Genomic DNA, 70,921 nt, shown 5'->3' with positions numbered 1-70,921 from the left:
TAGACGAGGATCGTCAGTTTTTTAAACTGGAGATTTAATTTATACATGTATTTTCGTGCTCAGATTCAAATCAAGCTTATAAATAAAATTCACTTAAGAATACATTCTACTCTCATTGATTCAATAGCTAATTTTTTTTTTCTAAATTTATCAGATGCTTTGTTTTAATAGTTGAACATGTAACAATAAGCCAATCAATTTTTGGCAAGAATAAAACTAACTAATAATCGGCCGATAAATGTAAATATGTAAATATATAATTTAGCAAAAACCTTTAAAAATTTAGAAATCTTTATCTAGCCTTGAATTTTATAATAATATTCTGCCATATAATAATAAATCTCACGACATCACAGTGTCTTAACTTTTTTTACTTTGTTGTAGAGATTTTACCGACGTGGCGTATTATCATTAATTATTACTCCAAATGTTATCATAAACTAAGTTCACCTAAGATTTTCTCTTACCCCACAACATGATAAATCAACATGTTTCATAGACTAATAAATTTGTAAATATAAAATTTATTGAAGTCTTATAAGACTTAGATCCCCATCTAGGCTTAAATTTTACAATGAAATTCTATTACATAATAATAAATCCCACGAGATTACAATCTCTTAATACAGATTTTCTTTGTTGTTGACTGTCTAACTAATGTGCTTGACTATCTATATTATTAATTATTAGTCCAAATGTCAGTTCTGAACTGAGTTTATACGAGACTTTCTCTTATCCTATAACATGATATTAACTTGTTCCATGAGCCAATAAATGTAAATATAAAGTGTAGAAAAACCTAAATCCCTATGTAGACTTAAATTTTGTAATGAGATTGTATTACATAATAATAAATCTTACTAGATCACTGTCTCTTCACAGAGATTTTTTTTATTGTAACCATTTAACTGAACGTGATAAATTATTATTAATTATTAGTTCAAATGTTCATTCCGAACTAAGTTCACGTGAGATTTTCTCTTACCCAATAACATGATATCAACTCATTTTATAGGCCAATAAGTGTAAATATAAAATCTAGTAACACCTTATAATGTTTAGATCGTGTTTAGACTCAAAGTTTATAATGAGATTCTACTATATATTTATAATCATAAATGTCACGAGATCACAGTCTCTTATAATGTAACAAGATTCTATTACATAATAATAAATCTCACGAGATCGCAGTCCCTTCACAGAGATTTTTTTTTTTGTTGTAATCATCTAACTAAGGTGATCAATTATTATTAATTGTTAGTTCAAATGTCAATTCTGAACCAAGTTCACCTGAGATTTTCTTTTATCCTATGATATGATATCAACTCGTTTAATTAGCCAATAAATGTAAATATAAAGTTTAGTAAAACCTTCTAATGTTTAAATTCGTGTTTAGGCTTAAATTTAACAATGAGATTCTACTATATAATTATAAATCTCACGAAATTACAGTATCTTAATAGAGCTTTTCTTTATAACCGTCTAACTAACATGGTCAATTATTATTAATTATCAGTGTAAATGTCAATTCTGAACTAAGTTCACTTGAGTTTTTCTCTTACCCTATAACATGGTATCAACTCGTTTCATGTGCCAATAAATATAAATATAAAGTTCAGTGAAATATCATAAAGTTTAAATTTGTGTTTAGGTGTTTACAATGAGATTCTATTATAATGATAAATCTCACGAGATTACAGTTTCTTAATCAACCTTTTTTTTTTTTTTTTTAACTGTCCAACTAATGTGATCGATTATTATTAGTTATTAGTCCAAATGTTGGTTTTGAACTAAGTTTACCTAAAATTTTCTCTTATCCTATCATATGATGACAAACTCGTTTCATTGGCTAATAAATGTAAATATAAAGTTTAGTGAAACCTTATAAAGTGTAAGTGATTTCTACTTAAACTTAAATTTGACAATGAGATTTTATTACATAATAATAAATCTCAAAAGATGACAATCTCTTAATGGAGAATTTTTTTTCGTTGTGACGGTCTAAGTAATGTAGCTAATTTTTTAAACAAAGTTTACCTAAAATATTTCTCTTAACCCATAATATGATATATCAACCCGTTTCAAAAAATAATGGATTAATAAAAAAAGAAATTAAACAGAAATGAAAGCAAAAACAACATATAATTTATTGAAATATTAGAATGTGTTAGATTCCAACCCAAGTACAGAAACAAAATTTCAAGTAACCCAAGGGAAAAAAAAATAAATATAAATACAAAAATTGTGAAATGGAAATCTAAGCCATTCCGATCAAACTAATTAAACATGGCCTATGTAGCTGTTCTGATCAAATGGCTGGCATGCATTGCTTGGCCAATAAACAATCTAATGCTGCAAAAGAACCGTACGAACTTACGAGAACTTATCTAGCACAAAGTCTCACCGGAAAGATTCCGCTTCGGTGACCAGAAGGGCATTTTTGGGATATAATAAATAACAAAAACAATATCTCATCAAACGTAAAGAAAGGGAAGATCAAACCAAACATGACATTAGAAGGAAACAGAAATAATTGATGATCTCATTCTCATAATAAAATTCATTGAACTGGTTCTGGATAAATCTCAAAAACTCCTTTTAATGGTAGCAATGATTAACTACTTGGTATCTGAAAAACACTTCATTAATACTTAACTTTCTCATAAACCAAAATTAATAAATTTTAACTTCTGGGTATTAAAAATTATAAACGAAGAGTGAGGTCAAGATTTACAGGCTCATCATCGTCATTGTTAAGATCAACGACTGGAGAGAAAGGAATATCATTGTCAAGAGGAGGAGAAGTAGCAGAGCCGCCATAAAAACCACTACCACCAGGAATCGAAACAGAACGAGCTGGAGGTGCAAACTGGTGATTCTGGTTCGGGATGGGTTCGAGCCAGTAATACTGGTCAAGAAATGGTGGACCATGGTGGTTCTGGTTCTGGTTCGAGTATGGCTGTTGAGAGAAGTTAGCTTCCATGGACGTGTTCCGGTGAGCTGCGGCTGCTCGTTCCCTCTTGTGGGCGTTTTGGTGGCCCCCAAGAGCTTGAGAGGTGTAGAACTTGCGAGGACAGTAAAGGCATTGGAAGAGACGAGGAGGAGAAGAGGGTGGCGGGTTTGTTGGGTTTTTTCTGGTTGAGGATCTTCCATTTGAAGGAAATGGTGGGTTTTGGTTGAGAAAGTTATATATAGATGGGTCTGCCATTTTTGAGCTTTTTAATTTGCAGAGCAAGAAAGAGAAAGGTGGATTTGGAGTGGAGAATAGATGATGATAGAAGGGTTTATATGGGGTTTAAGGTTTTGTTTGTACGTGAAGAGAGAGAAAGTCAGGGATATGATTGGTTATTGCCAAAATGACAGTAATACCCTCGTTGTTTTTGGAGAAATGTTAGTTTTTTACATTTTTTTTTCTTTTATTTCTGAAAAAATGTTTTAAGGGATTTAAAATAAATTAGGATTACAAAGACTAAAATAGCATGTGTTCTTTTTTATGATGACTGAAATAATTTATCAAGGTAATTGTAAAACCTATATATATATATATATATATATATATTAAGAGATAATACATCACCTCTACATATACATATATATCGATGAAGAGATCTAAAAAGTACTATTTAAAGTTAAAAAGTTAATTTCTTTTCGGATTAAAGATTGAATAGTGACATTTAAATTGTGTTCGCTTTAACTTTTAGCAAAGAAAAATGCAATTAGAGATGCAATTTATCTCCGCCCATCTAACTATCGGTTAATTTTTCTCTTTTAATTTAATATTTAATTAGCTCTCTTAAAATTTAATAAGTAAAAGAAATTAATGTTTTCATTAAAATACTCATACTCAAATATAATAAAAATGTACAAGTAATAGTCCAAACATATATAAATATAGTTGCCTTGTTGATTGGAGTTGTGGGTATGGATCTAATATATATGTCTCTTCCATTCCATGCAAAGCAATACAAGGCAAATGATGAGCTCACCCTTCCTTCAAAGGACATATATAACTTAACTAACATATGTACTATTTATATTTCTTTCAAGAGGGATTGTACTTGTATAAGTAGTACTTAAACTTTGCTATTTTGTTTATATATTTACTATTTTGTTACATTATTGCAATTTAAGCAAACCACTCCTAACAAAAACTAAAGGATTAGAGGGTAATTAGAGTAATTAGTAATTGAGATCTTTACCTTAATCATCATTTGCTAGTAGTTAGTTAAGTGGAATTTTAGTGAGCGAGGGAGTTGTTAAAATGAATAAAAAAGAAAGAAAGGGTAGAAATGGAAAAAGAGGGGGGAAATAATAAAGAATGAAGGAAGCAGGTGATACAGTAAAGGACAACAAGTGGTAACACTTACCTCTCCTCCCTCTGTTTTCTTGAAGGCAGTAAGTGTCAAGAGTCAGTGTACTGCGTACATATGCACTGCCCCTCTGCTTTAGTAAGTATCACCAAACGTTTCTCTCTCTTTTCTGTTAGGAATGAAGGACACGTAACAGTTTATGTGTGAGGAAGCTAACTCAATACCCCCATCGTCTAAGACCTTGCATGCACCTGTTAATTGGTCTTTTACATTTATACCCTCTCAATTCGGTGAACAAATTTACAATGTATCTTGTAATAAATAATAAGTTAGAGATTTGCAAGTGTTGATAATTATTAAAGCTAAAACGTCATAATTAAATTTAAACATAATGAAAAATTCATATTTTTATGATTAAAAAAACTAAGGTTTTGACCTTTTGTTTACAAGCGAGGTGGTACATCACATGTTAGGTTTTATGCATTAGAGCTATTTAAATTTTATTCATTTAAACTTATTCGATAAATTTAATAAATCGAGTTGTGAATGAAGTTGGCGAGATTCATTTATTAAGCTCAGTCGCATTTTTTGTTTAAATAGTATGCTGTACGTATATTGAATTTTGAGTTTTTTTACATTTTATATATAAAAGCCAAATATTCCAAAAACGATTATTATTAACACGAAAAAATATGTAATATTATCTAAATTTGTAAATTCAAGTATGCAATAAGTTATTTAGTTCAAAATACTACAGAGTTAATTAATTCATGGGTGAATTATGTATTTAACCATCTATTGATGTCATAAGCAAGCACAAAGATAAATAAAAGGCACGATACTAATATGATTTTAACGTATTATAATTATTTCGATAAAAATATCATAAGATATGTTTATCACAAATGTGTTGTATTGTAATCATAAAAATAATTAAAGACTTATATATATTTTTAAACGAGTTAAACTTAAGTTCAAAATACTTTTAAAGAGTTTAAACTTCAATTCAATAAAACTCGACTCAACGCAAGTTAAATTCATACATGCCTCACACTTTAGAACTAAAGATTTGTAAATCACAATATAATATAATCCGAACCAAAAATAAAAACATTAATAAATAAAGTCATATATATACCAACCCACTCAAGATTTAAAATTTAACTCATCAATTTTAAAATAATAGGATTAAATGTTAAATGGCAAAAGAAAAGATATAGATTCCCTGTCTACGTGTGAGTATATGCATGTATGATGTGAAGTAATATGAAGGGCCACGTCAAGTAGACCTATTGGTGTGGTGGTGACATTTGATGATTGGTGACCCAAAACGAAGAACAGATTTATTGAATTGGTGAAGGCTTTTTGTGGGAATGTTTTCCTGTAATGGGTTAGTTCTAGGTTGGCTGGCTTAGTCTTGGAATTGCAATTTGCTTGGAGAGATGCTTTCTACTGCCAATTTAGATTACAATAATTAAATGTGATCTTTGGATGCCTTAAAAGTGGCACTGTCACTGCTCTTCTATCTCTTTTAAGTCCCATGTTTTCTTTTCCTTTTCTTGCCAAAGCACATCACATCTTGTTAAACCCAGCTGGATTCTATCTCACATGTTTGATATTTCCCCCATTTTCAAAAGATTAGATCCTTCAATCACAAATTTGTTTACCTTATTCACCAAAATTAGATTCTTTTCTCATATTGAAAAAAAAAAAAAGACAAGATTTGTAAATTCATACGTGAATTTTGTTACTTTAATCCCAAGGCAATCTCAACTTTTACTTTAATCTGTCAAATACTTAAACTTATAGAATTACACCTATTAAACACATCAACTTACAAAAGTAGATCAAATTAAACACAATGTAATAGTTGAAAAATGTAAAATTTATTATTACAAATCACATATCAAATCAATATTTTTCGTATAAAAGCCAAACATCCAAAAAATTTTGTTATTAGTATAAAAATATATCTAATAACCAAACTTTAAAATTTCAAGTGCATTATAAACTGCAAAGTTCAGAATATCACAGGATTAAAATTGTAAAGTTTAAGGATAAATTTATATATTCAATCATCTATTGATATCGTGGGCAAGCAAAGGTATAAATAAAACACACGAGATTCATACAATTTTAAGGCGTTGACATTTTTATTTTTGTGAAAATAACGTACGAAATGTACATCACAAACGTATCGTTTTGAAATCATAGAAGTGTGTAAAGACTGTTCGACGCAGACATGTAGTTATGACTATAATGTTTGGTGCTTCATAGAGCTAAAGAATAAGATTTATATTTATGATTTGAATCAATAATCATAAATTTCACCTTAATAACCAAAATTAGATTCTTATATCAGATTACAAAAAAGCAAAGATTGTAATTGATATTAAAAATCACTATATAAATTCACCTATGAACTTTGTTACTTTAACTTTATGGCTTCCGTAATTTTTATTTTGGTCTATCAAATGCTTCAACTTATATAAACTTATACCTATTAAACACTTCAACTTATAAAATTATTTTAATACTCCAATTTTTAAAAGTAGATCAATTAAACACTCAGTAAATAGTTAGAAAATATAACAATTATTATTTTAAAAACTATGTTAATTATATATCAAATCAATATTATGCATATAAATTTAAAAAAAAATCCTAAAATTTATTAGTATGAGAAAATATATAATATTATCAAAATAAATAATAGGTCATTCACAAAAATCAAAGGTCAATAATCGTAAAAGTGTTTAAAGACTATGTACTTACGATGATAATATTAGGTGCTTTGTAGAGCTAAAGAGTAAGATTTATATTTATGATTCGAATCAATGATCATTAATTTCAATAAATGGAAACTTCACCTTAATCACTAAATATAGATTCTTATATCAGATTTAGAAAAAAAAAAAAAAAGAAAAAAAAAAGAGCGAAGATTATAATTTGATTTTTCAAGGCTATACATAAATTCACCATGAACTTTATTACTCTAATTTCATGGTGTCTTCGACTTTTATTTTGGCCATCAAACTTCAAACACTTCAACTTGTTATAAAATCACACTTGGTAGACATTTCAACTTCAAAATCATTTAATTAAACATTTCAACTTACAAAAGTAGATAAATTAAACATCCATGAAGTATGAAAAAAAAAAAAAAAATACAAAAATTATTGTCCTAAAAAGTATGCTAACTGCATATTAAATCAAAATTTTACACAAAAAAATAAAAACTAAAATGTTTTAGTATGAAAAATGTGCAATATTATAAAAATTTACAACTTTAAGTGCACAATAAATAATTTAAAAAGTTCAGGATATTACAATATTAAAGTTAGAAGGTCTAAGAATAAATTTATTATGCATTTGACTATTTGTTAGTGTCGCAAACAAGTGCAGATATGAACAAAAAAAAAACACGATATTGATACAATTTAACATGTGGATACAATTAGTGCTATGAAAATATCGTATGATATTGTGTATCACAAATGTTAGATCATATTTTGATCGTAAAAGTGTGCATATTAATGACTATTGGACGCAGATATACAGTTATTTGCAGTCTTTAAAGACACTCACTCCCAATTTTATCTTTCTTATAAAAAGAAATTAAAATAACAATTAGCAATAATAATGTTTATGAGGTCTTTGCGTTGGTCTGAACATTGTAAGCAATACGGGCCTATAGAGCAGGACCAAAGACATCCCATCTCTCACTGGATATAAAAAATGGTGTCCCGAGTCCTACCACTGAACATATTTTCCACCAAACAGGCAAAATAAAAATGCTGAACAAGGCAAATCACAAGGATGAGGGAAGCAACTTGAAAAAACCAAATTAATATCCAATGGTTAGCCACTTAAAGATTAACCAGTTCGGTTAGAAAAAATTGCCAGAAACCTGTTTATCGAACATCGATTACCAAACAAGCAATAGAATCTTATCAACTCAAGGCCGTAGTATTGCTGCAACGACCGACAGGCATTGATGGATCCCGAGAAATGTTCAGAGGCAATCAAAACAAGTAATTGAAGCTTAACCCGTCAATTATTATTGAATTAATATTTACAAGTTGAAGGGTTTGTGTGATTTTGAGACGTCACAACTAATTGGAACATTGGGTGCGTATGTACAAAGTCAGCATGGCTCCATTTCAGGTAAAACTTTAAACATTTCAGTTGCTGATATCGAAATATCTAGGATCGTCCGGGAAGTGATATTCCACATTCAACTGCAAAAGAGAGTAATCACCATTATAAACTCGCAAGCATGCTGATATACAAAAAGAATATACAATTTCTTAAACTTTGCCACTATCCATTATTAAAGACATTTAAGTTAGTATTTTTATTTTATTGCATCTCATCACAAGTTAGGATTAGCTCAATAAAATGCATCTCAAATTTGATAAGGAAATTATAAGCAGAGCTCATGGAAAGAACAAAATTCACTCAGGAAACAGCAAAGAAGAAAATGTTAAAAGGAAACTTGGCAGAAGATGCCCCCAGAATATTAATTTTCCTCAGATTGATGGAGTTAATCTACCACTGTCCACGTCACATGTTATCATTGAAAATTACTAAACTTTACCTCAAAATAAAAGAAAAAAGGATGAGAATTATTAGAGTTTTATATAGAATCAAGAAGGAACAGCATGACAAAAATGTCTGAAGCATTTCAATCACTTCAAGAAGAAAAATTGGGGAAAATCATAACAGTGTAATAAAGTGGCTGCAAATGCTCAGTATCAAATCAGGTTCTCAAGAGCGTGAAATTCAAATTCCTAGTTGGCAACTATAAAATTTTACCATGCATGACCAAAACAACTATGAAATATCAGCGATGAGATAAAATACTAAGAACTCGTGTATATGTTTAATTCAGAATCACATACCTTGCCCTCATCAGCATCTGAATGGCGATGAGGGAACACAACTCTCAGGTCATTGTATAAATAGAACCTGCGGTCCCCTTCCGCATCTAAATGTGTATTTTGTTTTAGAGAAGTGGGATCAGATTTGCATCTCTGAACTGACCTAGAAGACTTTTTAGGGGAAGGGCATAGAAAACGGAGATGCAGGGCATAACGCAGAGCACCACCATGTGCATTATCATTGATCTTTGAGCAGCCATGAGTTGATCTTCTGTCAATTCCAATGCATGTATCCAGCCCAATGCATTCCTTCCTGTTAGTCCTCTGGCAATTACCATTACTTGAGTTATTCTCGAGTATATAAGAATCAACACCTACCTTCCCCACACTGCACGATTGCTCAGACAAATTCCGTGTGTTTATTGAATCTGCTGTATCATGGCATTCCATTCCCTTAACTTCACTATTTTGGCTGATAGAAATAGCTGTATTAACAGGATGGTTTTTTTCTGGCATTGAGTTCATCTTGTCCTTTGTTTTCGTGTCCAAACCTACATGGCCATGTTTGAACTCTGATGATGCTGTTCCACTAGAAGCTAAAGTGACCTTCTGGCGCAAGAATGTCTGCTTTGATTTTGACAGAAACAAGAAAAGAAATAGTATTTAGATGCAAATCATATTTATAACTTACAAAATTAAAGTACACTGACATGGAATAGATCTTTAGCTGACAGTATCTTGTAATGCATTGGACCTATCACATTTCCAACAAATAGAACAACAGAGGCTTCGCCCCAATGCCTACCTCTAAACTGATACAGAACTTGAATTGTTTATAAACATATTGCCCAAAAATTTAGAATAATATGTTGAATACCTAGATCAGGTAAAAAATTTTTGGTATTGTAAAATTGGTTACAACAACCAGGAGAGGAACAAAAAAATAAAGCAGCTGATTCTCGATTTTGGACATCTAACAACCAAGAGTCCCATTTTCCATTGAAAGATAAAAAAGAAAAAATTAATTTACTCTAAGTTCAACTTTTATCTGAACCTTTTCTAAATCTTGAACATTCTGAAATCTCAACCATCAGATTGTTTGACACGTGTAAAAAGCAATAACATGAAAATATTGTTTTGAGTTGCATGGTTATTAAGAGAAGTGCTCCCTCAAATTCAATTACAATCACTTACAAATGTCCTCCACAATGGGGAAAAGAAGATTCTAGTCAACTTGGAACTCAGGAAAGAGCTCCAAGCGCACTACTAATTACTATTTCTATTTCTATAGCAGAAAAACAATGTTCAATAAAATGCAGTCAAGATCCAATGGATGAGCTTACAATAAACTAAAACAAGTCAAGGAAACCATTTCTGTCTTACTTTGGTACCAGCTGGCATGTCGCTCAAATCATAGTTGCAAAGAAAGGTGTGAAGAGGCGTTTTTTCTGGATTACTGAGAACCTGTAGAGAGCAAAAGGTGATGAAACTAAAGTCAATGATCACATAAATTACCTGCAAGTTATAATTTCGATCCATAAACTATACATTACTAAGGATATAAAACTAAATTACTTAAGTTGAGACCGTAACTCAAATGTACTAAAGACAAAATGATCCTTCACTAGCAAACATAGTACTTAAACATTGAGATTGAATTAGGGGCAAACTAGCATATCGAAATAAAGATTGTAGCATAACTATAAACATTTTCCCAACTGCCAAATATGAAAGAGGCTACTAGAATGGACAACTCCAAACGGAATGGAAGTATCCCATTCTAATCAGATCTATGATATCTCAATATTTTGACATGAAATGGTCAATATACTCTAAAAAACTGCCAAAGGAACTCAGAACTAAAAATTAATTGGTAAAGAAAAGCCTATTACCAGTTGCACACGCCCTTTCATAGGAATACGCAAGCGGTTCCTGACAGTTTGTGAATCATCATTACTTAGGACTCTTTTCAATTTTTGGCCTCTATTCTTGTTTGACGACTTTCCTGCAAGATCTATGGACGCATAATATAGTAAATAACAATCTCCATCCACACTGGTCACTGAAAAAGGAAGCTTCTGTGATTGTGGTGAAAAGTTCCCTCCGGTAATGCTTAACACAGCTAGGAAACCATCTATTTTCTACAAATACAAAATGCCAACAAAAGCAGCAAGCAAGATACGATTACTAAGAACAGAAAATAAAAAATGAATTAAGAACCAATCAGCAAAATCATCATAGCATCACATCACATCTAACCTGGGTGAATTTTCCAGAAAAGAACCGTCCAGACAACAGTGACTCCTCAAATGAACCAACCAAAGACCTACGAACAGGAAGACCACTCAAACTTCTAATGAATCTTGCTCTAGGGGAAGGAGCTGATTCTTGAAACAAAGACCAGCTATAAGTAGCTCCTTCAGGAGAAGATGGATGAGAATCTTTGGGGAAGAGATCAATATCTTCAAATGATCTTCTTGTGATTGTAAAATCTGCTTCTTCTGGACCAAAGACAATGCCCAAACTATGTTTGTCGAGTGACTGTTCTATACTTTCTAAATTTGAACAGCAATCCTCTATGTGGCTCTTAACATTTTTGAGTCCTCCTGGAGTGTTTAGTGTTTCAGAAAACTTAGGTCCTAGAGGAGACAATGATAGAGGGGGTGAAACTGCTTTTTGGGGGGACAAGGATATTGCCCTGCTTCTGGTTCTTTCTTCGCATGATCCTTTGAAATGATCTGGTCTGGGAGAGTATAAACAAGTACCATCACTAGATAGGTCTTTGTTTTCCAGTAAAGGGCCATCAGTGAGAAAAACAGATGCTCTTTTGTTATTGTCATATAAAACATTTCTTGTATCCAAGTAACTGGATAATGACCAAGATGATGCGGTGAAGTTGATTTTACTACCAACATTTGCTTTCTTACAGTCATGTGGTGCAGAAACATTTAATTTATTGGTTAGAGCAGAGGAATTCAACTGAGAAACTTGGCTGCCAATATCCAGATGATCACCATCAAATTGTTCGGCAGAAAGCATGGTATTTAGAGGTGACAATAACCTTTTCCTGACAAGCGTTCCACTCAGCTCAGTTTCATTCACTCTCAGGCCAGAAACAGAGGATGAATGAAGATGATCACCTGAAAATCCCTCCAGTCCATTATTTAAAGAACTTGTTCCCCGTGATTTAAAACCAACTATCCTAGAAGCAGGGTTCTGGATATTCCTTCCACTTCTAGGAGCAATTTGACCAACTTTATCTGCAGAACCAGTTATCAAGTCAAGAACATCAGAAGTAACATCCACTGCCCCATCTAACCTCAAGGCATTGTCTGGAGATTTTGAAAGCTTGAAGGCAGTTTTCCTCTGAAAATCTCCCGCAGAACAACTTCTAGCAGCCCCTACTGTTCCCCTTATATTTCCTTCAGGCAGTTCATCCAAGTCACAGGTGCTTGCACCAGCAAATCGTGGTGGGCTTTCCAAAAATGAGCCCAATGACATTGCTGGATTTTCATTACTATCATCATTACAGGAAATTTGCGGCAAGCCCATGGCTTAAATTCGTAGACACAGATATCTTTCTACCTTGTGGAGCTGAATAAATTATCTGCTCCTCTTTTTCATTTTAAGCGAGTCTATTCAACTTTTAATTTCTGAGCATTCTCTATTTCCAGCTCAATTTTCCTAAAACAAGCGGAAAAGTTCCCTGTCATCTAATAGAAACATTATTCAGGCTTACTAATCCTAACAATGTGATTGAATCAACATGAAAACCAAGAAGCTCCACCATTGCAGATATTATCAGAGCACAAACAAATCCAACAGAAGCAATTTCCTAACCTACAGGGAAGCCAACACTATGTATCCACCAAAGGTATCCACGTTTCAACTACAACTCCTCTATGAGATTGCATAGAAAAAGCTGAACACATACTAATTACCCAACAATAATGTGTGGCACAGATTTTCTGACCTCCAAACCAGCAAACAATGAAGCACCTAGAATTCATTGTAGTTAACAGAACGTATGCCACTGCCTGATAAAAATCAAAATCAAAAAGAAAAGAGAAAAATTATTAGTTCTACCAGCTTCAGAGAGAAAAATTTCATAGTAATAGATACCTTTCTATCTCTAATCAGTATTTCCATTTGATTGAATTTAGAATTCGATCCTATTGAACTCCATGGACTCCCATTAATTTCCGAACCTTTTTAACTCGTAGCCACAAAAAGAATGTTTGATTGACAAACTTGATTACAATCACCTACGAATGACTTAATCCTAACTGCAAGTAACTTTACAAGAATTGAGATTCCAAGACAACAAGTCCATTTACAATTAGTAGAAAAATAAAATAAATATAGATGTATAGTAAGACAATACTTAAGAAGACTCTCATGCTTCAATCTAACACAACCTGTACAGCATATTAGTAAATGTTATAAAAGAAAAAAAACTCAAAATCAAAACAGACTCTAATCTACCATCTCTTATGAACCAAAACTTACAATACCCAGAAATTATCTCACCCAGCAAGCAAAACCCACAAGGTAAAAAGAAATTAAAAGTACAGAAACAGATTCCTTCACCCGATCAAAAACAATAGAGACAAGGCTTACAGAGCTCGAACGAGTTTGCTTGTACGGCACACATTCACCCCATTCCGGAGTCATCAACCACCCACACGAAGCAACATTCATTTATTTATTTTTAGAAGCTAAAGCCAAAATTATATATTATCTTAAAAAAACCCCACAAAAGTTAACTATACCCAGAACGCCAACAGAACTCGATTTTCTTCTCAAATAATCAAATAAATAAATAAACAAGCAAAAAACGTCAAAAATATTTTAATCTGATCAATGAGACGCACCAATTAAGCATGTGATCAAGGATTCTGGTAGACAAGACATTTCAATGGTGAACTGCCATGAATTTCAATCAATTCCCAGATCATAAAATTACTAGAATAGAATTATGTTCTCAAATCCTTGAAAGAGCAAGAGAAATAAAAAGATCCTTCATGGAATTAAGGGAGAAATAAAAGAAAAAAAGAACTTTTTTTTTTTTCCTTCTTTCTTTTCTTGGGTCTGCTTAGAAATGGAGATGGAGAAGAAAGAGAAGGTGGGTGTGAGTTTCTAGAAGTAGGAGAAGAGAAGAGAGCCATGTCTAAGTCCATTCCCCTCTGTTTATAATCCCAAAATACAAGCCTCATCACCACCCCTTTTTGCTACCTTATTTAGTTATTTTCCCCTGCTGTAATTTGTAAATTATACATCTCTCCTTGCTGGCTTTTTTAAAAATTTCTTTTTATTAATTTATAAATTTATTAATTTTCCTCCATTTTTTTTCCTTAAACAATTTTTTATAAGTAAAAAATAATATCATTTATATTGGGCCATGTATATTTTGTCTATCTCCTTCTTCTTGCTTCTCCCAAAATTGGTACATATATAAAAAATTTAGTTATAGTGAAATTAAAATCAATATGTGTCTGTTTTTGCATGATTAACTAAATTTGTTTTTTTCCGCAATCATGTTTTTGGTATGTTTGATTTGCTCGTGATAGATTAAAAAACAAAGGCTTAATATAATATAAATTTCACTATAGTTACAAACAAACTTATAAATAAACTATAGTTACAATTTCTTGAGTCAATCAGATATGATCTCATTAGTCTTCATTCGTCTTATAGAATATGTAAAAAGTGAAAGATCTTAATCCATCATAAAATTTATCACTAATTTGTGAATCTTATTCAAAGAGATTGCTACTTTATTGTGTTAGGGCAATGTTATTTTGGTACCTTATATATTACTCCGTCTATCTCAAAATATAAATGTTTTTGATTTGTTATTTTGTCCCAAAATATAAATAGTTTTGTATATGTCAAAGAGTAATAAATTATGTTTTTTAATGTTCTCTTATTTACACTAAATACAATAAATACTTTACAAACAACTATTGATTTCGAGATAAATGATAATTTGATCAAATTACTCTTGAGTTTGTTATAATCTAGAAGAATTAATTATTTCCTTAATCTTTGTGCAAAAACCTTAAACGACTTATATTTTGAGACAGATGAAGTACAAAAAAAATTAATTATTGACTTTAAATAATTTGCTTATACAATCTAACACAACTTATTTACTACTTTCGTATACTTGTCATATTTTAAAAAATTGTTTATTCAAAAATACTTTTCAAATTTTATAGTTTCAATTGTAATAAATATGGAACAAAAGTAGTACTTCAGTTATTAGCATTGTAATGGCATTCATTCATATCTTAAGGCCGACACTCATAATAAATATTCTAAAAAGGTTGATTTTATTCGTGCCTCTATTTCATAATACTTGTCACATTTGAAATTTCACGTCTCTTAAAAAAACATTAAATTTGTCCAAATTACAATAAATTATTAAGTAAATTGACTATATTAGCCTTAATTTAATACTAATTCTATAAGAAAACTATTAATTGAAGTAATAATTATTAGTAATATACAAAGGGTAACATATGAAAAAAGAATACTTATTATTTCTTAAAATCACAAATGTTATAAGTATTTTAGAATAAATTATTTTCTGAATTATCACAAGTATTATGGAACGAAATTAAAGTGAAATTTCAATAAATAAAGTAATGTTAGAAATCCCAACAAATCTCTTGGTAAATCCATTAAAAACAATCTCACTGTAGTGAGATTTTTATTGTATCGAATCCTAAGCTCCTATCGTACTTATTGAAAGGAAAATATTTAGCTACACTTCATATTTGGGTCATTTTATACATAAGATTAATAAAAATAACAAATTTTTATTGTAATAAGTATTTTTTTTCTATATTTGAACGTTCATTTTAATGGTTCATTTTAATCCCCTTTCATCATCAAAGTTTGTATTGCGGAGGATCAAACCCATAACTTAAGTCGTGGTACTCTTTGCCGCTTAGCCTATTCATGTTTAATTAGTGTACATTTGAGTATATATTGAAAAAAATCTCTCTCTCTCTCTCTCTCTCTCTCTCTCTCTCTCTCTCTCTCTCTCTCTCTCTCTCTCTCTCTCTCTCTCTCTCTCTCTCTCTCTCTCTCTCTCTCTCTCTCTCTCTCTCTCTATATATATATATATATATATATATATAAACAAGCAAGCATAAGTCGTTTTAGTACATATCCTATACGACAAACAAGCGTAAGTATCTAAAATTGTCATGTGTAATGAGACTTAGTACAATTGTAAGAAGATAAATCGTTTTAGTTTTTCAGATAATGTCTTTATCAGAATAATATCTATAAAAAAAGTTATCTCTAGCATTTATATATTGATATATTAATATAAATTTATTTCTTATTTCAAAATAATTAATAAGTGATCGACACGCTTAAAAATGTGAATAAACAATATATTATTATTAAATAAATAATTTAAAAAAATATGAATTGGAACGTATGGATATGATAATTTTTTAAAAATAAGACATTCACATACTTAGAACACACCACATTAAATAAATATTACATTAATATTTCAAGTAAATATACAATCATTTATAATAAATCATAAACATAAAATAGATCAAAAACTTAATTTCTTATTTCAATGACGCAAAAAAAAAATTAAAAAAAACACTTCATTTTCAATTAGTAATTGTTGATTAGCTTGGTGTAGTAGTAGTCTCACGTGCTAAGAGTTAGGTTGCAACGACACAGGACACGAGAACGTATGAGATATGATAATTTTTAAAAAAGTATGACACTCACACGCTTAGGACACATTAATCACAGAACAAGTAATACATTAATTTTTCAATTAAATAAATAATCATTTGCAATAAGTTATAAACATAAAATAAATAAAAAAACATAATTTCTTATTCAAATGACATGAAAACAAATTAAAAAAAAATTCATTTTTATTGGTAATTAAAAAAAAAAACTTTGATTGTTATGCTTGCTATATGAAATAGTCTCATATAACAGGAGCTAGGTTATATGGGACACGGCACACAAGATACGTAAATATACATGATATGATAATTTTTAAATAAGTAGGACATCTACATACTTAGAACACACTACACTAAATAAATAATACATTAATATTTCAAATAAATAAGCATTTATTTATAATAAATCATAAACATAAAAATAAAAAATACATAATTTCTTATTTTAATTTAGTTAGTTAAATTCTCAAAATTGTTATCAATATTGAAAAATACATTAACATTGTATATGCATTTTTTTGTTATAGGTCATATCATATATGACTTTTACTATTATTAGCGAAAGGCTTCACTGGATACTTAAGAAATCATATCTTAATTAATGATGACAATTTTACTTGACCTGGTGGGTACCCGATCAGATCCGATTTGATTTTAGCGAATTTGAGTAGTGAGTAAATGAGTTCAAAATGAGTTCAGATAGTATTTTTTACTACCCATATTGGGTTTGGCTTGAATTCAAGAACTTGGCTACTCGCTACCCGTTACCCGCTAATTAATATTTGAAAAATATTTAAAATAATTATTTTTCTAAAGAAAATTATATATATACACACACACCTTTTTAATTAAATTAATGCTATAGTTATATTTAATATTCATATCATATTTTTTATTAAATCAAAAGAATAATTTTATAATTTATACTTATTTTTTATTTTTGAAAAATAAAAAATATTTTTAATGCAAACGGGTTTAAGTATTTAAACAGATAATTATAATCTGATTTGATGAGTTTGGTTATTAAAAGTGAATTTCTAAATGGGTTTGGGCATCTAAATTTTTAATCACATTTCAGAATCATTTTCTTATATAATTTTATTATTTTCAGATGATGTTATAAAAGATTATTTCATTTTTTAATGCTATTATGCGCATGTTAATACTAATAATAATTTTAAAAAAATCTTTCATGTAAAGGATATAAAAAATAAAAAATAAATAAAAAAGAGAGAATCTTCACCAATAAATTAAGTAGCTGAATTTGAAGATGGTAAAGAAGTAAATGGGATGGGAGACATTATATCATGTGAAAAGCCTAACAAGCAACCAAAAGTAGCTACAAGCCCTATCATCGCCATTTGGATTCAGTCACTTTTGACCCCTCCAAACGTACAATCACCACCCAACCCACCATTCTCAAAGAAAAAAAAAAATCTTATAATAAATAATAATTCTTATTTAATTTTATTATTATTTTTTAATTATGTAAACAGTAATAAATATTTGGGACTCTACCAAACAAAATTTTTGGCACCCCCATTGATAATGATAATGACACTAACAAAAAAAAAAAAAAAGAAAAATTTATATAAAAAAAAAAAATTTGTTGTTGATTGAATTAGTAGTCTGGTGAAAACGTGTCTGCCTTGTCTGGCTCTGTAAAAAGCATACAATGAGAGAGCATCAATCATGGTGATTGATGAAACTGAGAAAATGCCACGTTGCCCGCAATAGGACGTGGGAACAGCTGATGCTCACATCTGTCCGTCCTCGATCGGCATGAAGTCAGGCTCTAACCATCCAGCTATCTACCACCCTTTCTTTCTTTTCATAATTTGATGCAAAAGAGATGCAAATTCGTAAATAATTCTAAATTTTAAAATTCTCATTTATATAAAATTCGTGTATAAATATAATTTATTTTCATTTATCCAATTAAGTTAATAGTTTACGATATGAACTTTAACTTTTAGGAATTTGCTCAACTGGCAAATAAATTTACTATCTATCTTATTGATCAGGATTTATTTAATTACTGAACGAAAAGGAAAATTATAACTTCTAGAAAATTCAAAAATTTACCAAGAACAATTTCTTTTAAATAAAATTTTTTGGTGGGAGCAAAATCTGAAATAGTAGTTGGAGCAAATCCTATTTTCCAACATATGGGCATGGCCTAAAGGGTGGAAGACAATCAAATGTCAAATATCTTTATAGAATTTTCTTTCTCACCAGGATTGGATTCTCAATAGACCCTAAAGCTCTTGGCCACATGTTTTTCTTCTTTTCAAGCCCCATTATTTTATGGTACGAGTTCTGGATTGGGTAAGAAAAGCTGATCACGTGACGGCTCGTGTAGTCACATGCCATGAGAAGACATAAATATATATATATATATACATCATGTGTGAAATAGGAGATATAATAAATAAGGCTGCTCTTGGATATTTGGATGAGACACTTTGACGGTCCCAAGCAGGCGTACAGATCAGCGGAACCAAGTTTGAATATGCTAGACTTAAGACTTCAAAGTAGGACTAATAAAATTTAGTTCAGTTCAAAATTGAACTATCTCGAAAATTTAAATTCGGATTCAGTTTGAATTCGACTCAAGCTCGAGTTTAATTAAAAAATTTTAAACTTTAACTTTAACTCGAGGCTGAAATAACTTAAAATAATATATATATATATATATATATATATATATATATATATATATATATATATATATATAAAAGTTCGATAAGCTTCGGTAAATTTTCAAATTGATCACACCTTGATTTGAGTGAATTTTTTCAAATATTTTTTAAGCCGAACTCCAACGGCTCATGAGCGGCTCGACTCATTTACACCTCCAGTCCCAAACCTATCAACATAAAGATTCTTTATATATATATATATATATATATGAAGGAAAATGATCCTAGATTTATTTGAAAGTCCAATATGGTCTCACCATTAGGCTGCTTTGGTTTCAATATTATACTACCTAAATTCTAAAATACAGGTCATTTAAGATTTTATAGAAAGATTAAACAAACAATTAATTATTAAAAATAATTTAATCAAATTACCCTTTATTTTAAAATTAAAAATAACTCGTAAAATAATTATTGTATCTAATATACTAAAGGTGACATTAAAAAAATTATTTATTACTTTTTAAAATATTTAAAACGATTTATATTTTAAAACAAAACATCACTCTCTCTACAACTACTCATATTTTGAAATTGAGGGAGTATTCATTTATATCATATTTAATTTAATACATAATATAATTGATAAGTACTGTAATTAACTAATTAACAAATGGTAAATATTAGCTGATTAGCCTCTCTAGCTTTGCTGCAAATTGATCCCGCTTGCAGATTCTATTGTATCATTAATGGTAAATAAATTATATATCAATTAACAAATGGAGATTATCAAATTGAGGACTCACTCGATCATTGAAGATAAAATCTCATCTTTTCAATAGAAACAATTATGATTTATTACTATACTTACAAAGCATAATCAAAAGGGACACAAGCTTCGCTCATGAGCAGCAACTATGTCATTAAATTTTGGCAAGGTAACACCTGAAAATTAGTACATGTAATCAAGAACATGGCTATGCTTCGCTAAAAGGGTCTTGCAGCTTCTTCCAACATCTTCTTGACTCTTGTCAGTTTCTCTAACTCCTTGAGAACCTGAAAATGTCCAACAGAGAAGGAAGAAATCCTCATTCTTACCTATCAAACTACTTCTAAAGATAAACATTTAAATTTCTTTACCTCCAATGTCATATCCTCTATTGTCACTGAGTCGAACTCGTCATAGCCTAATTTACCGGCTACTTCTGCTTAACACAAGAAATAATAAGGAACTGATTATATTAAAAAAAAACACATTATTCTTCCATCACAAGCTAGGAAGGTAGAGTATGTACTTTGCAGAGAAATTGTCGCATCACTTGTTGCATATCCTCCTTTCATTTCTTCATATTTAGCAATTAACTGAGTTAATACCTGGTTACCGTCCGTTATATCCATTAGACATGAAAACTCAGATGGGCTCAGTAAAACAAGTTTAGACAGTCTAATATTTGACAGGGAAGATTAAGCAAGGCAAGCAGTTAACAGCTCAAATAACAACCTGTGAATGAGATTCAGAAGCTATTTCAGATTCAGTGAATTGGTTCTGGTCTTCGCTCATTGTCCTAGCGACTATATCCAACGGCACATCAATCCATAGTGAAATTCCATGTCTCAGAAGTGCCCTAATGATTATAAGGAAGTAAAAATTTCAACAAAAAGAACAAATTGAGTAGCTAAATATACTATTCATGAGGCATAGAGGTAGAGCATTCACACACTAGTGCAATCATTGTTCATGTTCATACAGGTTAGTGGAACTTTGAACTGCGCTGTCTCCAGCGCATACCACCAGCCGACCCATAGATGATAACTGCTTCAATACTTCTGTCTGTAGCAAAATTCATTTTCAAAACAAGTTAATTATCTGATCATTAAATAACAGAGGCACCATATATTCTAGCTATAGCCTTGAGGCCTTTGCTGAACTCAAGCAGGCCTTAATGACAGATTAAATTCACTCACAACCAAAGCACTAATTCAATAATGGAGAAATTCTAAAACAGAACTTGTACTCCAATCAATATGTATAAGCACAAACATAGTTTATAGTTGGTCTTAGGAGTTGTTTAGGCCAAAACTCACCATGTATCTAACATTTTGACACCTAGACAATTAATACTCTCCGATTAAGGCACATCACTAAACACTTAAATGCTTAATTAAGAGTTTCATATGATTTTTAATATTAAATATAAGTTAACAAAATAAAGACTACACTTGCATAGGTTGAGAGCAAGTTTTAAGTTCTAACCAATCAACCACCAAACTGGCATCCAAAAGATAAATAAAGCAATATCAAAATGGGGCTTGAAAAACAAAAAAACACCTCAGATTCGCGAAATGCCTTCTCATCAGTCTCCCTAAAAGATTTGGCAGCAGATGCACCGCCGGCAGCTTCCTCTACTAAACTATCACTGGAAACAAATGACAGACTCAATGAGCAAAACTGAACTGTTAATAGCTTCACAAACTAAGCAAAGCTCCATTTTCATAACAAAATCTATACCTGTCAAAATAATAATATCGTAATGAATCCGCAAGAAGTTTTCCCAAATTTGTTTTGATAGAACTTCTCAATCCTTTTAATAAAGAAAGAAAATTGTCAAAACCCACAAGTACCATATAAGCAAAACATATAAACTCATAATTGAATTGTACAAAGACACTAATCAATCTTTGTTGTTAAATAACTACAATGCTATGCTTACCCACAAGAAATATTGAAGTTCCTTTGAGTTCTGAGGAAATATCTGCTGCTCTTTTCTAAATGAAAATTGAAACAGCTAAAGATAAAATCTTTCAATTATAATTAAATGGAGTAAAGAAAAAAAACAAGGAACTCGAGAATCAATCTTGTTTATAAAACATCTCACCTTTACTGCTAGAGAAGGGTCGACAACAACAGCCTTTTTTGCTGTACACAAAATAAAGGCACACTAATAGTTAACAAGCAAATACCAATACGCCATATAACCCATAGAAATAAACCCCAGTGACTAATGAAAAGTTGAAAACGATAAAAGCAAGAAGGAAGCAAGATATTTAAGTAAGTTAAAAGGGTTCTAGGAACTGACCGGAAGTGGTGGTTTCTTCAGGAAGCGAAAAAGTGGCGGTGGTGGTGGTGTTGAGTGATTTTTTAGGGAATGAAATGAAAGATGAAGGTCCATGAAACTGAGGCTTGTGTTCAATAAAATTAAGCGACGAATGAGAGAATTGGGCGCGAGTTCGAAGCAATCGTCTGGGTAATTGGAGTTTTGGATGGATTGTTGAATGAATTGTCCGTGGAGGTGGTTGTGGCGGTGGCGCAGCTGCTGCTACACTAGTTGCTGTCGTAATCTCCATAGAGGAGTTGGTTATCCGTTTTCTGATGAAAAATGTGATGATATTTTAAATTTTTAATGGTTCTTTTTTTTTATATATGGTTTACATTTGGGCTTTAATGAAAATGGGTTTGGGCCTTTAGCCTTTAATTTATATGAAATTGTACAGTGTTTTCAAAATTTGGTCAAAATACAGTGTTTTCAAAATTTAATGAAAATAAACTTTTATCCTGTTTGAATAATTAATATTCAATTCAGCCATTTTTTTATAATTTTTTATTTAAAAGTTCAGAATTTTCTGCATTTCAATTATTTTCACTAATAGAGTAACTCAAAATTTTTTTTCCTTTTTAAAAGATTATTTAATATGTTTTTGCAGCTGTAAATTATTAAAATGCAAGTGAAAATATGATATAATTGAAAATTTGAATACAAGTAGAGATAATTGGAAAATAAAAGTGAGGGTATCACAGTTATGAGATGTGTCTTTCAACAATAATGGAGATTTTAGGAGTACAGAGATGGTATTGCTGGATGAAAATGATAAATATAATATTTTATATTTTTATTATTTGCATAGCCAATTAAAAATAATGCTATCATTCAATATTTGTATGTAATTGTTTTTTTATATTTGTTATTATAGGAAAATTATATGCTATCACTTTAGGACTTAGTTCCTTTTGTTTAATGATGCAAAAACCTTTTATATAAAATGTCGATTTTAATTCAGCTCAAATTAATCTTTTTTTTCAAATATTTATACTGACAGTTCTGGATTTTTTAAATGAAAAATTAAGGATAAAGATGGTTAAATTTATAAGAATTTTATATTTTTTACTTTTAACATTTAAATATTTTTAAATTTTAAACCTGTATATTAAAGGGTAAGTATCAGAATTAATCTTAAATTTAATTAAAAGCTTTCATTATACAAATTAATTTTTTAAAAAAACTAATTGAAATTGGAATTTAATTTCCACAAAATTTATATAAAAAAAAAAAACTTTAAAAAATCCGTGCTTTAACCTAGTGCTAGTTAACTATAATTTTAGCAGAAGGGACATGTACTAAACCTTCCTTTTCAATTACAAGAGTTTTCACTTATTTAAAAAAAATAAAAGCTGATTATATTATTTAAATCAATTCAATAACTAATAAAAGAGAGGACTATCTTTTGTGTGCAACAAAGGATATTTATTACTCAAGCTCATTCAACTTCCTGAAAGAAAGAAAGGAAAAACCAATGTCTAACTATGCTTGTTCAGTTAATGGCTAGTGCTGTGGGGCAATTCAAAACGGCAAATGAAACCAAAATACATCATGAAACAAACGCAATGGTTTGGTATGTTAAAGAAAAGAGATCAGATACTTATTCTGGTGACTAGACAAACACAAAATCCTTGATTAGGGATCTAGTGGGGACAATGTTAAAGACGACGACGTAGAACAAAAGAACAAAATTTCTTAATAGATGATATACAAGACTTAATATAATAATACACAATTATCTGGAGCTTAGTTCTCATCATAATCAATCACAGGATGAACAAAAATTGGGATGAGAAACTAAACAATGCATAAAACATTCTATTTACAGTGCCCAGCTTGAACATGAGGAGGCCCAAAAAGGAAACAAAAAAAAAAAAAAAAAAATTTGCGTCAGGCAATCTTGTAAAAATCAGAGTTCATTCAATATTGCAACATATCAGCTCCCACCTGCATTTAGTGAACATGTACACAATCAGAACCAGAATAGATTGAATGACAACAAAGCAAGGTAACCTAAAGAAATTCACAGCTCTAGAAAGAAAAATATATCAATCTAACAGTTCCTTTAAAACATAATTTTTAAGTTAATTGTCAAGATCAAATGTCTACCCAACCACCCCCAAAACAAAATTTGAAAAAGGGCTGTTATCATCATATGGAAATTATATCAAAAATCATGCATGTTGATGCTGCTAAAACACAAGTGATGAGTGCCATCTATAGTGACAACAGATGTCAAAGACAAAATACGCATCACAGATAAAAGCTCCTAAACACAGTGCAATTCAACTAACAAGCTGTGGGTAGCCCCAATAAAGCCAATGTTATCCCCAATGGTGGCACAACCTGGACCTTCTGCATTTTCAATAGGTAAGCATCAGTTGTTCATGCAGAGTGGGTTTTAAATTGGGACAGTTGAACAAGTATGAAAAATGTCCTTTAATTTAAGTTGAAAATCAATAAAATCTTCTCTTTTTTTCCCTTCTTTTGCAAGATAATAATAGGACTTGATTAAGTGTTGTAAAAGCAATTCTCAACAGAAATGTGAACTCAAGATGTAGATGAAGGGGTCAGTTCAACCCTTAGTTATACAATAAGTGAAGATAGTTCAACACTAGAAAGTGGCAAATTCGATATCCATTTACCTCTAATTTGACCAGAATGATGAATCACTTCAGATATGATAGATGCTTGTCTGCTGTTTGCGAGGGAAATTGGTGTCAATGGTGGAGAATCAACTTCTTCAGGCTTATCTGGGATAGGCAACGACTCCACAGACTTGGAAACATGTACGCTCACTGCTCTCTGACTGCTGGAGGGTATTGAGAAACTCCGAGGGACAACCAAAGGTGGAATTGGCAGAGGTGATGCATAATTTGTAGCCGTTGAAGGATTCTTGTTCGTTCCATAATGCTCAGGATTTCTGACCAATGGAGCAGAATGACCAATTGATGCTAATGATTTTGTTGGTTTGGAAGGTAAAATACCCGGTGGCCTTGGAAGCTCATGAAGTTCACTTATTCTGGGTGAAGATGCAAGGGGAGGTGAAGCAGTTGGGGACACCTTTGGAGATGTACTCTGAGGAATTGTTACACGTGAAAGTGCTCCAGATACTTGTTGGGGAATGTCATTGGAGGAGATGGGACCACTGGCAGATAAAGCAGGCTTTGTTGACCACTGCTTACTAGTTATTGGACCAGAGAAAGATTGTCTTTTGATTTTTTTGTTATCAGAGGCACTATGCGTATCAAATTGTGGAAGTGAACTTCCTTCAATTAAAGGAAGGGGCAACTGGATGGAGGCACTGATACTGTTGCTCTCTTTATGTGCTGCACGTGCTTTTAAGACAGTAAACTCTGACAGTTGAGTGTCACCAGGATCTTTCTCATGCTTCTTCTGTTCCAATGGAGAAGAATGCCACATATTATGGGTGTGTGCACTGATGTCAGCTGGCCTTGTATTGGCAATTGAACCACCTGTCTTCGAAGAAATTGCTGTCTTTGTATCAGCCGGTGTGGGCAAGACGTATGTGTTGGACTTCCTCCCTGAGGATTGCATTTGTCTTATTCTTTCAACTGGATCAGGCTTTCTTTCAGGAAATATTGGTGCTGAATGGCTTCCTGGTCTAGGTTCTCTAAGTGGAACCTGAATACCCCCTTGGTTTTTATCTAAGTTAAACTGCAGGAAGATACAAATTTTAGTCGCCAAATAACTTGCACCAGACACCAAATCATAAATCTCAAAGCCGACAAATTGAAGGGGCAACAATCTTTACATAAGTCATTGTCATCTGCACCGAGGAGTTTCAAAAGCGAGCCCAGAAACGATGAGTCACCGTCCAGGTTTATTGGGAATTATCAATGACATTAATGATGTAACTTGCATGTTGATCCCCAGATTAGTTACGATAACTATTCCTAGTAAAATCATTAGGTTCAAATCTATTAATCAAAAGGAAAACAGAACTATACCTCTGCATTTTCTGTCATTGAAACTTGGGGAAATGAAAGGTCCACATCATCCACCTGGATAATACCCAACATGTTAAAACAAAAAACAAGTTGCAACAAGTGTAAGAAATAAATCAAAATATCCAATAACGCCCCATCATTAATCACAATTTCTGTAACTAGGAAGAGTTCAACTAGTGTGATTCCACCATTAGTGATGGACATATTCTTAAGAAAGAAATCCACAATATAATACACCTGTACACAGCATAAGAATAGCTGCTACTTCAAACAAGGAGTCCACCGCTTCAAATTCTTCTATTCATGCCCTTCTATAACAGAATTCAATATTTTCATTAACAATAGTATGCCTAACTATGCATTTACACCACCAAGATCCAGATAATTGTATACCCCATTTTGCTTCAAGTGAACCACCAAACTGCCCAAAACATGACCCATTTAAAAATGTTCATGGGCGAAGACCCAACAGGAGATTTCACAATATAGAAACATGCACTCTGCTTAACTAAACCTCAATCTGAAACTAACATAATCATATGAAGTAGTCATCTATCAAAATAAAACTATTGTATAAAAAGAAAACCCGCAATAATACTAATAATAATAACGACAACAAAAACACTAATAATATTTTGATAAATCTTTCCTTTATTAGCGGTGTATATTTTCTTACAGAAAGATGAAAGATGGACCAGCATATGACAACACAAGGAGAATGACGCAGGAGACGAATTTAGGGAAAATTAAACTCTCAACAATTAGGGCTAGAATAGGTTGATTGTGGTTGGAATAAGATAACATATCGGTCTCAAATAAACCTTTAGAATTAAAATACTGAATTCATAGATAAAAAAGCAATGCCTCAAATTAATTGATGCTATCCTATTTATATTAATTAGGACAAATCCTAATTCTATACTAAAAATATTCCTAATTAGCTAATTCTCCTAGACTGAATAGTATTCCTATTTAGCTAAATCCTAAATAAAGAAGGAAACTAAAAAAAAAAAAATTCTTAATTAGTCTTGGATGCTCCTGCACCATTCTCCTCAGGTTTGGAAAGAACTCGGCTTCGACGAGAAAAGTTTAGAGATTTCAGCCATGAGAATAGGATCATTTCGTGTAAACTTCTCCTTAGAATACCACGTGCTAAGGCTTTTGCAAGAGCAACCAACATCACAAGCCATTCAAATAATCCATTATTTTTCCAAGCAAGCAAAGTTGGTTCGACACAGATTTTTACTTATTCGCACTAGCCTTCTTGCTTGAAGATGTATTTCAACTTCATGGGTACTTGCATCATATAATCTGTTTTTGGCGATTTACTACCATCAATATCCACAAGCAAATACTGTTCTAAATAACAAAGATCTTCCTTTGTTTTTTCACCTTTGAAGTTCCAATCTTCTTGTTCTTCTATTTTAGGGGTAGTAAGAACATGTTGAATGACAATACTTTCTCCTAAGATAAGTACTATGTCAATTTCTTGTTCTTCCTCATCATAATACTCATCATAGATTGGTTCCACAAGGTCCTTGTTGGTGCCTTCACTATTTTGATCATCAAAACATGAAACTTCTTTCCCCTTTTCACTCTCCTTAGGGTCATCAACATCTATCAATGTTGTTATTCCCCAATCTAAAGAACTGCATGTAACTCCCCATGAAGATTAGCTACTTCAATCTTCATCCCTTCACCATTCAAATCAAGGGCGTCTAGTGACAACTCTTCCAATCCACTTTGTGCCGCTCGATTTGCTGGTCCAGCTTCATGAAAAGGGTTTACGTCCTTGACTTCATCAATCTCAAGATCCTCTTGAATCTTGAGTTGTTTGTGGTTGCCTTCCGGAATTTCCATTCAGGCTTCCACGGATTCCTGACACTGCAAGGCTTGTACAGCCCGGGTCAAATTCTTTTGACCATATCTCAACCATCTCTGTTTGTTGGGAGTGATTACCTCTACTTCGATCTCTTCCTCTACAAAACATGGTTTAGAACAAAACAATGCAACAATTTCGGATCTTTTTGCGCTCCGATACCACTTAACGCAGGGAAAGGATTTAGGGCAAATTAACTCTCAACAATTAGAGCTAGAATAGGTTGATTGTGGTTGGAACAAGATAACATATCGGTCTCAAAGAAACCTTTAGAATTAAAATTCTGAATTCATAAATAAAAAAACAATCCCCGAAACTAATTGTTGTTGTCCTATTTATATTAGTTAGGGCAACATAATTCTATACTGAAAAATATTCCTAATTAGCTAATACTAGCATTCCTATTAGCTAAACCCTAAATAAAGAAGGAAAACTAAAATTATTTCGTGATTAATTCACATGTTTTAATTTAATTAAGAATCTTAAATAAAGAAGGAAACTAAAAGAAAACTTAATTAGTCTTGGATGATCTTCCTTCGTTATTTAGGATTTAGCTAAATAAGAATACTATTCAGTCTAAGAGTATTAGCTAATTAGGAATATTTTCAGTATAGAATTAGGATATTGTCCTAACTAATATCAATAGGACAGCAACAATTAGTTTTGGGGATTGTTTTTTATCTATGAATTCAGAATTTTAATTCTAAAGGTTTCTTTGAAACCGATATGTTATCTTGTTCCAATCAAAATCATCATATTTTAGCCTAATTGTTGAGAATTAATTGCCCTATATTCTTCCCCTGCGTCAGAGAACTTGTTTTATCATTGTAATTCAGAGTGAATAGGATGAACTTCTTGTATATTCATTATGAACATTGCCCAATATATATGTACAAAAGGTGTTCCTAATCAAGAAAGAAAATCGAAGAATCTTTACAAATCTTCCTAGTTTCTATATGCAAATTAGTCGACTAATCTCTCAAGATTCTATTTCCATAACAAGCATTCAGCATTGATTTTCAGCTTCCAAAATCAATTCAAGGAAAAGGTTCAGATTGACTTAGAGCATCTCCAATGCTAATGTGGATTGCTCTTATTGAATTGCGACATAAGACAAATGGAAAGATTTTTTAAAAAATGTTCTCCAATGTTAATGTCTATTTGGCAAGTCAAGCTGAGGTATCAAAAAAATAAATAGACATTATCTAGCACACCTTCTATTTTTGGAGGGTCTATTAGACAATGTGGGTGTTTGTTGCTCTATAGTGATTGGTTGTATATTAAATTGTGGACCCGAAAAATGAAAGAAGAAAAAGGATGCTAGAGGATCTGAAAGTAGTGCATTGGAGAAAGATTTTTAAAATCTAACGTTTATAAATAAACATTCAGCCACATCCTCATCCGCACTTTCTATTTCATATGACACGTTAGCCACAATCCATATTAGCATTGGAGATGCTCTTAAAATTCACTGACCAACTGCAGAAGGCAAGCAATCCATTCGACACGGGAGTGTCTTGGGCTACCAAACTATATATAATTATAACAAATTTTAGTTTCTTTTTATTTTAATTAATGGAACTATAAGAAAGATGCTTAGGAGATTTGTAATTTCCTAATTTGGATTTTCTATATAAAAACAGTATAATAGCGTAGGATCTTTTATCATTCAAGAAAATTTATGATTTTTCCTATATAGGAGGATTCTACTTTCCTATATATTTTAGGGTGTAGTCTATAAATAGGGCAAAAGAGGTCTTTATGCAAGTAAATTTTCAATTGAGTTAAGAACTTTCTCTTTATTTTTCCCTCTCTCCATTTGGTGGATTTCCTCGAATGTCCAGTGCAGTTATATCTTGGATTGGTTTATCAACATACTGTCAAGTGGAACATCTGCAGTAAGGTTTCAATCTCCCCAAAATCAGATTATATTGTATCTAATAGTTCATTCTGCACTTTCTACATGTTTGTAATTCTACAGTTCTATACATTTGTTCTACACATTTTTCCTACTACAATCCTTCATTCGACAATTACATTTATTCTATAGCTCTGTTCATTCTAGAGTTCCATGGAGTCAAATTGATTTCAAGACATCAATTATTATGTCCTACATACCAATGTCAACAATATTGCTCAAGCCAATCCCAACCTAAACTCAAGGCCAACAATGCCTAAGGAACGCATATGTCAATAGAAGATCCTGGAGGCACTCTCGAACTATATTAATTGATGGATAGCTAATTCAAGAGAAATTTCATCCATCCACATAGTCCATTTACTTCAATAACAGGACAGACTATCTTTCTGCAAGATCAATACTAGAGATCCGGAAAGCTGCATGCTTAACTAAAAAAGACAACACCACCATGGTACAAGGAAAACTTTTATGACTAGAACATTATTCTTTACAACTAACATCAACCTGTGAAAATCTAGCCACCATATGGACATCCAAGCCAAAATCATTACTACACAAGCTTATGCAACAAGAATAAAACAAAATAGATGGTCTTTATCTGTATACATGATTAGAAAAAGATGGCAGTTGGTACAAACTTACAGACAGTGCATTCACAAGTTTGAATGATATAGATTATTATGCGTGACAAAAAACAAAAAAGCACAAGACAGTACTTCAAAGAAGTTTAGCATAGTAAATGATAAATAAACTAAGCATCACAGATCTTCTCATGTACCTAACATGTTTCCAAGTATCGTTAAATCCTCACCTCCATTGAATTCCTTGAGGCATAAACAAGGTCATGGCCCTGTTTATTTGCTCTATAGTCAAAACTCAGTTCTCTCCCTTCAGTTGTATCATCACCATTGTCATCATCTTCACCATCTTCCCTACCATCATCTTCAAGTCCACAGAACTGGTAATCAATATGCTGCTGTTCCGTGACAAATTTTACATGTTGATCAACTTCCTCAAGTGATTTAAGTCCCTTCCGAAAGAAATTCAACTGCATTTAAAGCAGAACAAGTAGCAAATTACATACGATTTATAATAAGCATCAAAGAACTTAAAAACCTCTAAGGAACATAAAGAAAACCTGAGCTGCATGGTGGCGAGCTGCCTGTGTTAGAAGACTTCGAGACTGCCCTTGTTTCAGAGATTTCAACCGAAAAACACACAAGGTTGCCTCTTCTTCATATTCATCGTGCGCTGCTTGGAGTTGCTGCAAAGTAAAACTTTCACCTTTACCACTCTTTGACTTTCCTTTTTCTTTCTGTTGGGTCACCATGTATTCATAGACATTTCTGAAAATCGCATACAAGATTCAGAAGAAGTTTTACTCTCATCAAATAAAAGCATAACTAGAAAGAAAAGATCAGACCTTTTTTCTTCACATTGTCGCTTCATATCCTGCACCAGAGAGCAAGAGAAACCTATTATACACATGACAAAATTATTTGATACAAGTGCATTCGATGTATCTAAATGATACAGAAGTGGCCTAAAACCTTCTTTGGCAAGGCAACAAATGCCACCTCTGCCATGAAGAGAAAAGGGAAAAACCTTGCTCACTGAATCTTTGAAACTCATACCCTGCTTAATCAAGATTTTACTCAAAATTCAATTTCTAACATATTGACAAGTACCACACTTGTTACTGACTACTGCCACACTAGTACAGCCTGTGACTGTGAGGCATTATGTTTAGAAGAGCACCCTTAAGTTGCTTTCTCATAAAAGTAGCTAGAAATTGGTTTTCAGCGGAAACATGCCAAAAACACCTCAGATAAATTTTTAATTCCTTTTCACCAAAATATTTTAGCGAGTACTTTTGTCAATACAGCAGCACTACAAGCAGGACTAAAAAAAAGAATATTAGTTGGACATGAACTATGGATAGAACAAACATAAAACAGTTACAAAGATTTCAAAATCCAAATGATCAATCAAGCACTTGCAAATCGCTCCGTCTCTGCTAAATTAGTTTAATAGCTATAACTGACGCACATCGATGGCCTTATGAGAAATGGTTTATGCAAACCTAGGTTCTGAAGCTCTTACTATAAAAATGGCTTATGAACACCTAGAACCAAGATTGTTCTAATGTGCAGAATCACCCTCTGATGTTGTTGTGTCAGATGAAAGATTTGCATGACCTTCTCATTGCATTGCAAAGAGGCTGTTACCATTGCAAAGAGGCTGTTACCATAGTTTGAACACTAGACTACAGTTCATAATGAAGCAGCCTTTCAACTGTACCAAGACTCACCTCCAAATTGCCATTTAGGAATTGTGATAAAAATGAGCCCAGGCCCTTTACGGTTTACTGAAGAAGGCCAAAGACTGCTGCTAATTTGGTGAGTGATCCAAGGAAACAGGGGAATAATTCAAGGAATGAGAATGTAACACCTGTCACAATCGGTTATGATGAGGGTATCACGCCAGTACAAGAAGGCAAGTGAGGAGAAGGCTGAGGATCTTTTTTTGGAAATAGTTTTGGACAGATTATTCTGTTGGAGAGCTGTAGCTCTTGGCTTGGTTTCTTTGGAATCAAGATTTCTGTTATCTCTTGTATTTCTTTTCTCCACTTTAGACTACTGAGATTATTGTATTGACAATCCATTGTTATGGATTCAGTCCTATCAATCTAATACAATTTCTCTCTTCTTTCTTTACATTCTCTTCAGTTTTCTTGTTCTATTTCAGGCATTTAATTTACAGATATTGGAACTGTTCTTTACTTTATCAAATTGCAAGTAAAAAATTGCATATATTTTGACAGTTAAAAATTTTAAAAGACCAACCAGGAACAAAGGAACTCAATAAATTGTGACAAGATAAATTTTTTGCACATTTTTTTTGTCCTATAAATGTCAGGAGTAAATTAGGGATACCATAAAAGTTTTCAATGTGGCAAGTGGCAACCGCTGCTCATGAATGAATTTTAGAATGAATTCATTCATTGCAACCAAGGATAGGATATTACTAATAACTAAGACAAAAACATAGGCACACAAAGTTAGGAACATATGCACCTCCACAAGTGCATCATGCTTGTGCAATTATAGAAGGACCCCCCAAAAATCAATTGTGTAGAACAACAATATAAAGAGTTGTGGCAATGACTGCAACGACTATGAAAATGAGAACAACAGTAACAAATATAAGCAAAAAAACAGCCAAGTAAGGGAATAATGTAGGAAACCTCTGTTAAATGACAAACACCAGAGGGATTTGAAAGAGCAAACCTCAACTGTTCGGAGTTCATTGAGAAGAGACTCTGATGGATTTGTAATTGTCAAAAATATATGAGACCGCTGAAATAACAGAAACAGTAAATTAACACCAGGTTGAATTGAAGGCATTGTTTCATAATATTGTCAAAAGGCATGCTAAAATTAAAATGAAACGACTAGTACTCACGTAGCTATCAACAAGCTTTTGAAGTTCAAACTGCACTTTCCCCAACTTCAACAAAACTCTGCCTGTAGATAAAAATAGACAATCTTTGTAATTCATGCATAGATTCATATAATATCAATAAATAAAAAATGAGACTCAATTCTAAAACGAAACAAGGAAGAGAAATTGTACTCCCCCCCGGCACAAAAAACAAAAAAACAGAGGGAAAACATGCGCATTTCTCCCTGCAAAAAATGTTAGGAGTGCTTCAATTTCAATTTTCTACATCGGCATCCAAAAAGTTATTTTAGCCCCTCTGAATAAATTTTGGCCATTGTATTCAGGAAATTCGAACGCATACTAGCCAATATGGAAACTGTGGAAAGGAGAAATTCAAACGAACTAATTGACAATTACATTTTACTTGCTCATTCATGTGTCGTGTTATTGAAGACTATGCCATGAGCAAGTAAATTGAAGTGAATTCTCATAGTTGGTTTCTACCTCCCTTCACTCAACACCTCCACTTACTCACTAAATTGAATTCCAGGTGCCCCAAAGGTTTTGAAGTGTAAGGGGGTGGATTAACAAATTCGGTAAACACAAATTATCATGCAAAAGGAAAGCAGCTTATAAAACAAACCGGAGTGAACTATTACAGAGAGCTAATGGATTAGCAGAATATATGAAATTTGATACCCAGTATTACTACAATAATATGAAGCAACCTATTTTGTGCAATGAAAAAAAAAATACAATTACCTGCATCTATTTCATATAATTACTAAAATAAAAGCAACTTGACAACCCTCTTACACTATAACTTACCGCTTTCTTCATCATCATGTAATGCATTCTTCTCCAGGAGACAAGAACCCATTTCCCGCAGTGACTCTGAGAATTCTGTAGCGGAGATGAAATAAATTATATTGCAATACTATATCAAGTTTGAAAAGCTGTATGTGTAATGATCTTAGTTACACATGAAAATAAAATGGCCAATGCAAGATAGTGGATATTATAACTTAACCAGCTGCAACATTATAAACCCTGAAAAATAATAAATTTATTACTGGCATTGGCAACTTATAAAAACATAAGAACTCCCTGAAGTTCTGTAAGATAATATTCTAATTGGCGTTTCATAAACCATAAAACTACTTCAAAGGACCTTCCCAGTTAATTAGGTCCATCGCATTCCAGAGATTGGGAATGGTCTACTGTACACAGTCTTCCCTTGTATTCTCAAAGAGGCTGTTTCCACAGTCTGAACAATACTTCCTTCTATCTTCATTACACTTCAATATGGGCACAGCAGCCATGTAGAAGTACATACAATTACAGAAACTTAATTACTGATTGCATGTAATTATGGAAAGAGTCCTTAGAAAAAGCTGCTGAGGACACAGTAAATTCATTTGCATATTCTAAATTGTTTTATTATTGATTGAAAACCTACCAACAACTTTGTAACCCTAAAGGATATATAAAGTAAACCAAAAGGGACAAATGCTGAATTCTGCAAATTTCCAAGTTCTAATTGGAAAATAAAAATTAAAAAAAAAACCTGAAATGATCCAATGTCTAATATATAAAATCAAAAACTAAAGGAATAGGAAAGGAAGGAAATAGCCAAAAAAAAAGGGAGTTCACCTACCATATGCACTGTTTGCTGTTGCAGCCGCTGCAGAAAGTAAGCTATCATAGCAATTTCTCATGTCTTGCATGTCCTGTGTGGGGCAGAATCAAAGAAAATGTTTAATAATGATCCTTAACAAATGCCCAAATCGCATGCCAAACAAACAAAATTAGGAAACACAAAGTTCTCAATGTTGATTAATTGAGTGAGAGAATACAAATGCGAAATTATAGCAAGCAGCACAACTTTCTAACACAAACCCATTAAACTGCAAAAGACTGTAATGCCTAATTTCCCAGACTGCAAAAGAGTGAAATGACATATCAATCCCGTGCCAAAACTTCCAAACCCACTAGATTCCACAGAAAGATTGTGTATTACTTATAACTAAATCCCTGAGCTGATCCACTCTCCTTATAAGCACTTGACTCTCCCAATAACTTGTCAAAAGTGCACACCCTCAAGAAACCAAAATTAACCGCCACAAAAAAAAAAAAAAAAACAATAATTAAACTAGAAACACTCAACAGCAAGTAAATTTTTACTTATACTTAAATATCATTCAGCTGTAAGTTTGTAATCCATTACCTAATCACCTAACTTGAAATAATAACGTCAATTCAAAGTTCTAATTATTGAAATAAATAGAACTTCACAAGATGAATGAAACTCAATAAACCTTTCTTCTTCTTGATTTTTCTATTCGTTCCCCATATAACTATTTCCCAACTCCGGTTGGAAATAACAATAAATACTACCCAAATTCACTTTATAATTATCCGTTCCGACACAAAAAAAAAAAAATCAATTGGATTAGAAATTAAGAGTAAAGGAAACAGTTAAAAAAGAGCTCAGAGAGAAAAAGAGAGCATTTAGCTTGAAAATTAAGATCAAAAGAGAAAAAAGAAAAGTACCTGGGAAGCTTGAGCGAGCTCATCCAACTGAGCCGAAGGTAAAAGGTCTCTTTTGTCCTTAGAATCGCTCTTGAGAAGCTTAAATCCTCGAAACTTACCTAACGGAGATTTCATTTCTCGAAAACCCTAACGCAATGAGCCAGAAGAACCACACCACCAGACCGACAGAGGCGCCGAGAGAAAGAGAGAATCAAAGTTCTCTGTTTGTTTCTCGCTCGGTGTGGAATCCAAATTCTTTGTGAATTAGGAGAGAAATTTGAAGTGTGAAATTGGGAAAACAGAGAGAGAGAGAGAGAGAGAGAGAGAGAGAGAGTGTGCAATTCAATTCGATGGTTTCAACGACATTGAAGAAACAAAGAAAGAACAAAAGCTTTTTGTTCGGGTCAAAAACGACTCGTAACAGATCAGAGAAAATAATAAAAATAAAATTAAAATAAATAGAGAGGAGAAGATGGAGAGGTGAGATTAAGAACTAGCAGGGATAAACTTTTTTAACGTCATTTGTTAAAGCGAGAAAACAGTCTATTATAAGTTGCCACGTGTTCTAATGATGGGTAATTTGGTAATCGTAGTTTTAAGGGGCAGTCTGACTTGGCAAGGGACATTGGCTTAAGCAATAGTTACACGTAGACAGTTGATGCCAGGGATGAGCAAACTTTAGATAAAAAAAACTAAAAACCAAACCGAATTAAATTATTTTTCAGTTTTTAATTTCGATTTGTAATCCTTCGTAATTTTGGTTCGATCTTGTTATTTTAAAATATTTATTTTAAAATAAAATCAAATCATTGGACCAAATTGAATATATCAATTTACTTCTATTTTCAGCTTTTACGGTTCAGTTCGAAATGGAACCGCTCGTTTACACATCCCTAGACTTGATGGATACTGAGACTGTCCCAAGGCGGTAGTCAAAGTCAGATATTGCTGACAAGGAAAGCAAGCTAAGAAGTGGTTCTAGAATTGGAAACAAATAACTATCTTTTACTTTGACTGATAATGAGGTTGGGTCAGATCTTCTATTTAAGTATTTTATTTATTTCCAATTATGCCCTTGCCAAACCTCCCCTTCTAAAAGGATTACCTTTTTTTTTTTTTACGTTAGAGGAGGGAGATTGTCTATACACTTGATCCTTAAAATACGCCTTGATGTATTTTCTCATGAACCTTTCAATATAAAAAATCAAATGACGTACTGTTATAAACCATCTAAAAAAAAATAATATTTTTTAATAGTTCTCAACTTTTCATAAATGGGTAAACTTGAAAACTCTTGTAAATTAAAGAAATTTGAATTTAATTATTTTTTAAGAAAGATATTTTATATTAATGAAAAGACTAATAACATATAATTGACAGATGTTATGAATTTTTACTCTTAAAAAAATAATAATAATACATAACATTTTTTGATTAATTTTTGACATGTTTATATGGATTAAGTCAATTAGTCCATCATAAATATTTAAACTTTCATATAAAATTATTATCACTTATAAATGTCATTTTGCAACGTAAAAATATGAATATTAATATTTGCAATTAATATTAAATGTACGCTAGACTGATAACTTAATTATGAATGACTTGTCAATGAAGTTTTAGCCGAAATGGTTAAGAAAGAGTATTCGCGAAGCTTTGGGTTTATTGTACCAAAAAAAAAAAAAAAAAAAGGTTATGGGTTTATCCCTTCCCACGATCATTTTATATACTAATTATTGTATTTCTATAATTTGATTTTTTTTTATTGGTAAAAAGATGTAATGCACTAAAAATAACACGATAAACTACATAATAAGAATAGCATTCCTTTTATTTTGTGTAGTCGAAAGAACTCAAATTTCAGATCTAAAAAGTCTTTACATTAGTGAAAAAATTAATTAGATTACATATGATTAACACTTTTGCAATTTAATTTGTAAGCTACTTGTAACAAAGTTATCGTTGTTTTTATACTGTATTCTAAATGGAATGAAAGAAGTATATAATAATATTATAAAAATATTGTGAGTATATGTAATTTGATTTGTAATATGCTTTTAATAGGCTTGACATTTATTTATATTCTATTCTAAATGGGTGTAAGGATATACAAACATAGTAACTATTATAAAAGAAAATTTATGAATAACTCAAATTGGGATGAGCATACATGGAAGAGGAAATCTTAGTTAAATATTTAGCTATTTTAAGAGTTGAGCCACTATGTTTGAACAAATATATCATGATATGTAAATATGTTGTGTCATCCACATATTTTAGGTAAAAATTTTATGGCGCACCCTCAGCTTTTACTATCTCTGTTTTATAATACTCGTCTGACATTTGAGAAAATAGTTTATATAAAAATATTTGTCACATTTGTAATTTCAAGGAGTAATGAATATTTTTTTTTTCATATTTACTTTTTGTATATGATCAATAATTATTACTTCAATTTAATGATATTTTCAAAGAAGTAGCATTAAATTAAGGTAATATAGTTAATTTACTTAATAATTTATTTTAACTTAGACAAATTTAATAGTTCTTTTAAAGGACGTGAAATTTCAAGTGTGACAAGTATTATGGAATAAAGATAGTAGTTTAATATATTTAAATGTTCAACTTATACTTATATCTATTAAACACTTTAACTTGTAACTTTTTTTCTATTGTCATATCGATTAAACAATTATTGAATAGTTAAAAGTGTGACAATTATTATTATAAAAGTCGTGGCAATTACACAGCAAATGAACATTTGCATATAAAAGCTAAAAAAATTTAATATTATTGGTGTTGAAAGTGTGTAACAAAATTCATAACTTTAAATGCACAGTAGGTTCTCTATAAAATTTAAGTATCATAAATTTTATTTCAAAAAGTATAAAAGTGAATTTTTATATTTCAACACATGTTTATTGAAAAATATGTATATTATTATTATTTTTTTGTATAAATTATCGGTATCTAGACCCTATTACTAGAGATCGCCTAATTTAGTTTGGAGTTTAGTCACAAATAAATCTATTGCCCCTCCTTGAAGACATGTTTAGTATGGGTCACGGAGTGAGCTTTGTCATATATCCATATTACCAACTTGTCTGAGGTCAGTACGGATAAACATATTCAAAATTTATAGTGTATGGTTGGAATCGAATATTGGACATTTAACTAATTATATTTTTCAGTAAAAAACATGCATATTTGAAAAAATAAATTGATTCAAAGTTTAATTCTAAAATCATGACACATACAATAATATAATAAATCAAAACATATTGGAAGGGACAAAACTAGAAGTTTTCTTTCTTTACTGTTTGTGATGTAATAATACCTATACACAAGTAGCTTAATTTTTCAGCAAACGTTAATTCATATGACAAATTTGACCTTTATATTGAGATGGTATTTACCAGACGATATATTGGACTGTGTTCTATTCTAATAATACACGTATGCAATTTGAAAAATTAGGGTCTTAAAAGTTCAATTCTACCCACTTCACATGCATTTACATTAATTGGGTCATTATCATTTTTTTCTTACATTAAAATCATTACCTTTAAATTTAGGATATTGACTAATGAAATGTCATATATTAGACCATGGTCCACTATTTTAAGGTATTATTTATTTATTTTGATTTTGAAACAATGTTATTAAAACGCGTGGAATTTGAATCTTGTATTAAAATTACAATATTTAAGTATGGTAATATCCCGCCTAAATTAAAGGAATCAATTTTTGATGATGTTTATAGTGTAGTTTGACTCTAGATTGTGTATTTAGAATCGGATTATAATATAAAGAGGAGTCAGTACCTTTAATTTAATTGTACAATTAATCGAAATAAGAATATTGAAATCGACCATATCTTTTCTTTCTTTTTTTTTCTAATTGACTAAAAAGAAAAAAGAAGGGGAAAAAAAAATTCATCGTTGCAAATGTTAAAGATTTGCTGCATGCCCTTGTGCAAATAATAAATCATCAGGCAACTTTTGCAATCAATTTTCTTGTGTCTTGAGTAGGAGATGAAGCAGAATTATGACATCTGGCAGAGCCATTGAAAAAATTTTTCATTCCTACTGATCCTCCTCTTTGCATCACTTCTCTTAATCCTCTGAATCCTCTTCCCTTTCTCACCCCTCTTTTCGACAGTGAAGTCTCCGGTCCCTTAGCTGATTGGTCCTCATCACCTTCACGATCTGCAAAAGCACAGCCAACCATATATATGTTAAATTAGATTACGTAATGTTGCTAATTAGCTAAGTAATTAATAGAAGAAGAAATCACCTTCAAAAGGGAATTGTTCCCTGTCGACATATACTCGGAAACTAGGGGATCCTTGAGAATGTAATATACTTGCACATTCGTCTGCATCGCTTGGCCTTACAAATTCATCTTCGTTTTGCTTTCCCGATATTTCTTTACTCATTCTCAGAGACGAAGAAAAGCTACTTTTCCGGCCATGATGATCATTGACCGTAGGCTCTATATCTCTATCCACTCCTCTTTCCTTCTCATTTGAACCAATAACCCGTCTCAAGAATCCGCCGCCTTCACTTGTCGCGGAAGAAGTACTCTTTCGATGCTTACTATTTAAGGAGTCAGTATCATCTTTATAATCGCTTCTTCGACCAAAGGATTTGATTTGAAGAACATGCCCCGCCTCTTCAAGGGTATACCTAGAAATGCCACAACCCATGAAGAAAGGAGGGCATGCAAAAGAGAGGATTCCTTAAGATTCAAAAACGGAGGTGACGAACAAGTATTTACAGGAATATGAAGAAGGAAAGGGAGAGTTAATTAATTAATTAATTAATTATTAACCCTAGTTAATTAAGGCCTCTCCCTTTCTTTTCTTGTTGTTCAAATGAATTGGAGATGACAATAGCTCTTTTTTATTTATCAAGAGAATGAGAGATCAAACAAAGATTACGGAATTTTGTTTTTATTTTTCAATAATGAGTGATCGATAGGTTTCAATTTCGCTGTCATTTCATGAATTGGTTACAGTTAAAGCCGTTACCAATTACCAATTCACTGGTTTCATTTCTTTTATATATATTCACTTTTAAATCAGAATTTTAATAAATTTTATGAAAGGTAACATTGATGACAGATGGAATGAAAAAAAAAAAAAAAAGTAAACATATGTGGTTATCTAACAGATCTTCTTCCTCTTTTTTTCTTTCATAATTTTTTTCTTTCATATATGATTTTCGATTTAACAAAATATATATATTTTTGTTATGAATTCAAATAATTAATCATAATAATAACATGAGAATCTTAAGTAGTTTTTAATAAAAATTGTATTGAAGTTAGTTTCGACAGTTAAACTTTTAAAGATATAGACTTTATCATGTTTGATTTCCATTCAACCTTTGAATTCCCATATAGTAGAGATTCCATTTTCCCATATATACAGAAAATAACTTCCTTAGGAAGATTTTTTTTTTTTTCTGGTAACGAGAAGATAAATTTTAAATCGAGCCTAGCGATTTACTACTTCGCCAAATAATATACAACTTTTGTTCACCAAAGCATAGTTTAGTGGTAAGTGTACATACAAATTTGATAATAAATCTAGGTTTGAATCTTACTATCCGTTACTCAAAAAATAAATGTATATTATTTTTAATATCATTTTTCATATTAACTTCACATAATCAACATATCAATCAAAAACATTTAAACCATAATTTTTGAGAAATAATTTCTTTAAAAATATATCATTTTCAATCAAATCGAGGACAAAAATTTCTCTTTTTTATTAATTATTAATATCGAGTTAGATTACATTTGATAAAAAAAATCATTTATACAAGTAAAAATGCATATAAAAATAAAATTCAGCTAAAATTTTTCTTTCTGAAGAAACTCCATCTTATTCTTGTTAGCAAATTTTCAAAATATTAAAAAAAAAAAAGAAAAAAAAAGAAAAACGATATGGACAAAATGAGAATGACTTTCTCCCTTCGTTTGGCTTCAAGTGACTTTTAAGATTTTGGAACAAAAACTAAAATGATTACAGAGCCTCATTTTTATAAAAACGTCATTTATAATTAACTAAAATGCCTTTATATATAATAAGAATTTATTAAACATTTCAAATTGATTACAAATGCTTTGGAATAATACAAGAGCAAAAGGGGAAAAAAATATTTAATATGTCTTTAATTTCCGAAAACATCACTTAAAATGGAACAAAATTTTTTTCTAATCACAATTTGAAATAAAATGGAGGAAGTATCAATTTTATCTATTAAACTCCGTGTCTCAAAATAATTACATTATTCTTGAAGAAGTAAAAAACAAAAAGGAAGAAAGTGTTTGAGAAGAGATGGAGTCCTCTCATCTGGTTCTCTCTCCTTTGCCAATTGATGTGTCAGTCCCGGTGGAGCAACCATCAAGTGTCGTGCCTCTTTCTTTTCATGATTGCCTTCTTTCTCAGTCTTCTTAGGCATTGAAGAAGCCTTTTGTTATGAAAAGTTTTGATTTTCATTTAGGAGATACCTATGCTAGTAGGATTCATTTGGAATATGAAAATGCGGACCCTTTGAATCCAAAAGTTGTGGTTGATTCGGAGGTAATTCAAGAACTTAATGAGCAATGGATTGATTCTTTGATTGTGAAGGTCTATGGTAAATCGGTTAGCTATACCTATTTAGTTAATCGCTTGATTTTATTATGGAAGCTAGGTGCACGTTTGGATATAATTGACTTAGATTATGGTTTTTATTTAACTAAGTTTAAAGATAAAGAGGAAATGTTACGTATTATTTCTGAAGGTCCTTATTTGATTGACAGTCAGCCTCTTTATATTTAAAAGTGGAAACCTGAATTTCAGCCTTCGACAACATTTATTTCTTTTATGGTTATAGGTGAGGTTGATTGAATTCCCTATGGACTTTTATTGTGATGAACTTCTTTTTGCTTTTGCTAGTGCAATAGGGACCCCGGTTAAGATTGATAGGCAAACGGCTTTGGCTACACATGGCAGATTTGCTAGAGTGTGTGTTGAATTAGATTTATCCCGTCCTTTGATTCCAAGAGTTTTTGTTGGTGGTATTTGAAGGAGGGTTGAGTATGAAGGCATTGTAGGGCTGTGTTCCTCCTGTGGTAGGGTTGGTCATCGGCCAGAAGTTTGCTCAGAGTCTGCTGGGTAGGAGATTGAGGTTGTTAAGGAGTCTTCTCATCCTCTAAATATGGCTATAAGTGAATTTGTTTTGAATTCAAATGCGGAAACTGAGAATTTTGGGCCTTGGATGGTGGCTCAGCAAAAGCCAAGATGTAAATTTAAAAATAAAGATTTAGGTGTGGATAAGCCTTCGTCTCATTCGGTTGGGGTGAGAGCCAATCGCTTTGCTTCCTTGGATAAGGAGAGTCAAGTGGTGAAATCTGCTATGGGTCATTTGGGCTCTAATGGGCCTGCAATGGTGAAGCATCAAACTAGGAGGATGTTAATAAAGGGAAGGATGCTGTTGTGGATCTAAGTAAAGGTTTGGGTCTAGGCCTGTTTGTTCTAAAAGATGGGCCTTCAGTGCATCGGTGAGATATTATTCCTTAAATAGGGTCTATTCAGGGTGTGGGTCGATCTGTGACTTGTCCACCTAGTGAACCTTCAGGCATGTTACTGGAGCCAGTTAATGGGTCTCAATTGCTAGTGGACAAAGGGGATAAGGCAAGTGATGTTGTTGGACATGGTTCTATTACGAATAGGACCCTCTAGGCATCACGTGATGTTACTTTGGGTGTTGACTTGGCAAAGTCCACTGCGCCTCCTTCTGTGGTGCGGGTTTGAATATGGTTAAGTATGGGTCTCATAATCAGGTCCTGCAGTGTGTTGACAAGTTGAAAGATCTTAACCTGCCTGACCCACTAGTCATTACTGGGTTTTCTTCGATTCTGCAAGCGTAGTTTGTTAGCATTGGTGGGGTTGGTGCTGACTATGTGGCATAATGTTCTTCTTCTAGTGACAATAATGAAGAGCGGTGTTCTGGTGGTGTTGCGGCTGGAGGTACTATGTGGGTAGAAGGCTAATCTGGCCAAATATCACATTTTCTTCTCCAAGACGGTCTCTCGCCCTATGCGGCATAAGCTCCAACAGTTACTGGATGTGACAGTTACCTCAAATTTAGGCAAATATCTGGAGGTTCCTTTACTTCATAGGCGGTATTCTGTGGTGCTGTGTCAAGACATTATTTAGAAGGTGGAGATTCGTTTGGCGAATTGAAGGTCCCGTTTGCTTAGTCTTGCCGGTAAGGAAGTTCTTATTAAATCTTTTGTTTCTTCTTTACCTGTTTATATTATGCAAACTATGTGGTTACCTTCTTCTTCTTATTGATAAGTTGTCTCGTAATTTTTATTGGAGGTCTACGGTTGAGCATCATAAGATGCATTTGGTTGGTTGAAATTAGCTTATTAAGCCTAAAAAGTTTAGGGGTTTGGATTTACGGAGTGCCCGGTTGTTTAATGTTGCTATGTTGGGTAAGTTGGGTTGGAAGGTTTTAATGCATGACACTGCTCTTTAGGTTCAGGTTTTGACTCATGAATATTGTCATGGTTGCTCTTTTCCTCCGGTCTTGTGAGGTTGTGACTCTTGTACTTGGAAGGGGATTGTTCGTAGTTTCCAGCAGCTTCAGTCTCATGTTTCTTGGCTGGTAGGGGGTGGTCAACAAATCAATTTATGGTATGATTCTTGGTTGCCTATGGGTCCTTTGGTGGATTTGGTAGGGTCTATTTTTGAGGGTAAGGAGCATCTTAGGGTCTGTTTTTGCCTATGGGTAGGATCTTATTCATAACGGTTCTTGGGATCTTTATGTGTTACGTATTTGTCTATCTGATGATATTAAGTGCTTAATTTATGCAGTTCTTCTTCCTTTGATTGCTTTTGTTCATGATTCCATTTTGTGAAATTTTTCTTTTAATGGTGAGTTTTCTGTTAAAGCAACCTATTTATCTTTATTATTGTAGGAGATGCATGTTGGTATTGATTTTGTTTCTTTCTCATAGATTTGGTTTGTTGATGGTGTGCCAAAATTTAGACATTTGCTTTGGCTAATTTTGCATAGCCGTTTGCCGACTAATTTTTTACTGTTTCAAAGAGGTATGACTCTTTCTAGTCTATGTAGTTTATGTTCTATGGATAAGGAGCCTCTATTGTATCTTTTTTGCGATTATGTTGCGGTGCAGGCATGGGACAGCAGTGAAGTTTGCCTCCTAATTTTTTTTGGGTGGATGATATCGTGATGTGGCTGCGTTTAAATTTATCCTTGCACATGCCTTTGGTATCTCCTCACATCATTGATTTTTAGCTGCTATTTGGTGGATTTGAAAAGCGAGGAACTTGTATGTTTTTCAGAATGAACTTATTGATGTTTCTGCTTTAAATCGTTGTGTTTTTAAAGTAGCTTTGGATATTATGAATTCTTCTACTCCTGCTGTTGGTTCGGCTAGAGTGAGTAGGCAGTTTTGTATGGCTTCGGTTAAAGCTCAGGAGGATTGGGTGAAGTTAAATTGTGATGGCAGTAGTGAAACAACTCAAATTTTTATTTTCAATGATTTTTCAATTTAATTTAATAAATCGATAGCTTGGAAATGTGTCCAATTATTTAAATGCAAATTCATAATTCGTACAGGGATAAACTGAACAGAAGAACCGTTGAAAAATCAAAAATTAAACGAAAACCAAGATTTGGGCTGAATCGAACCGGAATCGAGCCAAATCGAACCAGCCCAAACCATCTAGAAACAATTTCATCCTTTTATCTCCACACTCGCCCTCACCCTCTCTGCGCCTCCAGTCCACTAGCGACACCCCACTGCCGCCACCTCCTTCTCCTTCATCTCCTCCTTCCTTCTTTCTTTTCTTTCTTTCTTTTCTTTCCTTGCGTCTGGCTCTTGGCGGGACACAAACTGAGGCGAGCAGCAGAGTCGCACGTCACCGCCACTCCGCCACCGCCCTTGCTGCAGCTCGACATCGCAGCAGCTCCGCCAGCAGCTCCTCTTCATCCTCGGCCAGATCGCGCAGCGCAGCACAGCTTCCCTGTCCGATCGAAGCTCCTCCAGCTCGTGCCACCACTGACGCCTTGCAGCCGCGCCACAGCTCCGCCGCTGCTCCAGCGAGCCTCCGATCACCAGGAACGGGTCCGTTAAGCTTCATCGCGCCTCCCTCTGCCACTGTCAGTCGACTCCGGCCACCAGCCTCCACCTGCTCTCCGATCCGGCACGCGTGAATCCCCGATCTAGTGAAATTCGACAAAAAAATTATATTTTGGGTAATTTTAGTTAATTTAATTTGAATGAATTTAGTTAATTAAATTAATTTTAGTAATCTTGATTAGTTAATTTGCTTTATCAATTTTGATTAGTTAAATTAATTTAATAAATTGTTAGGAAATTATGATTTATGGAATTAAAGAAAAATGTATGAATTAATGTTGATATTGAATTAATGTTGATATGGAGAATGTGGAGGACGGGATTAATTGACTAGATTGATTTGCCCGATGGATGGGCCGTGAGAACCTGAAAAAAATAATTGAATGAGATGATTGGTGGATAGTTAAATTTTAGGGGAAGTGTTGCCGAAATTTCTGTAGAAAAATAAAATTATTTATAGAAATTAAATATATATATAAAACTATTAGAGTGATAAATAAATATTTTGTCTGATATAATTATCATCTTAAATTTTGTAGATCGCCAGGGTACGTCTAGTGCTCCTCCCGGACAGAATCAAAGCTAGATCTTCGTTCTCCACAAGTAATAGTAAATAATGCATATCAGCACTGCATTGCATAACTGTTATTTATAAACTTATATTATGCCACTATTACTACATACTTATATTTTTACGATTGCACTTCTGAATGATTGTGGTGTAATACATTGACTGAACTGATTGATTACTTGTGATATGATTATACTGTGCTCTATTTGTGTGGAATTGGGATGAAGTGGGTCACCATGGGTTTGTGAGACTGTTTCTGTTATAAGGATCCTGAGAATACTGTTACCGTTATTGATTGCTGTTAGCCGGATAAAAGGGAGATCGGCACTTCCGTGTGCACCTGATTATACTGATTATATAGAAACCACAGGTTGGCCTCCTGTTGTGAGCGCCTGATGATCTAGATTAGATGGAGACCACCGAATTGCCAGAGACTGGAAAAATACTGAGAGGACTGGTCGTGTGAGGATTATACCGGTAAGCCAGAATGGGGGATTGGCTCCCTGGTGCACACGTGAGTGGATGGGCCATGTGATAGGACGGCTCATCGGGGGTTTTGGTGACGCCACTGACTAATTTCCACGTGATGTGATTATCTGAAGGTAATATTATTTGTGGGTGCTGATATGATGTCATCTGACTGACTGTCGTGTGTTCATTCAGTATACTAGGGTGCATTTGTGTGATTGTTTATGGTGTGTATTATTTATTATTATTCACTAAGTTGCAAAACTCACCCCTCCACCCAACCTCTTAGGTAGTAGAAAACTGTTGGCTCGACTGAAGCTCTGCAATCTTCTCCGCAGAGTTATAAATGTGAAGATCTTTAAATTTGCTATTTAAATTGGATTGTATAACTGATTCTACATTTCAAGTTATTGATGAACTCCGCAGTTATAGGGTTGTGTATTGTAAATTGGGCCTTACCGTATGCATCACTCTATAAATATTTTATTGTATAATTAACCGTAGGTGAATCAGTATGCCCATGTTGCGAAAATGATTTATCGTGATTAGGCCCAGATTAAATTTTACTAGTTAGTTGAGATTGGGCCGGATTGTTTAATATTTATATCCTTGGTTATATGGGCTTACTGTTCCTATTAAACTGTGTAGCATGTATAAGTTGAACAATTTAGGCTTACGACGGGCATCGGGGGCCTTAAGCTTACTTGGGCCCTAGTGCCAGTCTGGCCCACGGAAATAGGTCGTGACAAGTAGTCTTACTAATCCAGGGTTGACTAGAAGTAGTGTGTTCCGTAATTGCTGGGGGAGGTGGCTTGGAGGCTATTCTCTTAAATATTAGTCACTCTACTATTTTAGTTGGTGAGTTGTCCTCTATTCGGAGATGCCTTACTTGCTTGGGACCGTGGTTTCCGTAATGTTGTTCTTGAGTCTAATTGTTTGGAGGCTTTTAGGCTGGTGAACTGAGGGTTATCTATTGCTCATCCTTTGGCTATTCTTATTTTGGATATTTAGAGCTTAATGACTCGTGATTGGGAGTGTTTTATCCATCATATGTTTCAGGAAGTTAATTCTAGGCTGATCATTTGGCCAATTTGGGACATGCCATCCCTTCTTCTTTATTCATTTGGAAAGCTAGTCCTAGTTCCTTATCCTTAGTTTTTTAGGTTGATGTTTGTAGCATTGGCTTTTTGAGATAGGTTTTTGCTTTTTGTTCTGCTCTTCTTTCGCCACAAAAAAAAAAATAATAATGAAAAATTACATTATTAATTTTGGAATTATTCCTTACTAGTTAAATCAATGTATATATTGTCAATAACACCCTTTAAATAATTTATAATTTTATGCCATTTCTTTTTAAAGGATAAATTTGATAAACTAATAGAAAATATAAAAGATTTTTCTTAATTCTCGTGGGAAAGTGAAATGGGTGTATTATTATGGCCCTGATAGTATGAGATTTGTATTCTAGGGAAAATTTTAGGTAGTGCTGTTCATGGATCAAAATAACGAGAATAAAATTTTTTATTAAAATCAGAATATGTTTAACCATAAATTGAAAAAAAAAAAAGTAGGAACACTTTGTAAAGAATGTTTACTGTAGTTAATTTTGTCGATAAACGCGACAATAACCCGGTCTTATATTCCATCAGCGGAGGAAACGGAACATGCCAAACGACAACGTTTTCAACTAGCGTGCACTTCCTCCTAGCTCTACTTCTAGGTTACAATTCGCTTTTCTCTTTCGTGGAAAGAGCAGTCCACAATCACTCAAACAGACTCCATAGCTGAAGAGAAACTCGCACAGAAGAGAGAGAGAACAAATATGGTAGGGGCATTCTGGGGAACAAGAGTAATGGAGATAGTGAAGAAGCACGACTCGGGAGGTCTAGTGTGGAAAAGAATAAAACTCACTACTACCCGTAAAGCCAACGCCAAGAAGCGACTCCTTAGGGTCTGGCAGGTATCTTTCTATCTTTCAACCTATTATTTATTAGAAATTGCATTTTTTACTTATCTATTGCCAGGTTCGATATGAATTGGAATTTTGTTTTTGGTATAACTTTAAGCTTTATGCAATTTTAAGATAGCTATTGTTAGGCATTCAATTACTCATGTGTTTGGTATCTTTAACAATTGTGGTCAAGGGTAAATTTTTAGGAGAAAATTTTTCTGGGTGTTGGGTTTTATGTTCAGATTGGTACTTTGTCATTAAACTTCAGGATTGAAGTGGGAATAATGGTTTTTTTTTTTTTTCTCTGTGTACTTGTATTATGCCCTCTTATTGACAATCACTGACGGTCACAGTCACAGTGAGTGTGTAGTGATAGACATTTTGTATGGGTAGTTAGCGTTTCTCATGCTTTGGTCTAGAAAGCTTTTTTTTTTTTGAGGTGAATATCCCGTTGCCACGTTGTCTGAGAAAACTTCTGGATTCTATATATATTTTCCATGGATTCTTCGTACTTTTACATTTTCCTTCATAATGTAGCCTTTCCTTCCTTTTGTACTTCAGTTTCTCTTTGTAGTTTTACTAAAAACTATGCATTAAAGTTGTTTACGGTAAAGGAAAAATAGTTGAGAGGTCATTTTGTATTCATGCTTTGCATTGTGAGGGTCTATGGATGCTCAGTTGCGTGGATTGCCTTGGCAATTCCAGGTTTTGCCAAGATTAAGTTTTGTCCTTGAGTGATATACAAACTCATGATGATAATGGGTGAACTTTTGCTTTGCTCCATTACTGTATTTTGGCTTTTGGATGGAGAGAAATAGATGGGCCAGCAGGTGGAACTTCTCAGTGTAGTTATTACTGTTGTATTTGTTGTAGGGGACGGTATATATATTTTTCATGTTCATTGTTGTATTCAATTTTGTGGATTAACTATATTGTGGCTTTTTGTACATGTGATGCATCCTTTGTGTGCTCTTTCAAAAATTTCCTTTATATAACAGTAAAATAGAGATTTTCTTTGTATAAAAAGTAAAATAGAGTAAAATGGAGATTTATGGAGGACATGGAGATCCAAGAAGGACTATGCTTTCAAGCCTTTGGCTTTGTGTTATATTTTCTCATTCATGCCCATTAGTTTGATAATCTTGATAATGTTTATCAATGAAAATTTGAAAGTGTAATTGTGGGTGTTAAAGGAGCTAGATCTTTCAAGTTCAAAGCTGGGTGGAGGTTATTGTAAATATACTAAATTTTTAAAGTAAGGTGGAAAAATGATTTTCGTGATTGTATAACAAAAGTTGAAAAAAATTGCAGTTCTTCTTCTGTGTTTTTAGAACCAACTTGGTATGGATTCTGGATTTTTTAGCTGTGTTTTATTTATTATCGTCTTACTTCAATTTTGTTTCTCTCAAGGTTAATAGTTTTGTTAAGATGTTTTTAGTGTAGTTAGAGCCTCCATTTCAACAATTGAACCTTGACTTTCTCAAAGCTGTTTTATTTCAGAACTATTACTTCCACTTTTTTCAGACAAAAAAATCACTGCAATATCACTGAATTTTTTTTATATTATTCCTTTGGTTAAATATTGATGGATGTCTTCTGGTCTTTCTAATATATTTTTTTAAGCATCATTCATATCTTGTGCTTCTCTCATTCTCTTGTAGAATGAAGCTGTCTTGAGGGCGTGTGCTGAACCACCACCTTCAACAACTAAGGCTGATGTGGCTGGAGTTGCTGAGAAAGATGGCGTCGACACCCAAACTTAACCTGCAAAATGAGTGAGAATCATAATCAAGGATGTCTTTTGATTGCAAATTTGAAGCCAGTTTTTGTGTCTGTCTGGTATTATTTATGTTTTAGGCTCTGATTTTAGTTCATATATCACACCAATGCAAAATTGTTTCTAGATTTGTAAGATTATTTTTATCAAAGTTGGATTTTTAGTTTTTCGCACTTGAATACAAAGTTATGTTACCCTTTTGCGTGTTGTTGTCATGTGAGGTCTGGACCATGACATTATTCTTATGTTGCTTGCTTTCTTGCTTAATATTCCTTTTAGACCACTTCTAATTTCTCTTTACATTCAAAAGGAGTTGTTTGGGAGACTTGTGCAAACCTTGAGGTCTCAAATGTAGTTAAAATAAGGCAAGCTTTCCCTTTTGTTGTTTAGATGTTGGATTTAGTGTACCAGATGACAATAAAGTTTATTTGCAGAATGTAACTTGACGAAAATATTTTGAAAACGTTTTGTGACTTGCAAATGGAAACTTTTTAGGGATGATATTGATGACATTTTCCAGAATCCTTGTGACGTTCTATGGGCTCTTATTCTTTGACCCAAGACTGAACTTGTACTTGTGTGGCCACGGCCCGTGGGTTTTGATAGTCTAACTGGTGGTTCGGATGTGTTAAGTGCTAGTAATAAACATGTTATGGGAACTTAACGGCGAAAGGCTAATTAATAACTCTTAAGACTTCCCGATACTTAGGTTTTGTTTGACAATAATTTTTTAAATAACACTTGTTAAAATATTAAATACTATTTTTTCATAGTGTTTAGTAACATAATGTTTAAATTAATTTTCAGAGATTAAGGTAGCATTTTATGAAAAGTTATTCAAACAGAATTTTTATTGTTTTATAAAAAGCTGCAAACAGTTAATAGCTAAATGGTATTAAAATAGCTAATAGTTAATTTTACCGAATAAACTCTTAATATTTAAGATGAATCATAACCAAGCCAATCAAAAAACGAGTTTTCAAGAAATTATTAGTTTTTTATTCTTTTGTTTTTCCAATGAATGCTCAGAAATATTTTTTGTTTGAATAAAAAAAAGTTATTGTTATAATTGTTTCAATGTATGGAGCGGATTTATACGCGGGATGTAGGTAAATATTTTATAAACTAATAAGCCTTTTAGTTGCACTAGATGTAATAAGGTTGTGAATGCTGCTAGGCTGCTATTGCTATCAATTGGCAACTTAAGCACCCTTAGGCCCAATATATAGATTAAGAGGGTTTGCTGATATGACTGAGCAGATGAGAAAAAGCTACAAATGATTAATCTCTATGCACTAGCTAGTTGTGGCCTACCACAAATGACTATTGGCGTACTCGATTGACCAAAACAGAGCAGAGCAATTGAAAGTCAGAAATCTACACTATAAGAACTAAACCATTTTCATTTCCAAACTATGTCTTGTTTTGTTTTGTTTGTTAGAATATTTTATTGATTCGATAAATATATAGATGATTCTAAAACCTCTACTACAAGTAACCTTTGTCGGCAATTTCCTTCTTCCACCACAGCCACAGGATTCCGTTTCCTTTCTGTAAATTGACTTTTTGCTATCTCATTTCACATAATACAGATGGACAAAGTCATTTTCTTCTTTACAAAATGTCCAACCTTTATGAGCAGAATCATATCTACTTCATTTAGACTAAAGTTTATGCTCTTATAGATTTTATTTTATGATTACATTTTTTCCCATTTCAGCACCAATTTATACATAGATGTTTGGCTTACTCAGGGAAAAATCTGTTAGCTAGCTGCTACAACTGTTGCTTTCACTTTCTTTTTCTTGTGGAAGAAAAAAAAAAAAAAAAAGAGTTTCCATTGTTAAAGAAAAATGAGTTTTTATAATTTAATTAAATTTCTAATAAAAAAAAAAAAGATAGTATTATAAAAGAATCAATTGATCATTGGGACATCCACCAATGAATACATGCACTTATAGGTACTTACATCAAAGATGGATGCTTGTCAATAATTTTGAGAAATTCAATAATTGAAAAGACTAATACTATCATATTATAATTAGTTACATAATTCCAAAAATATATATATATATATCTTAAAATGCAGTGTTGTGAGTGTACATCACATGTGAAGTGTCTTTGACCTAACTTTTGTAGGGTCCAATCCCAAAATTCTGCAACAACAATTAGATGCTTCCTTTTGGAGATCACACGCCTGTTATAATCTAAATCTAAATCTGAATCTCAATCAAATATATATACCATTTTCTTTAAATATATATATATATATATATTCTTAAAAATTTCCACTATATCTAACCAAAGTTGATCCTTATTCTCTCTACTCTTACACGGGTTGTGATCATCCAGTCATCATTTTCTTTTTCTTCTCCATATATTCCCATGTCTCTTTCTACCATAGCTTAGCTTCATGGACTTCTGTGACATAAAGCAGGGGAAGATGTAATTAGTTTCTTAGAAATTGAGGTTGAGAACTATCTTTTGAAAGGTGATTTTTAAGATATCATTTACAAGTAATATAAAATTATTTTCATTACTATCAAATTCATATATTCAATATCATATACGGTCAGACTATCATAATTTTGTCCTCTCCTTTCAGTCCTCTCAGTAAAATGTGTTTCTCGTAAATCAAATTTGTATTCTCAATCTTGCGGAAATAGAAATTGCTTGCCTGGATCGAGATTGTGTTTTTTTTTTTAATTGCACTCACACCAACGAGACAGTCATATATTTCATTTTAGCATAGAAATGGTTAAAGAAACCATAGATGTCTGTCTCCTACAGCTTTCATTGGTTGACACAAGGAATCTTATTCTCATAACCCCATGAGAGGCTGCGATATCCAAGCACAACTCCTCTTCTTTGTGTCTTGTTCCCTTTCTCAATATAAACAAATGCCATTTTTTTAACACAAGACAACAATTAATATTAATTATATGGAATCATGTTCAACACAATTATATTGGAAAGACATGAAACAATGAGAGCATCTTTTTGTAATTTTATATTTATCTAGTTTGGTGTTAGAAAATATAAATAATTAAAAGAGATAACTAAAGTCATAATAAAGATTACACTAATGGAATTTATATATTTTCTTAAGAACTGTAGGGTAGTAATAATAATAATATTTTATTAAGTTCTTCTACTTCCAAAGGTTAACCTAATGGAAATCATGTCCGATAAACTTTCGGTGATCCTAAGTTCAATTCTTGAGGGTATCCAAGCAGTTAATCCTCGCTTGCTCCTAAGCCTATTAATACTCATAGATCACAACTCTCATATGTATTGAAGATTTTTCCGGTGTATATGAAGAGGACCCGAGGTGGAGAGCAGAAATTATGCCCTTCCGCTAATCAGATTGCAATGAGAACAGGAATCAAACCCCATGTGCATATGCTCAAGGGATCTACTTTTTCTACAAAGTAATGGATATAAATGATGTAGAATTTATTTCCTTCTTTCTTTGTATATTGTACATATATACTTTGTATCATCTTTTTGTCTCAAAAAATACCTTGGCTTTTGATGACAATAATAATAATGGATAAATAAATAATAAAAAGCTTAACTATTAAGCAAAAATGGGTGTCGATTCTTCCCCTCCCACTTTTTTTGGTATAAACCATCTGTATTCAGACCTTATTATCAAAGGCTAACTAATTCAGCTCGGGATTTAATCACAGTTAAAGATTTTTGTCTCTTCCTGCAGGTGTATTTAGTGAGGATTAAATCTGAAAGATCTTTTCACATGCCCAGTCTACGTTGCCAATTGAGCCACAACTTGTAGGTTGTTTTCCTCCCACTTTGTGCATGCGTGATTTATTCAAAATATACTATATATTTTCTAAACAATTTGCTTGAAAGTGCAGAGAAACAAAATATTGTAATGGAGCTCTTGAAAAGAATGAAATGGTTTCTTTTTTTTTTTTTTTTCTATTCTCATTAATTAATTTATCTGAAGAGCATATTGATCTAATACAAATTTCCCTTAGGAAAGTGTTTTAATTTAATTCTTCCTCACACAATAATGAAAATTAGAAAAGCTATTACAGGAGGAATTAGTTTCTTCCTGATCTAAACCTCCTTCATCAGTAGTGACTCCACTACAACATGGTGAACAAGGTTGACTAGGACCCACAATATCAGACCTTTCCTCCATTGTAGTTTGCAGTTTGCTTGAGCTTGAAGGTTTGGAAATGACAATCCTTTCCTTTTTAGGTCTTCTCTTTCTTTGAAATACGCGGTAAACTACCCAATCTCCTAATTTCATCTTTGACACCTAAACATATTGAAATTTTCAAAAACAAATCCATTATTCAATGTTCTTGGAAATTAATAAAATGGGCATTATTTAAAATTAATTTAATAATTCATATATTTTAAGTATTGCATACCTGTTTTGTGTTAGGAATTGTTCCTGAGCCTACAAGGCGATATTCATGCATGACCCATTGAGTTTTAGAGTCATAATAGTTATTAGAATGCTTATTTCCTTGATGGAAAATCAAAGTTGTTCTCACTCCAATAACATAGTTGCTCAAAGAAGCTATGATTTGCCTGCTTTTGCTAATAGGTTTCCAGTAACCAGAACCAGCAGCTCTCTTGCATCTATAATTTTCACTGTCACTTCCCCATTTTCTGCTAAAGAAGTACCTCTTTTCCTTCAAATCACCTACTCATATGAATAAAATAGTAATTAGCTAGTAATTCAAATTAAACAATTTAATTGCAAATTTCTCAGGACAGTAATACTGTATTAACCAGACAGAACCATGCAGATAGAATTTGACCGGACCTAATATTCAACATCTATAAATTTTAGAAAATCCATAGATAAATAGAGGATTATGAAAAAACCTGGCAAGGTCCAAGGATCAGTTTGGAAGACATCGAAGTCAGGAATAACAGAAGCAGGCAAAGGAACACCAAAGACTTTACGTCTCAAGTAATGAACAAGAAGCTCTTCATCTGTTGGATGAAACCGATACCCAATTGGCAATTTCACTGCAAAATTTGTTTTCTCCATTTTTCTCTAACAATATACTATTAAGTAATTAACTTTGAACAAACCAAGTCGAGTTACAGATATTCAACTCGTCAAGGTTGACAAGAAACTAATAATCAACAAGCCATGTTGAACTATAAATTTATGCAGCAAGCAAAAGAAAATAAAGAAAATGGAGAGATCAGAAACCTAGAAAGAAGCAAAGCAAAGGCAAAGAAAGAAGAAGACTTGTGTGTGGCCTTTGTCTTTGTAGGCTAAGGAAAGACAAAGTTTCTTTATATATATATAGAGTATAGAGAAGGATAGATGTCAGATGTGAATTGATTAAAGAAAGAAAGAAAGAAAGGGAAAGGAAAGGAAAGGATAGGAAATTCCAAAGTTGTTTCCAATTCCAATTCCAAGTGCTGACTACAAGGGATTGCTTTAATTTGACGGGTCATTTAGTTTCTCTTGCAAACAATTTACAAACGTGTATTATTAGACATCATAAACACCCAAATGAATGAATATAGAAATGTTGTAATTACAATAATAAAACCGTCTATTTATATATTTGTAAATTGGTCGTTCGTGCTTTCGGTCAAGACGCACGCGCTTCTTTTACTGTGTTTGAGCCCCACGTGTGCCACGCTTTTTATTAGTGCATGTGTTACTGTTGCCTTCTTTGGAATTGGAAATATGGATTTTGGAATGAAAGCAAATGTGAAGTTCTGGGTACGGAAAATATTTGCCTGTATGAGACCCGTGAAATATATTTTACATAAGATTTGTGTCGGTTTGGCTTTGAATGCTGAGAAGAGTGCAGTTGAATGGAAGATTTTATAAATGAACGAAGAATTACAACAATTGGAAGGTTTTATTAACTTCTTTTTCTACTTGCACAGTCGAAAGTTCGGAGCAAGATTATTTCAAAAAAGAATAAATTGGGTTCAACAGTTTTAGTTTTAAATTAAATTGAAATCACTAATTTGTAATTTATATATATTTATTGTTAAGATTAGAGCTAGTCAGTTCCACTACAGAATAAAAAAAAAAAAAGGTGAAATCTTGACGAAATCGCTTCAAGATCGGAATTAATAAATTTAAAATCGATATGAAATTAAGAGATTCAATTTCAATTTCAGTTGTAAGTATCACAAACTCAGACCCGTGACATTTATTTTGGAGCTTTTGAACGATAATATAGCTTCAGTTGACTTCATGAAGATGGCTTGACATAACAACACATTAAAAACCAAAATGAAAACAGAAAATGAGCATATCAATATGCATTTATGTGAAACAAAGCATTCAAATGGAAGGGCTGACAAATTTGAATGATTAAACTCACCGTTAGTAAGACATAATCAATTTTACTTAAACTCTTTTGCCTCCCACTTTGTTTCTTTTAGATTTTTTTTCTTTTTTTTTTTTTTTTTTTTATTTATAGCATCACTTAACTTGGGTGGTCGGATGGTAAAGTAACTTTTGTGTTTTTTATTTTTTATTTTCTTTTTTTACACTACTTTTTCCCATTTTTAATATACTAGAAAGTTAATGTTTCCTTTTTATCCGTTAATATAGGCATGAACACGGTTCGATTTTAAATCGAAATCAAATTGGTCAAAATCAGAATCAAACCATAGTCAATGGTTCAAGGTTCTAAACCGTAACTGAAATTAGAGGTTTAATATTCGGTTGCAGTTTTTTATATTTGAAAATTAAAATCAGCAGTTCCGGTTTGAAACCGTTAAAAAAAAAAAAGAAAATATCACACTTCATACTTGATTTTTAATTGTTAAATTAATTTTATTTTTCATCATTAAATGCAGTAATTTTGCCATCATCTTAAAATTTATTAATGTAAATATAACTTATCAATTATAAGTTGAAAAAGAGAAAAAAAATGCTCCTCATTTAAATATTTTTAATTTAAATCTTTTACCCTTTATAATATATATATTTTTTTACAAATAAATTAAATAATATTTATTTAAGATTTATTTTTGACTCTTAAATAAAATAAAAAGATATTTTTCTCCCTTACAACTAGATAAAAACTGCAATTTGAAGGGTATTTTTTGAATAAAAAATTTATATTGTAATTTTTTTTTCTTTTAATTTAGATAAAAAGATGTTTTGCCACCTTATAATGGGAAAAAAATGGCTAATTGAAGGATATATTTTGGAATGAAAAATTCATATTATGATTTTTTTTTTTTTTGTTAATTGTTAAATAAAATTAAAGAACATCTTTATCCTTTATAACGGTAAAAAAATAAAAAATTTGAAGTTTTTTTGATGAATAAAAATTTATATGTTAACTATAAATACCTTAATAATCTTCTTTTTTTTTTTTTTTTTTACAATATCAAATCTTTTTCTCTAAATTCCATTGAATTTGTCCTATCATTTCTTTTCTCCTAATATAAATTAAGTACAAGTCCATTTTTTGACATAACTCTCAATTTAAATTTATAGATATTAAATACTAGTAAAGAATTTTAAATTTACGTTTTGTGTAGTTAAAATTTTTTAATAAATTTTAAAACTATTAATTTACTCTTTTAGTCTTTTTTTTTTTTAATTTAATACTATTATTTGTGATTAATTTTCTTATTTAGCTGATAAACTAAAAAGATAAAAAAAAGTTATCTAAATGCGGTTTCAAACTGGAACCAAACTGAAACTAGCGGTTTTAAACCCGTCTTTAAAACCGTCTAAAAGTGGTTTGGTTCCTGCTTTACCTTTTTCAAAACCAAAATCGATGGTTTTAAAACCGAAACCGACGGTTCTAGAATCATAGTCAAGCCTACATTAATAAGGCACATAATGAGTTTTTTTTTTTCCTTTTTACAAATACTTTGCTCAGACAATTTTACAAGTACTTAATTATAGCGTTCGTTTATGCAATATCTACCATAGTGTTTAAAGTTTGAAATAGTGTTTCATGAAATATTATCTTCAATGATGTTTAGCGTCTTATAATTTCTTTATATGTGAAATGCTATCTTAATTGACGTTTAGCATTTTATAATTTCTTTATAACACGTATACTTATTACTTATTTTTACCTTATTCCTCGCTTTCTTATCCTTTTTTGTTGTTTCATATTAAACAATTAATCAAATAGTTATTTGTACCGAACACTTTTATTCTAAACTGCAATATAATCAGTTAATCACTAACAGCTAACCACTAGTTAAACAACTGACATCTATTAAAATATATAACAATTACTAAAATAGTTAAAATTGTCGAACAGACTCTTAGTTGGTGAGAATTAGAGTGTTGGAAGGTAAAGAAAAGACTTTACCCTTTAAATATTTAATTTTTGGTAAATTTTGCTTTTATTTCTTTGATATAAAGCATATGCTGTTTTTGAATTATAATAATCCAATAGATAATTTCAATTGAGAACAACAAAGGTTTGAACCCTCAAACGTGTCTTGTGGTTTACGCATTGATTTTTTTTTTTTTTTTTGAAAATTAAGTCACTATTTAACGACTTATCAACTCCTCATATTCTGACTTTTGTTAGATTAATAAGTTCAAATGTGACTATAGCAGCTCCATTATATTAATCTTGACCAAAACAAAATTCCAACTGTATAATTATTATTTTTTACAGATCAGTCACATCAGTAAATTTCCATTTAAGTTTACCAGAAATTACATTGGTGGTAAAATTATAAAAACTTTTAAAAGCTGCTGCATGAAATTGTGAAACTTTAGAGCTAAGTTTATTAAGTAATTAATACTTTTTTAGTCTCTTTTTAATTGTATTTTTTCTAGGGTGTTTTTTGTTTTTTTAGATCTTCAAGTATAGTAATTTTCTATTTGAAACCCAAATAGCGTGATTTGTCCTTCCATTAATATTTTGGGATTTGAATTCTTTTGCAAGTAAAAAGGTTAATTTATTTTATTAATATATCAAGAAAATCTTAAATTATCCGGACAACTTAATGAAAAAGGGTGAATGCGAATTAATAAGCTTGATTCTTTATTATTTTCTTTGGTCAAAGTGGATTTTCAGCATATAAACAGAGAATGCAATCAATTTGCAGATTATTTAGCTAAAAAGGGTGTTGATGCCGTGGAACCTTTTATGGCATGGGGTTAAGTTTATAGCTTTAGTTGTAACGTCCCATTTTTCTATGTCTGACATAGTAAGTTGTGACATCCTACTGAATCGAGTCGTTGCTTAGAGTCGAGTCAAGCTGACCCAAAACCCGGTTCGAGCTATTAGAGTCCAGAGTGGGGTAGAATGGGAGGTAATTGAAATAAGGAAAAGAAGTGAACTTACTTGAAGGAAGTAAAAAGATCAAAGTATAAGGATTAGGACTTACTTGCACTAAAAGATAAAGCTTAGGTATTAAGTTGTAACATATTGACACTTGAGGTACCATTTGGTAATTTTACATACAAAATCATGATATTTTTTGGAGTCTACCCGTGACTTCCATTTCACTTTCCCATTTTTCATCTTTATCTTCTTCATCTCCTTCATCATCTTCATCTCCTTCCTTTACCTTACTTCACCTTCCTTTCTCCATCAATTTTCATGGGATTCAAGCATTACATTCAACTTCTATTCTATCGAAGTAAGTAAACTTTCTTGAATTTCATACTTGAATCATTTGGTGATATTTTTAGAGTATTCATAAGAATTCTTATGTATAGGAGAGGTGAGCTCAAAGGTAGAAGGAAGCTAAGAAGAAGATTCCAAGCTTGTTAAGTGAATGTGTGCTATCTCTTTTAGTTTAATTAAGTTCCTTGCATGAGAATTTGTGTGGTGTGTTGATAATGAGAAAATATGTTGTTTAATGTTGAGTAAGAAGACTGAAAATGGTGAAAAAGCATGAGATGAAATGAATAAATGAAGTAGATATTGAGTTTATACTGAAACAGGTTTTGCTGGAAAAGTAACCAGTAACTTCACCTTGATTTTGACCCTATTTAATGATGGAATTAGGAAGTGTCATAGAAGAGTTATTTGTTCCTCTATGTGTTAGCTTTCCATGGGTTTTTGAATAACCCAAATCGGAGTTATAGATTGAGAGATATGACCAAAAGAGTACAGACTGCGCAGGCTGGAAAACACGATGCGCGCTCGCGAATTTCATGTCGAGCTCGCGAATTGTGCCTGTAAACTCTCTGACTCTCATTTTGTGCTTCTCGCGCTCGCGAATTTCATTGCGCGCTCGCGAATCTCACCTGTACGCTCACTGACCCTCATGTGTGCTTCTCGCGCTCGCGACTTTGTATGGCGCGAGCGCGCCATGTGTTTTGATGCTCATTTGGACCTCATTTTCTATGCAATTGTATTCCTTTGCTCAACTTGTATGCCTCCAATCATTTTAAAACAAAAAGACAACATGAACACATGTATAAACACAAAATGCAAGCATGCAAATGATGTGAAACTAACATGAAGCAAATGATGTGAAATTAACATGACACAAGTTGCCCGCTTGGCGAGGCTATCAGCATACAGGTAAGCAGTATGGTTTATGGAATTATGAAGCAGTTAATATGCTTTTGTTTTATATATTGACATACCAATAATATGCTCCATTGAGGTTAGGTAGAAACCACTTAGATAAGGCTATGTCGTGACATAGGATAGCAGATCTGCGCCCCATACAGTTTGGTACTCCGGCTACAGGCCATTGAGTGGATATGATTATATAATGGCCATAGCAGCCCAGTCATACAATATTCATCCAGTTTCATACAGTTCTTCTTATCACTTTGGTTTCACTATAACCTTATGGAGCTATACAGTTATATTGACTACAAATTGCATAATCATACAGTATAATGAGCAACAAGTACGATAATGAGAGTATCATGATATGCGTGCTTACATTCCATATGTGATTACATATTTATTGATACATGTGTATGTGCATACTTGTTTCTTTATTCATTGCAGTATTCACTGAGTTTGAATAAAAGTTGCAGAATTCATACAGCATAAGGAACATCAGGTACATCATGAAAGTATAATGTTATGTGTGCTTACTAGTTTATTTATTTAGTTCTTATGGAGCCATACAGTTATGAAATTTTATGATTTATACCTTATATGATGTGACTAAAAAGTGCATAAGTCGTACAGTATAATGAACAGCAAGTAAGACAATGACAATATAATGTTATGTGGTCCTACATGTTTATTTATTTAATTCATACAGCATAATGAATAGCAGGTAAGATCATGATAGTATCATGATACGTGTGATTAAAGGTTCATGTAAAGGAGTTATGAGATAATTAGAACTCAATTAGTTATGTTAAGAATTAAAAGTTTATTCTTTGCTATAAAGATACATTTATGTTGAAATTTATTGATTTTAAGATTATCAATGCTTTTATGAACTTTGTATTTTAAGTAAGTTGCCATCGCACTTTGTTACGTATGTGAATTATGAGCACCACTGAGTTTTATACTCAGCGCGTCGATTTTTATCACGCGTAGGTTGAAAATCATGGTTGCTACTTGAAGACTAGAGTACTATCAAAGCAGAAGTGACTAATTTGGGAGTAGTAGATTGAGAGTTATATAATTACGAATTATGGCATGTATAATTATTACATTTGTTCGAGTTTATGTGATTGGAAATATAAGTGAAGCATGTAATTATTTTGGTGTAAGTAGTTGGAGATAAGAATAATACTTATGAAATGATTGAATATGAAATATTTTACTATAGTTGGTATGATTAGTTCATGAAGACTTGATATATATATAATGAATGCAATTAATTGCTGGATCTTAAATGCTATTGAGGATTTATACAGTTATGAAAATATATATAAAGTGTTATTGTGTTATGATGATTAGTTGGAGATATTGAAATTTTGGAGTATGAATTGGGAGTGTTTTGTTTTTTCTTATTTAGCATACAGGATGATATCAGCATGACAGAACATAAGTTCAACCAGATTGTAGCGTCTCGGCTCGATTCATTCGGGTTAGCGGGTGGACCGGAAAGGGATGTTACATTAGTGCTCTTCCGGTCAGATGTTGATCTAATTGTTGTTATTCTTATCTTAAGAAGAAACAATATGATTTATGTTTTTGATCTATTATTGTATATTTCTTCCAGATTTTTTCACTTGATTTTTTCAAGCTAGGTTTGGGTGTATTAAAAAACTTATTGGCTTGGATTAGTTAACTGAATAAGTTAAATTTTTTTGCTGACATATTAATACAATAAATTAAATTTGCTGATAAAAAAAAAAAAGAATAATTTCTTCTATTAAAATCATTGCATAACAGTTTAAAATCTTTTGCGAGTGACAAAAATTTGTTTCTTGTGTTAAAATCATCACAAAATAGAAGCCTTCAATTGTTTACTTTTGAATTTATTTTTAAAGAGAATATTATGTTCTACTTATATTATAATATTTATCATTAAATTACAATTTTATTAAAAAAATCTTAAATAAATTCCCTTTTTTTTTGTGTAGACCTCTTCAAAGAAAAAAAGAAGTACACTGCCAGGACCAAATTGACACATTTTTTGTGTTTTTCAATTTATTACTCTTTAATTGGCTGACTTACGCCTGAATTTCAAAAGTGGAGTTTCGCCCAAAGAGCTAAAATATGGTCATAGTCATATATAATATCAATGATAATTACATTACTCTTTTTAAAATTTTAAAAAAAAAAATCTCAACACAATAATAATTCGGCACAAACTTTTTACCAATAACCGCAGTAATTAATTTTAATTATTGGCCTAGCTAATTAATTACCTAAATTTATATTATTTCAAAAAATCTTTTTTTTTTACAACAATATGCTTTTTTTTTTTTTTAGTATTGGGGGAAGGAGAATCAAATCCGGATCTATAGCCAGGTTATATATGTACTTATCGTTAGATTATACCTTGGTGTGCTTTAAATAACAATACGTTGTTTCATGATTTTGAAACATATGATTTTTTTAGTAATTTTAATTTGATTTATGAACAGGCAGTTGCATGAACCAAAGGGCTGCATCTACAACGATATCAAAATCCAGAATTACAATATTAGGATTTTTTATTTATATACCACAAAGATTGGAGCGTGAAGACTATGTAATGTAATTTAAAAAAAATTGATAAGCAAAACTTAACTTATAATACTTTTACTATGACAAAAAGGTTAAATCAAGTTATATATATATATATATATAGGCGTGTTTGAAGTTTGAACACATTAAAGCTAGGATTTAGGTCTCAAGGAAATGAATGTGTATATATATATATATATATATATATAATAAATAAATATAGATAGGATAGGTGAGGTCGTGGGGATGGGATATATGATTCTTTCTTTCTTTCTTTCTTTCTTTCTTTCTCTGTTTTAGAAGTTGACAAATGCAATGCATCACGAGGTGGAGATTCTTTGCATAATGGAGGGCCATGATTTTATCTATTCATTTCTGTTTACTTAATCATCTTATTTCTCTTTTCTATTCAATTAAAAGATTCTTCTAAATAATAATAATAATAAGACTGTATTTTTCTACATTAATATTTAGTTTGCTTACCTTGTTTTAGTATGAACCTCTTAAGCTAAGTTTACAAAGTTAAAAATGGAAAATATATTTATGCCTTGAGATAAATAAGCTGAGAAATTTCTTTTCTTTTTTTTTTTTTTTTTTTTTTAAAATCATTGATTTCCAACAAAACTGATGCAACAATAAGTGTGCCCCTTTCTTCCTTTTCCTTCCCTTGAAGGGGAAGAATGTATGTTTTACTTCCCAACTGGGTGCTACAGTTACAGTATGTACAAGCCATTAAAAGGAGGAGGGGAGACTCAAAATCTGAGAAACTATAGTGTACATATTGTACTGTCAATAGTATTGTATTTTGCTCATTCCTGTATCAATTGTGGAATTAGCTTCAAAAGAAATGAAAGCTCTTTCTGTGAGAATTGAGGATTTGATTTCACCTTTCCATCCCCTTCTGCCAAACAATCCTCCTTATCATCAGATGGATTTATCATATCAGATACAGCATCAGTTATCTCCTTCACCAAATCAACTATCACTCCGTCTATACCCATCAAATGTTGCATGTAAACTGCTTCAGCCACATTACTGCAAAACAATATTAAACTGATTTTAGGAATTTAAGGTTTTAAGATTCAGATTTTGGCTCTTGAACATTTCTTTTTTAAGCATTAGGCAAGATTTGAACTTCACAATTCAATTTTATAACATTCACCATATAACTAAACCAAATTGTATCATTTATAGATTAATCATAAAAACCAACTATTTCTGTCTCTTGAACGGTTTATTGCTGGCAAATCTTGAATTAGACAATTCCAAAAATGAGAAACTTCATATATAAGTAAAAAGATAAAGAATCTTACTTCAATTTTCCATAGGTTAGAAGTGAAAGCTTGGCTTCTTTGATTTTTGAGACAGCCGCAGGATTTCTAAAAACTCCTTTGACCTCTGATACAATACCATGCAAACCACCTTCTATGCACACCTTTATAGCCTCCTCTAGAGAGTTCCTCCTCACATCATAAAAAGTTTCAGTTCCACCATTTGTCAAAAAGAAAACCTGTAAAACCACCATACAAAAGGAAAGCAAGAAACCAACACTAAATATCATTTTAAACGATGTTGGAAATGCAATTGGGAATGCTGTTTAGCATCTATGAAACTTTTACAACTAAAATGTGCATCATTCGCCTTGAAAACTAACTTTAGTAACCTATGAACAACATTTCAATATTGTTCTTTTTTCAACAACAGTTCAAATAAAAATGCTAGCAAACCCAGTATAGTAGAAGAACATCAAAAGGTTAGGGATGACTTACAGGGTAGGTGCCCTGCAGTTTTCTAACAATAACTGCAGCGTCAGGTTGGAAGGATGAGAAGATAATGGGTCTATCCCGAGCATATTCAGACACCACCTGGACCACATAAATAACAAGAAACCGGTAAGAATAAACTCCAAACAAGCTGGACCAAGTAAAGAGTTGATAAAAAGTGCAAGTTATTAATATACCTGCAAGATGGCTTGAAGGACATGGATTAGATAGTCTTGTTGGTAGACAATGTGATCATCAAATTTTAATTCAATGTTAAATCCCAAAGAAGGCTCCACTCGTTGAAATGCATCTTGCAAAGTGCAAAGAGAGTCATCTTTTTCCACATTCCAATTAACAATTTTCCCATCTTTTGTTTTTCTTAGCAGAGATTTTCCCAACTTCCCTTCTTCTTTTTGGGGACCATAGCAGAGAAATTCAGATAGGCATAGCTCTGTCATTCTCTTCTCAAAAATGGTACCCTGAAAATAAATCACAATTACATGTCAAGATTAGCTCGAAAAATTTTTTTAAAAATAATATCTAAGTGTTATTTAAAGGAAAAGAAAATAAAAGGAGCGGAGCAACTTACGTTTTCTTCAGAGAGGATGAAGTTGTCATGGAAAATGACTGGGCAGCCATCTTTGGTCACCTACAAAAACGACACTCGTTTTTCACTCTTTCTTTTCTTTGTCCCATTCAGCTCCATACTTTATTTTCAAAGCTATTTCTATTTTCTTAAAAAATCCCCAAAAATCCCCAACCAAAATAAGCTCCATCAGTTCAATATTCTCCCATAAACCAAAATATTCTGAAACACAGAACACAAAAAATTGCATACTTTTTCTTTTTATTTTAAATTCACAATCTTTCATTAGATCCCTATAATTATTCCTAATTAGGCTCCAGATTTCATTTTAAAACGGCAGCGTTTTACCTCAGAATTGGAACTGTGAACTATTTTGACCGACTCAATACCAACAAATATTGACTTTTGAATTTTGAACTTTTTTTTCCCAGAAAACATACATTCTCAACAACTAGCCCTCTCAGATCTTGATTTCTCAATTAAGGACAAACAATAATCGCAAACTTTTGTAAATTTCACAACTTTCGTCTGCAGACTAAAGAAAATAAAGGGAAAATAAAAACCCCTCAACGGCCATGCGCTACCGGACAAAAAACAACCAACATACGTGGCGACCGACACCGATAAACAAACTGTAATGTACCTTTCCATTCAAAATCAGAAAACCCAATTCGATACAAATTTTAAAATATAAGAAGAGAAAGATGATTCTAACCTGAACGTCAAATTCAATGAAATCAACTGGGAATTTCGCAGCGGTGTTAAATGACATTATAGAGTTCTCTTTAACAGCTTTCATTCTTAGGTCCGTCGACGTCAACACATTCATTCCATTCCCTCTATGGCCTATTACCATAAACTTGGGTGCTTTATAGGAAACCCGATTCAGTTCCACCCCTGCAAAAGAAAAACCACCAGAAATTAACCAAACAAAATTTCAATCACGATTCCAACGACATCAACATCAATAATAATAATAATAATAATATACCTTTGGAGAAGCGGGTGGAGTAGAGAGAAAGGGAAGCATTGTCAGGGACCTGATCGAGATTTGGCACATCGGAGACATGGACAGCTTTTAGAGCCATTTTTGTTGCAGAGAGAGAAGATCGAGAAAGATATAAAATGAAATTTAGAGATTTTGATGGGTATAGAAAGGCTTTGGAGGAGAAGGGTATATATGGAGGAGGACAATGAAGATCGAAGAAAGGACAGGGAAGGAGAATGACCTAAACGGGATTGAATCTCCACGTAGAATATTCCTATCCTCCATTGTCATATGCCTTTGGATATTCCCTCTCTTTTTCTACTTTATTAATGTTTGTTTTTTGTATCTATCGTCCTCCTCAAATTTCTGGTTCCTTTTTTTTAGCCGTTACTAACGCCCGTTTCTCCAGCGTGTAGGTTCGTTTCCGTTAACAGTTATAGTTTCCTTGATTTAGACGGACTTATACGTTATACTTGTACGTTATAAAGGATGTAGGTCCCATAAATTTTGTCAATGAATAGAAGCTGAAAAAATAATTTTAATTTAGGGAAAAATAAAAAAAATGGAATCATTGTAATCATTTACGGCGTAACCTTAATTTACTCAGATTATCTATTGTTCACTTGCAACTTTAAATTTTATCACAGTTTTAATTTTTATGTCAATTTCATTTTAAACTTTAATTTTTTATTATAATTTTACTTTAATTTGACTTTTATATTAATTTTACTCTAAATTATGATATTTTGTTGCAATCACATTCTAAATTATAGTTAAAACTTAAATTGTAAATAAAATGTAGGTTCACTCTTGATTTCCGGTTTGAATTAACTTAATATATTTATGTGAGTAAAGAAATTTTGTTTAATAATAAGGATAATCTCTATTATTATTTTTAATATTTTTAAACTCTTTCTTTAATTGATATAGTAAATAATATTTAAAAATTAATTTTTTGATACATAGACTTTTTTTAAAAAAAAAATTAGAATATAATCATATCTTATATTCTATTTTGATAAAAAAATATTGCAATTTCTAATAGTTTATGAGTCAAATAAATTGATATCACCTTTGTTTTAGATTTTATAATTATTTTAAAATTTATATTAAAATCAAATCAAAATAATAATTATATTATAATTTAAAAGAAAAAAAGATTTCATGTATCAAATAATTAATTTTTAAATATTACTTATTATCAATAAAAAAATTTAGAAATATTAAAAATAATAATAGAGATTATCCTTACCGTTAACCTAAACTCCCTCATTCACACAAATGAATTAAGTTAATCAAAGCCCAAGGACAATAGTGAACCTATTTTTTATTTACAATTTAAGTTATAGTTATAATTTAGGATGCTATTATAATAAAAAGTCAAAGCTAAAGGTGAAATTGGTATAAATGTTAAATTTGAGTGAAATTACAATAAAAGATTAAAGTTCTAAGTGAAATTGGCTTAAAGGTCAAATTAGTAAAATTGCAAAATAACTTACATTGAGTGAAACAATATATTACTTACCTACCTATAATTTGTTTTACCAGAAAAATAATAAATATTTATTATTTAATCTAGACACTAATTTTAAAAAATTTATAAATCAATGAGTGATAAGATAATTAGTACAACACTCTTCATTCTTAAGCGATGTTGAAAGTTCAATCCTGAAGTAAATATTCAGTGTGAGCACTTTATCCCTTAATACGCCGATTCGGTGAAAAAACTATAAGTAGAGATTTAATAACTTGAAATTATATTTTTTAAAATACAATTATTAATCAATATAAATTGAGTATTCTTATTTTTTTATTTTTATCCATCTGATATCCGAAACCTATTAACTCATTTAATCCGGATTCGTGTCGAACAGTCTACAAAGGGGGGAAAGTGCTTCATTCCGAGTATTTAAAAGAATTTTATACCCGAGTTGAACTTGAAACCTCTAGTTAAATGAGAAGAGAACGCTGCCAATCCCATCTCACCCCTTGAAAGTTCTAATTTTTTTATTTGAAAACTCTTCTTTTTTTTTTTCCAAAAGTTATTTTTCTTTTCTTTTGATTTGATGAATTATCAAAAATCTCCTTTGTTTAGCTGTTAATGATTTTAGTTGAGAATAAAAATCCTAAAACTCCAAAATTTAAAAACTAAATAATTTATAAAAAAAAAATTGCACTTTTGACTCAACCAATAAATCATTGCTTTCAAACTTCAAGAATTAACACAGTAAATTCTCAAAGTAAAAAAGTAAAAAAAAATTGCCTAGCAGATTTAGTAAATTTGATGAACAAATAATAAGCTTGATTGACATATTTTATAAATCAACAATTATACTCCTAATAATAATTTGTTCTGATGTTAACTATAAAAATAATACCGTGCAATCTCTTTTTTTTTTTTTATACTTGGAAAGTCCAATGGGCCGGAATAAGATTATAGACTTACAATATGAGTAGTCCTGCACTTTGAATAACATTCACCAAATTGGCGATGATTTTGTGATGGAGATGACAACTTGAACTCCTCACATATTCCACAAGATGTGGAAAGACTAATCAGATTATACTTGATTAGCAACCTCTTAATTAATCACCTTTAGATAAACCCTTAATATGTATAAAAATAACAATTAAAGGGCTAAATAAAAATAAATAAATTTATATGAATTGGATAAACAAAATATGTAAAATTCAAGGGTCTATAATGCGTATTTCATAAGCTAAATATATGGTCATTCATTGCGTCAACCGCCATGCTCTTTTCATTTTCTATTTTTGACAACAAATCCGTGCAAAGAAAACGTGAGTTTGGCTTTTCTAAAACGCGTTTGGAAAGTATTAGAATTATAGTTATGAAGGTTAGAGGAATATCCAAAGGAATATTTTAGATGCCACGCAAAAAAAAAAAAAAAAAAAAGTAATTTTCAAATGCAATTGGATTAATTGGATAAACGATAATTAATTACATCTTCATGCGTCTAAAATTATTCCAATTAAAACGGGTTTTATTTAAATATAAAAGTGAACATTAAGCTCAAGTCATTTGATGAGATTTGGTCTCATCAGTTGGATTCCGAGCATGAATAGAGAGAAATTGAATAAAAAGACAAAAATTTGATTTTTATTAAATTTAACCTTTTTTCCTTATTTGGTAGATATTTTTTGTGTGATTG

At 31.8% G+C, this 70,921-nt stretch overlaps 8 protein-coding genes across 11 annotated transcripts; 1 reads left to right on the top strand and 7 right to left on the bottom strand.

Annotated features, from left to right (window-relative positions):
- Positions 1–2,547: 2,547 nt before the first annotated feature.
- KNU (C2H2 and C2HC zinc fingers superfamily protein) lies at positions 2,548–3,236 on the bottom strand. Its single transcript, XM_089726892.1, has one exon. The coding sequence runs from the start codon at positions 3,206–3,208 to the stop codon at positions 2,705–2,707; it is 504 nt and encodes a 167-aa protein (XP_089583018.1). The 5' UTR covers positions 3,209–3,236; the 3' UTR covers positions 2,548–2,704.
- Positions 3,237–8,348: 5,112 nt separating this feature from the next.
- LOC149499301 (meiosis chromosome segregation family protein) lies at positions 8,349–14,372 on the bottom strand. Of its 2 annotated transcripts, none has more exons than XM_089724061.1 (6): positions 14,068–14,372; positions 11,453–13,230; positions 11,086–11,334; positions 10,577–10,657; positions 9,215–9,820; positions 8,349–8,551 (listed from the first exon to the last, which is right to left on the bottom strand). In XM_089724061.1, exons 2-6 carry the CDS (start codon positions 12,743–12,745, stop codon positions 8,495–8,497), a joined length of 2,286 nt encoding a protein of 761 aa, XP_089580187.1. In that variant the 5' UTR covers positions 12,746–13,230; positions 14,068–14,372; the 3' UTR covers positions 8,349–8,494. The 2 variants fall into 2 exon arrangements, with proteins under 2 accessions (XP_089580187.1, XP_089580188.1); XM_089724062.1 differs by having other exon boundaries at positions 9,215–9,817; positions 14,068–14,371.
- A 6,009-nt stretch (positions 14,373–20,381) lies between these two features.
- On the bottom strand, positions 20,382–22,954 carry SKL1 (shikimate kinase like 1). Its single transcript, XM_012211922.4, has 10 exons — positions 22,646–22,954; positions 22,445–22,485; positions 22,280–22,334; positions 22,078–22,150; positions 21,898–21,985; positions 21,317–21,399; positions 21,070–21,193; positions 20,864–20,942; positions 20,709–20,773; positions 20,382–20,624 (listed from the first exon to the last, which is right to left on the bottom strand). Exons 1-10 carry the CDS (start codon positions 22,911–22,913, stop codon positions 20,556–20,558), a joined length of 945 nt encoding a protein of 314 aa, XP_012067312.1. The 5' UTR covers positions 22,914–22,954; the 3' UTR covers positions 20,382–20,555.
- A 1,382-nt stretch (positions 22,955–24,336) lies between these two features.
- On the bottom strand, positions 24,337–36,867 carry LOC105630181 (uncharacterized protein At2g33490). 2 transcript variants are annotated; one of them, XM_020677810.3, is made up of 12 exons: positions 36,432–36,867; positions 35,536–35,608; positions 34,707–34,781; positions 33,900–33,961; positions 33,725–33,793; positions 31,858–31,886; positions 31,573–31,780; positions 31,246–31,482; positions 26,635–26,688; positions 26,439–26,453; positions 25,309–26,341; positions 24,337–24,610 (listed from the first exon to the last, which is right to left on the bottom strand). In XM_020677810.3, the coding sequence occupies exons 1-12, from the start codon at positions 36,543–36,545 to the stop codon at positions 24,600–24,602; spliced, it is 1,980 nt and encodes a 659-aa protein (XP_020533469.1). In that variant the 5' UTR covers positions 36,546–36,867; the 3' UTR covers positions 24,337–24,599. The 2 variants fall into 2 exon arrangements, with proteins under 2 accessions (XP_020533469.1, XP_012067311.1); XM_012211921.4 differs by lacking the exon at positions 26,439–26,453 and having other exon boundaries at positions 36,432–36,864.
- A 3,339-nt stretch (positions 36,868–40,206) lies between these two features.
- Positions 40,207–41,303, bottom strand: LOC110009123 (hypothetical protein). Its single transcript, XM_020677814.3, has 2 exons — positions 40,710–41,303; positions 40,207–40,621 (listed from the first exon to the last, which is right to left on the bottom strand). The coding sequence occupies exons 1-2, from the start codon at positions 41,119–41,121 to the stop codon at positions 40,404–40,406; spliced, it is 630 nt and encodes a 209-aa protein (XP_020533473.1). The 5' UTR covers positions 41,122–41,303; the 3' UTR covers positions 40,207–40,403.
- Positions 41,304–46,207: 4,904 nt separating this feature from the next.
- Positions 46,208–51,550, top strand: LOC105630180 (uncharacterized). Of its 2 annotated transcripts, XM_089721336.1 has the most exons (4): positions 46,208–46,699; positions 47,123–47,186; positions 49,272–49,582; positions 51,235–51,550. In XM_089721336.1, exons 3-4 carry the CDS (start codon positions 49,445–49,447, stop codon positions 51,334–51,336), a joined length of 240 nt encoding a protein of 79 aa, XP_089577462.1. In that variant the 5' UTR covers positions 46,208–46,699; positions 47,123–47,186; positions 49,272–49,444; the 3' UTR covers positions 51,337–51,550. The 2 variants fall into 2 exon arrangements, with proteins under 2 accessions (XP_089577462.1, XP_089577488.1); XM_089721362.1 differs by lacking the exon at positions 47,123–47,186.
- A 3,776-nt stretch (positions 51,551–55,326) lies between these two features.
- Positions 55,327–56,780, bottom strand: NAC084 (NAC domain containing protein 84). Its single transcript, XM_012211917.3, has 3 exons — positions 56,217–56,780; positions 55,754–56,031; positions 55,327–55,638 (listed from the first exon to the last, which is right to left on the bottom strand). The coding sequence occupies exons 1-3, from the start codon at positions 56,383–56,385 to the stop codon at positions 55,366–55,368; spliced, it is 720 nt and encodes a 239-aa protein (XP_012067307.1). The 5' UTR covers positions 56,386–56,780; the 3' UTR covers positions 55,327–55,365.
- Positions 56,781–65,039: 8,259 nt separating this feature from the next.
- LOC105630178 (glycerophosphodiester phosphodiesterase GDPD1, chloroplastic) lies at positions 65,040–68,046 on the bottom strand. Its single transcript, XM_012211915.3, has 7 exons — positions 67,752–68,046; positions 67,476–67,657; positions 66,764–66,823; positions 66,372–66,653; positions 66,181–66,276; positions 65,725–65,921; positions 65,040–65,446 (listed from the first exon to the last, which is right to left on the bottom strand). Exons 1-7 carry the CDS (start codon positions 67,846–67,848, stop codon positions 65,221–65,223), a joined length of 1,140 nt encoding a protein of 379 aa, XP_012067305.1. The 5' UTR covers positions 67,849–68,046; the 3' UTR covers positions 65,040–65,220.
- Between the last annotated feature and the right edge of the window lie 2,875 nt (positions 68,047–70,921).

The sequence above is a fragment of the Jatropha curcas genome, chromosome 1 (genome assembly GCF_041381405.1).
Source record: "Jatropha curcas cultivar XTBG-Jc1 chromosome 1, XTBG_Jcur_1.0, whole genome shotgun sequence".
Taxonomy (NCBI): domain Eukaryota; kingdom Viridiplantae; phylum Streptophyta; class Magnoliopsida; order Malpighiales; family Euphorbiaceae; genus Jatropha; species Jatropha curcas.
Note: the sequence above shows the minus strand (reverse complement) of the source record. Positions and strands in the feature narration are given on the sequence as shown.

Coding starts and splice junctions, on each gene's coding strand:
- KNU (XM_089726892.1), bottom strand. CDS start 3,208: ATGGCAGACCCATCTATATATAACTTTCTCAACCAAAACCCACCATTT.
- LOC149499301 (XM_089724061.1), bottom strand. CDS start 12,745: ATGGGCTTGCCGCAAATTTCCTGTAATGATGATAGTAATGAAAATCCA. Junction 10,658..11,085: donor TGAAAGGGCGTGTGCAACTG/GTAATAGGCTTT, acceptor TGCTCTCTACAG/GTTCTCAGTAATCCAGAAAA. Junction 9,821..10,576: donor ACATGCCAGCTGGTACCAAA/GTAAGACAGAAA, acceptor TCAAAATCAAAG/CAGACATTCTTGCGCCAGAA.
- SKL1 (XM_012211922.4), bottom strand. CDS start 22,913: ATGGAGATTACGACAGCAACTAGTGTAGCAGCAGCTGCGCCACCGCCA. Junction 22,335..22,444: donor ACCCTTCTCTAGCAGTAAAG/GTGAGATGTTTT, acceptor ATTTTCATTTAG/AAAAGAGCAGCAGATATTTC. Junction 21,194..21,316: donor GTTCAAAGTTCCACTAACCT/GTATGAACATGA, acceptor TATAATCATTAG/GGCACTTCTGAGACATGGAA.
- LOC105630181 (XM_020677810.3), bottom strand. CDS start 36,545: ATGAAATCTCCGTTAGGTAAGTTTCGAGGATTTAAGCTTCTCAAGAGC. Junction 33,794..33,899: donor AAAAGCTTGTTGATAGCTAC/GTGAGTACTAGT, acceptor CTGTTATTTCAG/CGGTCTCATATATTTTTGAC. Junction 31,887..33,724: donor ATGAACTCCGAACAGTTGAG/GTTTGCTCTTTC, acceptor TCTCTGGTGCAG/GATATGAAGCGACAATGTGA.
- LOC110009123 (XM_020677814.3), bottom strand. CDS start 41,121: ATGGGTTGTGGCATTTCTAGGTATACCCTTGAAGAGGCGGGGCATGTT. Junction 40,622..40,709: donor GGAACAATTCCCTTTTGAAG/GTGATTTCTTCT, acceptor GTGCTTTTGCAG/ATCGTGAAGGTGATGAGGAC.
- LOC105630180 (XM_089721362.1), top strand. CDS start 49,445: ATGGTAGGGGCATTCTGGGGAACAAGAGTAATGGAGATAGTGAAGAAG. Junction 49,583..51,234: donor GACTCCTTAGGGTCTGGCAG/GTATCTTTCTAT, acceptor ATTCTCTTGTAG/AATGAAGCTGTCTTGAGGGC.
- NAC084 (XM_012211917.3), bottom strand. CDS start 56,385: ATGGAGAAAACAAATTTTGCAGTGAAATTGCCAATTGGGTATCGGTTT. Junction 56,032..56,216: donor TGATCCTTGGACCTTGCCAG/GTTTTTTCATAA, acceptor TCATATGAGTAG/GTGATTTGAAGGAAAAGAGG. Junction 55,639..55,753: donor CAATTCCTAACACAAAACAG/GTATGCAATACT, acceptor CAATATGTTTAG/GTGTCAAAGATGAAATTAGG.
- LOC105630178 (XM_012211915.3), bottom strand. CDS start 67,848: ATGGCTCTAAAAGCTGTCCATGTCTCCGATGTGCCAAATCTCGATCAG. Junction 67,658..67,751: donor CTCCACCCGCTTCTCCAAAG/GTATATTATTAT, acceptor TTTCTTTTGCAG/GGGTGGAACTGAATCGGGTT. Junction 66,824..67,475: donor TCATTGAATTTGACGTTCAG/GTTAGAATCATC, acceptor TCGTTTTTGTAG/GTGACCAAAGATGGCTGCCC.